Source organism: Vitis vinifera, chromosome 6, assembly GCF_030704535.1.
Source record: "Vitis vinifera cultivar Pinot Noir 40024 chromosome 6, ASM3070453v1".
Taxonomy (NCBI): domain Eukaryota; kingdom Viridiplantae; phylum Streptophyta; class Magnoliopsida; order Vitales; family Vitaceae; genus Vitis; species Vitis vinifera.
Window position 1 is genome coordinate 15401026 of NC_081810.1, and position 72089 is coordinate 15473114.

The following is a 72089-nucleotide window of genomic DNA, read 5'->3' on the forward strand; positions in this document are numbered from 1 at the left end:
CAAAAAAAAAAAAATCATTTTCTAATTAAAAGTAAATAAGAAGACAAATTTTTTCATAGCAAAAAAGATGGGAAAACTATATTCTTACATATTAGAGTCATAATCAAACATCAATGAGATAAAAGAATATTTGCAATTCGATCACGTTCTTCTTCCATCTCTCTTGCATGATGTGAACCATCTTCCTCAACAAGTGAATCCACCCTACTCTCTTCTTCATTAACTGGAAGCAACCCTTGATCATCATCAGAAGGTTTAAATTTCATATCCGTTATAACATTAATCCTTATGAAGTTGTGAAGAGCCATTAAAGCAATAACAATCTTTACTTGTTTTTCAAGAGGAAAATTATGCATTTCCCATAGCATTCTCCATCTATTCTTCAAAACGGAAAACGTTATCTCAATTATGCACCTCAAAGATGAATGCCTATGATTAAATATTTTCTTCTTACCTCTAAGTGAACTACCTCATTGAAAATCTAGAAGATAGTAACGCTTAAAAAATTAACCAAACACTTTTGTTGATCTTTAGGGAAAAAAAAGGAACCCTAAAAGTATGAACTTTAGGTAATTCTGAATTTTCCTTAGGACCATCGGGAAACACACCTTTAAAAATTGATACCATAATGCCCGTCCCTCTTTACAGTATGAGAACACTCAAAACATAACTCAAACTTAAAGAGTAGAGGCTTAGACCAACTCAACAGAGTTAGAGAGGGGGAACAACTAGAAGCATACTAGTTGAGTCAGGTAAGGTAGAAGGTGTGGGGATTATTCATAGCATAAGCCGGAACAACGGGCTGAACCAACTGATAAAAAAAACAAACAACATGCTAAATCTAATTATGCATCTAAAACATCTTACTGTGTCTAATGAGAAAAGAGAGGGTTCTAACAATCAAGTTAATGCTAGTAGTAGTAGTAGTAGACATATCATCAAAGCGCCAGTTTCACCAATTATTCCAAAACCATGGAGAAAAGGCAATATCCAAGGGGTGATCAGCAGTAGTAATAATTTTGTAGGGTATAAAGTTTCGCAGTTCGCTAATAAGGTATGTTATCCCACACTACTTCTAAATAGAGTTCTTTCGATTCGAAGAATAGATCTTGTCGGAAAAGGTAAAGATAAATTCATGGGGTCACCGAGAGACGCATAAGTTTGGCTGATATTATGAGAAGAACACCACAGGTTAAGGCACACTATATTAATCAACTTTTATGGGATATCATGCATTATAAAACCTTAATGTGCTTGATGATCGAATTCTCTATCTGGTGGTTTAATGTCCCTAATCTAATATTAAAAGTTCCGTTGGTCTTAACTAAACTAGAGTTAGGGGGGTAATTGATATTGTAAAGGATACCTTTATCAATGGTGTATGCGCTGACCACAAAAACTCGAGTCCTTGTGAATGTGGTGAAACTACAAATTATGTAGCTAAACGTGTATTTAGACAGGAAATGAGTGACTGTCAAATAAGAAAAACATGAGCTATGTCGCTTGCTACGATGTTATCCGGTGCAATTATTGCTCTATTACTAGCTAGGGATAGTATTCCTACGGAGGGAATTGATATTGATATATTTAAATAAGAATGAATAAAATGATGGAAATGGTAAAAATTGTAAACATGATATTTAGGCTAGGCTCTAATATGTTTTTCCATGTAACGTATAGATCATATTCTGATGGTAGGACGAAAGATGATTTAAGTAAGAACTGTACTTTTCCAAATCGGGATGATGTTAGAAAATGTTCTATTCACAGTTTGGTATTTGAAATAAACGTTGTTTACGCTTTCTTTAAGGAGAAGGTTGATGGCTACTCTAAAGAATTAGATATTATTAGTATTCAAAACGTACTTCTATATGGTAATAACCACTTATCCCCACTTCGCTTAGTTCGCAGCGATGATGAATTTCCCCATTCAAATTCGATCCCAAAGTTTTTATTCGAATTCATCTCTATTGCTGACCACTTGGTTATGTGTTCACTTGGTAGTATCTTAATCAAAGGGTTGAATCATTCTTCCTATTTTCGTAATTCATGCTATAGTGCTTTTAATTCTAATAGATCATATATCCATTACATCAATACCATTGAAGAGTGGGTTGAAATGGAAGCTCTTATTCGACTAAATTGCGCGAAATCTATGACCTATTTCTCCAGGTCACGACTTATAGATAAAATACGCCCTATTGTGAACAATGATGATAACTTAGTCAAGTTGATCTCGTCTTTTACCGATTTACATGTTGTTGATGATAAGGGTAGATACCTCTTAGAGCTCAAAGCTGGCATTTCTTATCTTTATTTAATACCTGATATTCTATTTAATATAATTTTGGACGATATTGATCAAACTATTGAAGAATGATTGCCTAAACTTAAATATGCACGCTTTGAACATGAGATATTTATTCCCATTTTTAATAAAGTTAATAATATTTAAAGAGTCCTTACCTCTTACCTGGGGAAAGAAAACTGCTTTAAAATGAATTGGAGAGCTGACTTGCTTTCCTTGACTTCACTTCCAAATTGACAAGAAGGGGAACCACACGCAAGCCGAAGTGATGTAGTTCTTGTCAGTGACCAATTTCCTTTTGTTGGCCATAATTCTTCCCTATAACCCATGTTTCCTTGAATGATGATTCCTCGAGTGCCTAACGCTCGTTAAAACTAGATGGAAGAATTTATATAAAAAAACCCTGTCTTCCCTTTTGATTGGAACAGAAGACTATTTATAAGACGAGGTAGAATGTGATAGAATCGTCTTCACTCTATAATGAAAAAAAGATTCTTTCTCTTATGATTCCACTGAGAGTCTGATCGGATCGGCTTACGCAATGATCAGAATCACTCTATTCAAACGTCCACGCTTAAGCGTAGATATAAAACATAATTCTTTATTTTCTTTTTTGTGTCTTGAAAAGAAAAATGATGCGTGGGGCTTAAGAGGGGGAGTGAATCAGTGCTCGATCCCAATCTCAGACAATCCATAAGCTTTCTCTTTCTCATCTTTTTTAATTTGAGTTACCATATGATCTATAATAGTAGTCACAGTAGCCATATGCTTAACACGTGGTGGAGCGAACAAAGACGGTCATCCATCTGATCTCCCTGATCTTACCATTCCAAGCAAACAACCCTTTAAAAAGGGTTATTCTCGTAAAAGGCCTATTGGTGCTATCATTCTTTTCCTCCATCTGACAGTAGTAGTAAGGCTTTGAAGGCAGTTGTAGTTGCATTCTACTCTCCTGAGGGGGAGACTTGACCTATGGAGAGCTACTCTATCGGATTACTTGAGTATGAGCAAGAAAGTTTGAAAGCAGAAAGAGTCTTGAAAGCGTTAGACTAAGAAGAAGGCTTACTAAGAAGGACATCCCTTGTGTACGAACTAGGGCTATTCAAAGGCTGTCAAAGAAGAGATGACTAGTCAAAGACATTCCTACTATCTAAGAAGCGTGCTACTGCCTTGGCACCTTGGAATGCTAATAGGAGTCAAATCATTCCTTCTTCACTCTCCCTAGGGTCTTCGAAGACCAATGCCTATAATATATAGTACGCCCCTTCCCTGCTCTTTCCAAGAATCTTTCTAGGAGCTAGTGGCATATCGGATAATATGAATATGTCTCGCCTCGAAGATAAAGGAAGAAAAATCCAATCCCTAAAGTAATTCATGTAAGAAGAGCTATCGGCATTACCACCGGGCTATTGGAGCTGTTAGTGCAATTGAATCAGAATATGCTTCGACTATTGGAGAATACCTTGAAATAAGACTTTCTCGCATCCGGAGTTCAAATAGGCTAGGCCTCCTCGCACATAGAATGGAAGAATCCACTGTTAGGCCAAATGCCTTCTTTGTTGAAGGAATTGAATCAGTTGTCGGAAGCATTATCTTTTTCTTAAGTAAGTCTATAGTCCCTTATTTCTCCCTTGTACTATAAGACATCAGCCTATATTAAATGTTTGACCAACAAAGCATTGAACGAAGAAAGACATGCCCTACTAGATCGAAGTTGAGCATGGTCAGTTTCATCTTGCCACCCATACAAGTCACAAGCCATCTCTGGACATTAGTCTTATATGGGAATGGATTTGACTAAGTAGTCGCAATTCCTCAATTAGTTAGACATGCTACCTTATCCATCTCTCAAGATAAACCACCTTTGTATACCATCCAAAGGGAATAAGAATATATTACAATGAATGTAAATGCATTCACCGCTAACGTCCACTTGTTATTTACTGTTGTTTTCCCACATCCGGGCCTCCTTTGTTAAGAACCTAAATAGTCAATTTTATCCCTTTCCTAATATTGAAACTCTTCTTATTCTACTCATAAGAACCAGAACAGGCACTCATAACCGTCCCTAACCTCTGTCTCTAACCTATTCCTTTTCCTACGTCCTTTTACCCTTTAAACAATAACCGGAAACAAGCATACAAGCAGGTCAGCTGGTCACATCACTTCTTTGGTCTGCTCTAGTCAGGAACACAATCAAAGGAAGAGGTAAAAAGCTCGAGTACAGTCACTGGTCTATTGTATGTAGTGAACAGGGCCCAACGCAAGCAAGCTATTTTATAACCTCTTTCTTGTCTGGTAAGCAATCGTCATCTCCTACTGAAAGAACTGGATTGTACTAGTATCGATAAGTAGATTCGAGATGGGGATAGAGAATGCATTTTTTCCCTTAGAGCACATCGTTACCTACATCGAACTCCAAGTGTTAAGCAAATAGCCTTTCCAGCTAGTAACAACTTATAGCACTTACAGCCGTTAAAGCAATTATAGCTGAGAAGGCTATATTCATTCTGTTAAGGACCTAGACTGATCTCCGGAGATGTAACAATTTATGACCCTGGACCCAGGGATGAAAGTAAGAGTGATTGGCCGGACTTCATTTAAAAGGAAAGTTCTTAAAATTCTAACTAGATAGACACCTACCTTCATTCCATACCAAAAAAGGTAGACAAGACTGCTATATCGGTTAGGACTAGCTTTTACTTTCTTTCACGTCCTTTAGCGCTTGTTGAAATGCTTTATTCTTTTCTTGCTCTACAACCTTTCTTTCCTTGGTTCGCTATATCAGTCCACTAGGAGACGAAAGAGAAGGAAGAGAAAGGGCCTAAATATCCATTCATTTGAGGATAACCAACATCAACCAAATAATATTTACCTACAAAACAAAAACAAAAAATATATATTAGATAATAAAAATTTGATCACAAAATCAACTTTGATATTGTCATTCACAAACCTCTAGGTGGATGAGGAAAACCCAATTATAGCCTTCTTAATGCCTTTAAAAAATGTTTGTGCATCATGAGCAGCACATTCCCATCCCGCCCATGTAAACATTAAACGCATATTAAAATCACATACCACCATAACATTTTGGGTAGTCATGCATTTTCTACCAATATATGGTATTTGTCTATCTCTAGGAACCACAACAGGTATATGAGTTCCATCAATTACCCCAATACATTCCTTAAAATATGGCCAATACCGATCATCATTTCTTATTTTATCAAGGACTTCCTTAAACTATGGATCATTTGGTTTTATAATATCCATAGTCATAAGACAAACAACATCTAATACAATCTCAAAACCATCTAGATACAGATTCACCAGAGTATTGAAATCTTTCTTGAATCATCCTATTGCTTAGTCCATGACCCATTGTAGTTAGAAACATTGCTAAGGTCTCTGTTAAAGGCACATCAAAACCTTCTTTTAGGCCATGCCTTTTGGTTAGTATTTCTAATAAATTCAGAAACACATGTTTTTCCATTCTAAATTGCTCAGAACACCTAATTTCATGATCATTTAAGACATCCATTACAAACTTATATCTTATATGGGAAGAAGTTCCGCAAAGTTTTTTTTCTTAGAAACTACTAAGTGTTACAATTGCAGCACAACCCACAAGCGGCAACTGATAAAAATCATGTTCATCATCGCTTTCACCTTCAAAATTTTGATCATTATTATTAGAAGACATCTACAAAAAAAAAAAAATACATTAATAAACAACAATAATGTATATTTTCAATTAATATAGTTATATTAAAAATATAGAAAGTACACCACTAAAGTTTAGAATTCCCACCATTGTTAGACATTCTATAAGAAGTTTACCACCAAAGCTCATCTAAAAGTCATAATTTTTAAAGAAAGAAATAATAAAAAGTATCAAATAAGGACATAATGACTTTTCAAATCACACACAAAGCAAACTAACATCTCCTTCCTCCCTTCAACCTAACTAAACAATATTAGGTAGCAAAAATATGTTTCCATATAAGAACATGAAACAACTCCAACAGTTAAACATGTTTATATTTAAACCATGCAATCTAATCAGTTGAGTCTTCTAATGCAACAAACATCTCTCTGTTTTCCTTGAAAACCATGATATTTGTGGCTTTCATATATAACTCAAAGTCATTCTTCACTTCAAGCATGCCACATATGATTTTCATCACTTTAGCAATGCTACAACCTGCCTTATCTGTTCTTGATGAGATAGAAGACCTATTCTCCACAGCATTAGAAATGTGCTTTAACTGGATAGCCATAATCTCATATTTGGTTTAATTTTTTTTCCTTTTTCTTCTTCCCTCATTCTTTTTTTCCATAGAAGGTTGGGTAGTAGCTTCAAAACTATGGGGGATAGTATCAAGTGACGAATTGCAACTAGAGTCATCTTGGCCTTCTATTATATTATTCTCGTGTTCCTACACCTTAGATGAATCATCAACATCTTGTCCTACAAAGCCTTGTGATGGTGCCTAAGCTCCTTCACTAGTAACAACAATATCTTTGAAAAGTATGTCCAATTGCTCAACATTTTTCAAGCCCTTTGCTTTAAACTTTATTACTTCAAGATTCTCCTACAAGAGTATCTAATTTACCATATTCTATAATTAATATATAAATTAACCAAATAAATTTAATGAATAAATAAAACATACCTTCAATTTCTTATCCCACCATCCATGGCTTGCATTGATGGTTTGCCTCATAGGATCCCATCCTAGGCCAGTCTCTTTCACAATCAAGGTATTCTAAAGTTGCCAATCATTTTTAAGAAAACTTCATTTATTCTTAAGTTGCTTATATTAATAGTTTCTTCCAATTAAATTGTTGAAGGCTTTTATCACATTTTTCCTTCCCAACTTGCTAAAGTGACTATTTGGTCTATTTCTAGCCAAAGTCTTAGTCACACAAACTTTGATAAAAGCAATAATTGTGATATCATCCCAATAAGCCTACCTTTGTTTTTCATTTTCTTCATCACTTGGTTGTTGTAATGGTTAAACTATATTGTTAGACATCCTTTATTTAAAAAATATATATATCTTAGAGAAATACTAATTTTCAAACAAAGAATCACACAATTAAAATGAAGAATAAAGAAATAATTAAGGAACAAAACATCAAGAATATATGGTTATCTTGTGTAAACAAAGCTTGGTATGGTTAAAAGCTTGGTAAACCAAATGAGATATCCATTTATTTTTTTACAATCATATCAAATATTCAACTTGGAGTAAAAACACTAGAACAAGAAGTAAAAAACACCCCATATCATAGTTATGTACTAGAGATCACTTCAAACATAATATATTGGTTATTCAAAATAAACAAATCAATATGTCATGATACAACTAGAGATCAAATTTGAAAAGGGAGAGCAAAAAATCACCCCCTTATTTACATCTCAACCAATCAATGAAATTGAATATGGATCACAATTTACACCTTACATTCACCCTAACACAATCCAAAAACATGTACAAAAAACTTAACCATCAATGACTAAAAATATCCTTAACCATAAAAATATCATTTCTTAAAAAAACAAAAAAAAAAAAACCAGGACTATAAGTGCCTAATTTCCCAAGCATCAAGAAATGCTTATGAATATTGCCATTTTTAGATTTTTCAACCCAATCCGAAAGGATCATTGGAAATCCAATAGGAGTTTGGTGTAATATGTAATGAGCAAGTGGATTTGTAGACTCAATTCTATTTCTTTACACCTCGGTAGGAATCTATGGGTCATAGATTATGGCGCAAGAGTAATGTTGGTCACCAAAGTTCTATGAGAAGCTTCAAATGACTGGAAATTAGAAAAGGTGATTTGTTTCTTTATCTTATATTCATTTTAAGAAAATCAGAAAGTTTGGAATCCATAGAAAAAATGCTTGTTGATTTTTTTTATTTTTTATTTGTGGAAATATTACATCCTTCTTCCTATGTTTGTAGTGTGGAGTTCCTATTCATCATTAAAAGTTGGCTTCATGGGCTGCCCTTTGGAAAATACTGACTTTAGACCCTTTTGAGACATAGAAATTGCATTCTAGTTAATTGTTTGTTGTTTGTGCAAAATAAGTCATCTACAAATCATATTGTCTCTCATCAAAAGATGATACACCATATTTGGGCTTTAGTGTATTCTGTGTTTTAAATCTCTCAAGTCCTGTCTTAGTTCATTAAGAACTTCCCAATATCTTACAAATAGAATTTTGTGTGAAAAAAAAAAAAAAAAAGATAAGGAAAGTATCAAATTCAGCTCCATGTGTACTTTTGGGTGTTTGTGAAACCATAGGAATCTTCAAAAGATTTTGAAGGGATAGAGATCTTTGGCTTAAATATGAAATATGTTTTTAAAATTTTTTAATTTTGGCTTATGTAGTCTCTGGATTATACAAAAATGAGAGTATATGTGATTGACCTTTTCTAGTAAGCTAGTAGTATCAACAAATATTCAACATTTTTTCCCTTTTATTTTCCTTTGCCTCCCTAATTGGATGGCACTCTATATACATAATGGGCACTAGACCAAATAGGTTGGAAAAACTTTTTAAACTTTTAACTTCATCAAAAAATTTCAAATTTCTAATTCCCTTTATCCTAATTTGACCAGTAATTAGTTGTGCTCTTTTTAATATATGAAATGACACATAGAGAGAGATGTGTCAACCATAAACAAATTATAAACATTGATAATGTTTGAAAAGAGGAAAAAACAGACTTGGAATTTAATAAATAGAACAAACCATTTTAATTTAAAACATGTACAATATTACAAGGCATGTGGATGGTAAAGGCTACTTACAACCTAATTAATTTTCTAATACTTACTCAGAGATGTAGTAAGTATAATTCAGTATAAAAGGTGCCAAAGGCAACCAGTTCTCAAGACCTCTTTGAAAACTAAATATTAATTTAGGTACTAATTAAATTACAATGATTTTTTAAAGTGAGGTGATTAAATATGTCTTAGGTTTCCTTATAAGTATTGCTACATCACAACTAGTTGGGCAATTCTACTAAGAGATTATATATGTATATAACCAAAAATGAATGGAATCACCCTATTATATAATTAGAATTGAAGAACAAAATTATAAACAAAAGGTTTCAGTCTAGTCCCTATAAATGTGAACTTAAATAAAAACTAATATTATCAAGGAATCAAATAACCGAGTAAACACTAAGGGATCTTGCATATCTTTCTCTCACTTGGTTATAGATAAGAGTATGTTCTAGGAATGGAAAAATCTTTTGAAGATTCCTCTAGTTTCACAAACACCCAAAAGTGCACATGAAACTGAATTTGATACGTTCATTATCTTCATTCACAAAATTCTATTTGTAAGATATTAGGAAGTTCTTAATGGACTAAGGTAGAACCTAAGAGATTTTAAACATAGAATAAACTAAGGCCCAGAGATGGTGTATCATCTCTTGATGAGGGGCAATATGATTTATAGATGACTTATTTTGCACAAACAACAAACAATTAATCAGAATGCAATTTCAATGTCTCAAAGGGTCTAAAGTCATATTTTCCAAAAGGCAAGCCATGAAGACAACTTTTAATGATGAATAGGAACTCTACACTATAGACACAAAATGAAGGAGGTAAGATTTCCAGAAAAAAAAAAAAAATCAACAAGCATTTTTTCTATGGATTCCAAACTTTTTTTTTGTTACCTAATACAACCCTTAATCTATTAATTTTGTGCGAGAAATGAAAAAAGAAGTATTGCATATTGCACATAGAATGAAAATTTTGCTACTAAAAAATAAAACAAAACCCTAAGATCCATTTACATTCAAATAAAATCGACTGTAAATTCATTCAAATGAAATGGTACGTTCCATTTATTAATTCCATGGATTGTAAGCCATTTTTTAGATGAATAGATTCATTCAGGTTCCATCCTATTCCTAATAAAAAGAACCCTAAGAAATATCTACCATATCAAAATATCTTTTGCATCTAATTTAAATGTGTAACTCCATACAAAAATTAATGATAATAATAAGACCAAGCCCATGACTATTTGATTGCTTAGAAAATGTAAGGAAAAAAGAAGAAAATTTCTATTAAATATGAGAACTCATCTTCAATTAAGAAGAATAGTGGTATTAGGATTAGTGAAATGAAGATTTCTGTGTTTTTAGGTCCTAATAGGAAAAAAAAAGTTTACTACTCATTGGCAATCATAAGGTATAATTTGTGGCAATTTGAGAAACTAGTTCTCATCATTTTTTAGGAGATTTTAGCATTATACTCTCTAAATATATTGAAAAACCAAAGTCCAGTAGGATAACACCCAAAGGAGGCTGAATGGGTGTAATAAAAAAATTATAATAAATATTTATATGTTATACCCAAATTTTACCATGCGAGATAGTAGGAATAACCGCGATATCCAATCAACTAATATAATTAAGAGATATGCAAAACAAATAAAAAAAATGCAATGGACACAAATATTTTTACTTAGATTACCCACACACTAACTATGGAGATAAAAAATCATGAGGTTTAAAACCATTAATCTAAATCCACTATATAAGTCAAGTTACACAAATTTACCAGAGTGTTTTACCCTAAAAACTTTTACTATCTAGTACTTACAACTTGATCCACATTTATGATGCAACAACCTTCAATTGTTCCAATGTATACTCTTCAGTCTCATTAAAGGAATGCAGGTCTTCAACCTTAAATTCTTGAATGAATCGTTTGAATGAGAGATCAAGAATGGTGTGTCTTGTTAATCTTTCTCTCAATGAGACTTTCTTTTAAAATCTCTCTAATTTTTTCCCCTAGAAGGTTTATAATGAGGTATATATAGGCCTAAAGATTGAAGAAGGTTGGTATCTCAAGGTTTCTAAATACGATTTACGTGGAATCTTAAAAAATATTGTGTTTATCTTTAGCATAATTAGCATAAGCACTTGAGCGCACTTAACCACCGCTTGAGCGGTCCTAATGCTTGAGTTTGTTGCCCACTCTAACGACCCTGTCCTTTTACAAAAATAAACAAAAAGTAATTTTAATTTAAGAAAAAATGTATCATTCCTCTTTATACTCTTTAGGAGCCTAACTTCCCACAAGCCAAACCTTCTTAAACATACATGTGACTTTCCGGTTGGATGAACAATAACCTTTGATCTTCAATGGAGAGTAAGTCGTTATCTAAAAAGATTTCTAAAACCATAATTAACTTAGAACAAAATTGCCAACATACAAATAAGAATGAATATTTTAACATAGATGTATGGTAGTAGTTCATTTTTCATGAGATTGCCCAATTGTTATTACTTTATTTTGACTAATATCTTTAAATGATTGTCTTTTTAAAACTAAACTTAAAGAATAGGATGTTAACATCTTCAGATGATGAAGGTAAGGTTGTGGTCCCCATACAACCTATCTTTCTAAAACTTCACCCTCCTTTACCCACCTTAAAAGAGGTTCTACTATTGAACAAGTTCTCATCCCTTTCTTATATAAAAAATTTCTTGTAATCATAAAAATAATTATTTATAGTTTTTTTTAATAATGTAAATGTTTATATATTCTTTTGTGATAAAAGGCTCTTAGTTTATTATAATATGTTCTTTTGTAATGAAATAATTATAATTATTTTAAAATTTGTATGTTTTTTTTGGTAATTTATTAATATTAAAAGCGTTTTTGCACTCATACAACACATTGTCAAAAAAACTATTAGAATTATTTTTTCCATATTCTCATAAAAGTGTTTTTCATAGAAACAATACTGAAGAAAACACTTTCAACAAAAACACTTCAACTAGAAACATTATCAAATAAGTTCTAAGTGGGAAAGGGTCATAGGCAAGCTCATAGCCTCCAAAATCTTGATCTAGAGCATCACCACCCTAAGAGTGGATTAGTCTAAGGAATCAAGGGACATGAACTTTCATTATAATCTTAAGGCCTATCTTGATTTTGGGTCATCACCACCCTAACGGTTGGTTGGGCTAAGATATTAAGGGATATGGATTTTCTTAAGGACAAGATTAGATATGTCAGTAGTGGGAGCAACCATCCTAGTGGTGGGGTTCTTTACTTGATAACATTTTATGTTAAAGGATCTTGGTTGTACACTTAAAATATGAAAGTGGCTTGCCTAACATAGGAGCTTTTATTGACGAAGGGATAAACTAAAAAGTATATTAATTTTTCCTTAATAACTTCCAAGTTTAAGGCAAGGAGATCAATCTATGAGGGTCCCTACCTAGTAATAAGATCATGACCTGCTCAATGTAAGCTTGATACTTATGATACTAATATACCTAACATAAGATATGTAGTCTTAAGAGCTTTACATTTGCTAAACTATTGTTTACCTTGAATACTCAATGTTAAATGCATGGTTATATTCCTTGTTGTGAATATCATGTCTATTATTATTATCATTCTCATCCTCACAAGCAATTAACCGATCGAATGAGCCCAACTATATGAATTGGAAAAGTAATTTGAATATAGTAACAAATAACATGGAATCTAATTTAGGTCTAACATGTTATTCCTTTTGAACAACCCTAACAAGGAGAAAAAATGTATATCAAAGGTGGCATAAGGCATATCAAAAGAACAGTTGTACCATACTTAGGTCTTTGGACAATGTGTTACAATAGTGGCACATCTCTATTGTCATAGTCTTTAATATTTTCTTTAGTCTGCAAGGAATATTTAATGATAAGGGTAAGTTAGCTAGACAAGTTGACCTTAGGACTATTATAAACATTATAGTTTATGTGATCTTAAAGACTTTATCAAATACCTTTGAGATGGCTAAATCGATTTTTAAAGATCATAAGTGTGCTTATAGGAGAGTTAAGGGCTCTTTAAGCTCTCCTACAAAAAAAAAAAAAAACCAAATAAGGAAAGTTCAAGAGAGAGAATGAGAGAGCAAGCTCAAGGACAAGTGACTTGTTTGTGGTCTTCTAGGACACTAGAAAATGAATACAAGCATTACCCAAGGTAAAAGGAAAGTAGACATCATAGTTTCATCATTGAATAAATAGAGGTGGATACATTCCATGACAACTATTTATAATTCTTTACATGGCTTTTAACAAGTGAGAATGCTACATGGTGGGGATGTACTTACCTTAGCTTCAGTTGTAAGGTTAGTTGTGTAAGCTAGTGGAAAATACTACTTTTTCAATGTATTACTCTATTACTACTTTTACCATGTTGGGAATAGTCAAATCTCACAAAAAGGAAATAACCTAGCACTAATCAAACATTTAGTATCTAACCTAAGTCATATTAATCTAAATAAGATTCAAAGGTTGGATCTCTAAGACTAAGGGTAAAGCCACCGCTGAAATTTGGAAAAAACCTTCATTCATGAGGATTTGAACCTTTGTCCTTTAGTTTACAAGAAAACCTTGGTTACTAGACAACTATGTAAGGACTTGAATTTTTCATGTGTTTTCCTACTTGAAAACGAGACTCATTTTTTATTGTGGAAAAGTGATTGTTAAAAAAGTTGTAGTCGCCACGTAATTTTGTTTATTTTTAAAGAGAAAATAAAATAAAAATTAAACTTTAAAGTGACTCATTTTTTAATGAAAAGCATAGTTTGTGAAAACTGAGTCTAAATTCAGGGGTCAACTTACTTATTAGGAAAGTACCATAGGATAGTACCTCTTTAAGCCTTAAAGAGGTCTCACTGAACAAATAGAGGAAACCGTGGCAATTGACTAATAGATTATAAATACCATGAAACAATAATAGATATATACAACAAGGCAAGTGACATATTCTCTCAATTGTACCAAAATACTTGAGGCTTGTATATTGTGACTTTGGCTAAGAAAAAACTAGAGAAAGAGTCACCATGACTTTTGTAGTATTCCGGGTATTGTCCTCAAGGATTGACTTATAAAATTTGTCAATACTAAGATAAATGAATTGCTTTTATTTTAATCCTAAAGTGAAAAACAATATGTGAATTGACTTTTTATGAAGTGAAACTAAGTAAAAGAAATTAAATTAATAACAATGCGAATACTGATTTTTAATTCAATTGATTCAAGTTTGAGGCTTTCCACAATCCAACTTTAGGTATAGAAATAAGAGGGAACAATGGTTTTCTTAAGGAGAGTGATCTCAGGGTTTTAGGATCCTTGGGTCGCTCGCAATCAACCTGAGCTCTATAACTCATAATTGCATTTGAAACTTTTTTTTTTCTTTTCTAAATCAAATTCCTAAAACCATCAAATGAATGAGATTGATTACTGATTCAAGGTTTAGGTTTTTAACCGTTCCTATTCCTTATAGCTTTGTTTTAGGGCAGATAACAATAGGAAAGCTCTGGATAACTAATTACCAAGAGTTACCAACAATCACTAATGTCAGGTAAAAACCTACCATATCATTCCTGAAAATAACTCACAATTATAAGATCAAAAATTGATAAATTGTAATCCAATCATTAATTAATCTCATTGTTACAATAATTTACCCAATGTCCCTATAAGTTTTCTAGCTCTTGGTTTTCATGCTTCAAGCCCTAAGTTAGCTTTTAGCCTTTCATAGGAGTGATGTCACTTTCACAATCCATAATAGAGTAAAAATCCATAATTTCAATCAAAATAAACTAAAAACAATATATTCAACAAAGAAAAAAAAAACAAACTAAAGTTATTTTCTTCCACCACAAATGTTATAAAAACCTATAAAAAAAACTCCTAAATCCCATAACTAAGAGAGTTTATATAGTAAATTCAATAATTTAACATGTGACAAATTTTTATTGGCCACTTATTATATAGAAAAGTCATAAACAACCTAAAAAAACTCCAAATATTATGAGTTACAAATGAGTATGATGCATTTTGAATAGGATAGAGGCATTTGGAACTTGTTTTGATGTGTCTCGAAGCTCAAAATTGATCACTAGTGGTTGAGTTCAAAATTTAAGTGAGTTCCAAATCAATTTCAAACTAATAAGTAGGAGAAAAAATGGTCTAATTTGAAATCAACAAGGTGAGTTTGAAATTCATAGTGAATTTCATTCCTTCACAACCCTCAAATGAGTATGAGTTTAAGCTCACAAGAGGCACAAAAGGCTAAATTAACACTTACATTTGAAAAAGAGCATTGAAATTTCATGGAGAGGTATGCTCCTATGTAGATTCAAGTCATGTGACCCGCATTTTTCATATGCGTCACCACTCAATGATGAGACTTATTTTTTATTGTGAAAATTTGATTTTTGAAAAAGTTGGAATCACTACTTATTTTTGTTTATTTTTAAAAGGAAAAATAAATAAATAAAACCCTAAAAGTGACTCCTTATGAAAAGAAAAACATTTTTATGAAAAATTGAGTCCAAGTTCAAGGGTCAAGTTACATATTAGGGAGGTACCATATGTAACACCACTTTAAGCCCTATAAATGTCTCTACTAAACAAGTGGAATGAACTAAGAAAATTGACTAATAGTCCAATGGAAACTGAGAGACGACAACAATATAACTAGGCAATGATGATGGAGAGCTATAAACAAAAAACACTCAAATCATGACATGCATATAAAAGGAATAAATCAAAGATGGATGGAAGGGAGAGTATCTTAAGAATACCAAAATTAAGGTAGCACACTTACATAGGAAAAGAAGGTTAGTTAACAAGCAAGATATGATATATGATATCAAATCAAGAGCTAAACAATATATGAAAGATGTACACAACTCAAATCAACAAGCAAAGGTGGTTAATGTAAAAGCAAAGTGACCTAGTGCACACTAAATATGCATAGGGGTCAAATTAGGACAACAAGTATGCAATCATAAAATAAATCCAAATAAAATAATAAAAGAGGAGATATGATACAAAGGAAGGCTTGTCTAACACGTACAATATATTTATAATGCAAATCAAGGGTCAAAGAAAGTCAAATGCATGTAAAAAGGGGTTGAATTAGCAAGTTGACTTAAGATACATACAATTTGGACAAAATAGAGGGAGTTACAAAATAAAAATAAAATAAAATTATAACATACTCAATGTGTCTAAAACACAACTCAAAATCCCAAGTATATAAACATCCTCGAATTATCTCATATTTAACCAAATGTATTATTGCTCATAAACAAGACAAAACAATACTTCATGCAAAGATAAAATTATTTAATAAGCATATATGTGAGATAAAATAAAAACAAAAATTATACAATTTGCTGAAGATGTTAGATCATAAGAAAAATAGTTATGAAGCTCAAACATGCATCAATTATCCCATATTTCAAATAATATTTTATTACTTTAGATACAGGTCAACATAGTGAACACGAAAAGATGAAATTAATTCTTGAGTTTAGAAAATAATTTTTAAGTGAAACTAAAGCTTAAAACCTTATTTAAGATGTTTAGAACATGAGAAAAAAATATATATAAATAAGTAAAAACCTACAAGCTAATATAGATTTACAAGAACATTTTGGGGGTAAAAAATAGAACAGAATCTAAATACTAGCAAAAACCAATTTATTTCACAAGCTTGGAGAGGGATTTTTTAACAAAACAGTTATATACATATATATATATATATATATATATTGAAAAGTCCAAAATATCATCCAAGCATAAAAAATATTTTTAAATAAGTCAAAAAGTTCATATTTATAAAAATGCTTTGGGTGTAAAAAATAGGACTACAAGTGGGTAAAATTTTAAAATCAAAGAATGTGGGCTTCCCATAAGCCTCAAGTAATCTTCATGGTCTAATTCATATTCCAAACCTCTAATGATCATGAAAGAAAGCTCACAGGGGTTGGAGATTATCCCATTAAATTGAGATTTATAAGGTTAATCTATGTTTCCAAAAATCAATAAAATCCAAAAATCATAAGTTTGAAGTATGAGTGATGCAAGCCGAATGAATGAGCCATGAACTAGTCCACAAGGCATTCAATCATTCTCAACCCTCAAATGAGTATGAAATTGATGTCAAAAAAGGCATGAAGGTCCAAATTAGCACTCAAGCTTGGAAAAACAATGTTGAATTCATAAAGATGTGTCTATAAATGAGGATATTATTATATGAAATCATGCATTACGTACTAAGAGTCATGACAACCATTAATGACCACAAAAACAACAATAATCTCAAGTCCCAAATGACCATGGAAAATGATCAAAAGGATTGAAAATGGTTCATTAAAAATCAATTTGAAAAAACTTTTCTAAAACACATAAAAACATGAGAGCAACTATTGGTTTTATTAAGCACAAAGATAAAATCAAAGATACTTGAAATCTCAGCTAAAGAAGGTTTGAAAATACATTTTACAATCAAATTTGAAATAAAAATAAAAAAATGAACAAAAAAAGGCCCCAAACTGTATGTTTTTATAGAAAATTAATTTGGTAAATGCACAACACCCTTGTGGCTCTGAAATTTATTTTAAAATCTATCAATCAAACTTTTAAAAATTAGTAAAAAGTAAGGAAAAATCAAAATTCTAAAAGAGAAAAACAAAAGAAAAACAAAAAATTCAGAGTCAAGTTAAACCTCATTTCATGATTCATCAAGGAGCTTGAAAAAGGGTAAAAATACATAAAATAATCCAAAATGAGAACAAGTCAAATCTTAAAACCATTGTATGGTAAGATGAATCAAAGATTAAACCAAGTCTCAAGCAATCATGGTGATTCAAGAGAAGAATAGAAATAGAACAATCATAAAACATGAATAAAATAACCAACAATACAATGTGTGACCTCAAATATCCATGCCAAACAAACAAATGATCTCAAGAATCAATAAAAGAATGTAAAATGACAGTAAATAGGGAATAAGAACAAAGTCAAAGAATACACACAAGGTAATCTCCTCATAAGCAAGGTTGTTTAGTTTCTAGTAAGCTTTTTTTCTCCTCCAAGATAAGGTAAATCTCCAAGTCTCCACAGCTCTCCTTCTCTAAAAATTTTGGTAGAGTTTCCCTTCCAAAAATCCAAGAAAAACCCCCCTCAAACTGAGCTATTAAGGCCTTCTTTTATAGGGCCACGACGGGTAGAGATTTGAACACTTGTTTTCATCCCATGCTAAGCTCAAAAAACTAAAACCTATTTAAACCAAAACTAAATTCAAAGGCCCTTTAAACTACGATTAAAGGTCACCAAAAAAAAAATCCCAAAATACTCCTAGGAATATTAGAAAACAAAAAAAAACTCGAATCAAAGCCCAAAACTAAAAAAATATTATGAATCGGTTGAGGAAAATGATTCAATCGGTTGCAACTGAGCAACCAGTTCCTATAATAATTGGTTTAACTGCTAACACATGTTAAAACAAACCAAAATGAGTTATGGGTCGTTGAAAAGTACATGAACGAGCTCCTATCACACTAAAACTTTGGGAACACCTAGGGCACCTCTAAAGTCATGCTATGGACCAAAAAAATCTCTCAAAAAGGTCTTTAAAAGTTGCCTAAGAGTCAATGCTAAACCGAGTAATGGGCAGACCGCCAAGAAGTGCGATGAACAACTAAGTAAAAGGGGATCCTACACATGTACTATATGAAATGGCAAGGCGAAGAGGAAAAATTATGATAAATAACATGTGTTATGAGGACTAAATGGAGGGTCTACACTATCTTTACCAAAGTTAGTGACAAACATTAATGACCAAAAAATGACCATAATCTCAAGCCCCTATTGACCATGACAAGGGATTCACAAAGACTGAAAATGGTCCTCCAAAAATTAGTTTAGAAAAAGCTTTTAATAATCATAAAAAGTGAGCAATTATCCATATGTTAAGATTATGCCCTAAAAGCAAGGCATGAAGTAATAAAGTCAGACTTGACTATCTCCTTGCCATTCCTTTTATGCATTAACATTGATTTGAACATTCAATTAATATCTTTTACATTGTACATGACTTAGGTGCATTAGGAGTTACATAGAGACTACAAGTTATGAGTTCCTTGTAAGTAGATAAGTTGTCCACAATCAATTCATAGATTTAGGCAATCTAGTAGAGACTGTAGTGTATCACTTCCTAATTTAAATGATGACCTGTCTTGGTCATTAAGATGAGTTTCCCATGCCGAGTGTACTAGTGTATGTGATGCACATTGGACATGACCTATGGTGAATCATGACGTAAGGCTATCAATTGTCATGATTCAACAAACTACTATACTACATAGATTCTCAACCTTGAGAGAATAGTGAGCTTATGCTAAAATCAATGGGAAACTTTGACATATAGGTAAGACCCTAAGGTGGTCATCTATCCCTATTGATTGGGTCACTATTAATGGATACTTGTAGCAACAGGTATGCTCAATAAAGACACCATGATATCCCATTGAATTAAAACAATACGTGTCCTTGGGTGATCCAAATGACATGTGATCATAAAATCTATTATTGCGATGATTCTTTTAATGGAATTTAACATACTTCTTGGAGCTAAATTATGTCAGTTGATGACATGATAAGTGAGATCTATAACTCAAGGATTTGAAAGGTAATTTTGATAGGTGATAACGCTACCTTGTTAGATTACGAACACCAATTCATGAAGGGTCTACATGTAGTGGATAGTAAGTCACAAAATTCAGCTTCGTCTCGTTGTTATTTACATAGGGTACTAGAGTACAGTTGATTATTGTAGTGGGATATTGAATCAACTTCATAATTAGATTCTAAAGGAGCCAATACTCCTATGGGCCCTAATGGTCCTCGCTCTAAGCTCAAATACCATGATGATATGGTTTATGAGGGTTAGATTGGTTCTTAGTTCACTCTTATGCATAAGGACTTTTTGATAACTATGTAAGGCTATAAAGAAGATAATGAATAAGGTGTTTGGATTGGGTTAATCGATTAATTAGATAACCTTGTGTAGTTAATTAATCATTCAGGACTAGGTTCTAGCTAGATTAAGTGACCTAAGCCTATAAGGGATCAGGTCACTTAAGCCTAGTAGGGCAGCCTTGTAAATACCCCATTAGGGTTAGGGTTTCTAGTTAGTCATCTTTCACCTCACCTCTAGAGAGATAGAGTCAAAGCTTCCTACATTCTGAAGTCCACCATTTAGAGTGTCAAGGTTGTGGTTAGAGTCATCGAGTAGAAGACTTTGCATGTATGAGACCTCCATATACTGCAGGCTTCTTGTTTACTGCGTGAGTTTGATTTAGGAACATCCAAATCTAGGTTTGAGTATCTCAATCTCTCTATTTATATTCTAATATTATTTTTGATACTGTATTTTTTTCGTTTCATTAGATCTAGAGAACCTAGGGATAAATTCATGCACCTTACAAGATCTAGGGTTAAGAAATGAAGTAATCTGGGGTTTCTAACACCACTATTCTATCTATTGTTTGCATTGACATTGAGTTGATCATTCACATCCACATCACTTGCATTATATATGACTTAGGTGCATTAGGAATTACATAGAAAATCCAAGTCATAGGTTCCTTGTAAGATTTGATGAGTTGTTCATAGTCGATTTAGGGACTTAGGTAATCCATCTAAGGTTGGAGTGCACTACTGCCTAATTGGTGGGATAACTTATCTTGGTCATTGGGATGGGTTTCCTATGGTAAGTGCACTTATGTGTATGGTTACACATTATATATGAACTATGGTGAATCATGATATTGGTTATCAAATAGTCATGATTCATCAAGGTACTATATTACGTTGACTCTTAACCTTGAGAGGATATTAAGCATGTGTTGAAATTAATAGGAGGTTTTTACCTAAGGGTAAGACCCTAAGGTGGTCATATATTTCCTTTAGATTAGGTTATTGTTGATGACGGTTGGTGACAATAAGTATTTTCAATATAAACACCATGATATCTCATAAGATTGAGACAATGTGTCCCCTTGGGTGATCTTAAGGACATGGAATCTATGGTTGCAGTAATTTCTTGGGTGGAATTTGACATATACCCTTATGAGTTAAAGTATGTTAGTTGATCACATAATAAGAGGATATGCAACTTAAGGATTAGAGAAGTAATCTTGAGAGGTTGATAACATATACCTTATTAGATTATGGACACCAAGTCATCAGAAGTCTCCATGTAGTGGATAGTAGGTCACGAACTCGAGTTGTATCTTGTAGTAATTTCATAATATACTATAGTGTAGTTAATTCTTTGTTGTGGAATTTTGAGTCAACATTATAATCGGATTATGAGAAAGCTAGTGTTTTTGTTTTGGTCCTGATTCAAACTCCTGATTCATGGTGACATAGTTTTGAGTGATGCTTGGGTTTCTAATTTATGGGTGAATAAAGGCATTTTGGTAAAAATACACGATTACACTTAATCATATGAATCATTTTGGACTAGGATTATTAATTAAATAATACCCAATAAATCTAATTAATTAATTAGGACTCAAATGGATTGGATTAAGTAACACAAGCCCAAGTTGGGCTTAAGTCACTTAAGTTTATAGGGAAGCCTATATAAACCCATTAAGGGTTTAGGCTTCAATTTTGTTCTTTTCACTTTGAGATTCTAAAAATAAACCCTAGCTTTCCCCTCTAGAGAGAATACCATATCTTCTCTAATGCCTAGATCTGTGAGAGAGTGGCGAGCAAAGGACTACTTAGTTGGCGAGGCTTGCGATTTATGATTCACTCTACATAACTTTATCAAATTGGAATGGATCTAGGAACATCTAAATTTAAGGTAAAGCATCCCTAATATTTAGATCTAGGTTTTTAAATGACTGTTGTTTATACTATGATTAGATCTAGAGCGATAAAGGAATAGGTTGTATGCACCTTAAAAGATCCATGGCTAGAAATGGAGATGTCCAAGTTCTTTATAGTCTAAAGAACCAAGAAACCATTAAAAAGTGAAAAACATAGAGATGAAATACTACTTGATCAATGAGATAGCTTGAAGAGGTGATATGACTATAGAGTAGATTTGTTTTATAGTGGCTAGTATACTTTTTAAGGCTAGTGGGAGATTGTTGGGATAAAACCCTTAAAAGTATGACATGATATAATAGTAAATTGATTTCATTAATATTTATATTATGATTCTATTTTCACTTTCACTATCTCATTTATGCACTATATATGTTGTGTAATTAGGCTTGCATCACTTGCATTATACCTAACTTGAGTGTATTAGGAGTTGTAAGGAAGATTCATGCCTTTTTTTTTAAGTTGATGACTCATTCAAAGCTGGTTCACAGACTTAGACAATTCATCTAAGATTGCAGTGCACTACCTCCTAATTGAATGGATGACTTGTCTTGGTCATTGGGATGAGTTTTCCATGGTGAGTGTATTAGTGTTTATGGTTACACATTGGACAAGACCTATAGTGAGTTATGACATTGACTATTAGATAGTCATGACTTTACCAAACAACTATATTGCATGAGTTTTCAACCTTGAGAGAATATTGAGCTAGTTTTGATGTCTTAAATGGCTTTGATCCATAGGTGAGACCCTAAGGTGGTCATATATTCCATATAAATTAGATGACTATTAATTAAAGCAGGTGACAACAGGTATTCTTAAGATCGTTGTCATGATATCTCATGGGTTTGAGATAGTGTCCTCTTAGGTGATCCTAAGGACATATGATAATGAAACTTGTGTTTGTAGTAACTCCTTTAGCAAAGTTTGACATATACTCTTAGAGAGCTAGGGTATATCAAGTGATCACATAATAGGAGGATCTGAGACTTAAGGATTGTAGAGATAATCTTGAGAGGTTGATAATGTTCACCTTGTTAGTTATGGACACCATATTATGGGGAGCTTGCATGCAATTGTTAGTAGGTTATAAACCCGAATTTTCTATCTTGATCTAATATCATAAGATACTTGACTGCAATTCACTCTCATTAATCGAACATTGAGTTAATTTTAGAATTGGATTATGAGAAAGGTAATATTTTCCTATGAGTCTCAGTGGTCCCTGCTCGGGCTCTTATTCCTAGATGGCACGTTATTTAAGGGATAATTGGGTGTTTTATTCATATGTGTGTATAATGGTGTTTTGGTAAATATGTAAGATTGCACAAGAGTTTGTTAATGATCTTTTTGGATTAGGTTAATTAATTAGAACTCAGTAAGACTAATTAATTAATTAGTATCTAGTAGGTTAAATTAAGTGACTCAAGTCAAGATGGGGACAAGTTACTTAAGCCTAAAGGTAAGCCTATATAAACCCCCTTAAGGGTTTAGGTATTCATGTTGGGATTGAGTTCTTAAAAGTAAAACATGATGTAACAAAGTTAGATTTGATTGTCCCCTTGCTATCATTTTTATGCATTGATAACTATTTGAGCATTCAACCCATATCACTTGCATTATACATAACTTAGGTGCATTAGGAGTTGCATAGAGGATACAAGTCATGAGTTCTTAGCAAGGTGATAAATTGTTTGCAATTGATTCATGGATTTAGGCAATCTAGTAGAGATTATAGTTCATTATCTCCTAATTAAAGGGATGACTTGTCTTGGCTATCGGGATATGGTTCCCACGGTGAGTACACTAATGTGTATGGTTATACATTGGACATGACCTATGGTGAATTATAATGTAAGCCTATCATATTGTCATGATTCACCAAGCTACTATGTTACATGAACTCTTAACCTTCAGATGATATTGAGCATGTGCTGAAATCTATAAGAAGCTTTGAACCTATAAGTGAGACCCTGATGTGGTCATATATCCCTACGAATTGAGTTACTGTTGATGGAGGTTGGTGGCAATAGGTATTCTCAATAAAGACATCATGATATCTCATGGGATTGAGACAATGTGTCTTATTAGGTGATCCAAAGAACATGTAATCATGAAATCCTATGGTTGTAGTAATTTCTTTTGTAGAATTTGACATATGCTCCTTAGTCAGTTGATCGCATAATCGAAAAATCTGTAACTTAAGGATTGGAAAGGTCATCTTGATGACTTGATAACATTACCTTTTTATTTTACAGACACCAGTTCATGGGAAGTATGTATGTGGTAAGTAATAGGTCACAGACTCGAGCTTTGTCTTGTTGTAATTTTATAGGATACTTAAATGCAATTGTCTCTCTTTAGTGGAGTGTTGAGTCAACTTCATAATTTGGTTTTGAGGAAGCTATCATTTTCGTATGGGTCTTAGTGGTCCCCGCTCAAGCTCCTATTTCATGGTGGCACACATTTTAAGGGTATTTTTGGTATGTAATTTATAAGTGTGCATAAGGAAGTTTTGGAAAAATTGCAAAGTTGCACTAGATCTTATGAATTGAATTTTTAGAATGAGCTAATTAAACAATTTGAGCCCTTTAGGTCAAATTAATTAATTAGGCCTAAGTGGGTTGTATTAGATGACTCAAGCCCAATTTGGGCTCAAGTTACTTAAGCCCACATGGAAACCTATGTAAACCCCCTTAAGAGTTAAGGCTTTAGTCTTCCTATTCACTTTTCTGAAATCCAAAGAGAAGAACCCTAACCACTCTCAAAGAGAGAGAGGCGCCAACCCTTTTATTATTCTAGAATCCATGAGGGGAAAGATTAGGTGGAAGATCATTGAGTAGACAAGTTCTACAATGCCCATGACATCTTCAGACTAGATTCAATTAAGAAAATCCAAATCGCAAGTGTGAGCTTTCTATCTCTAGATCCTTATTATATTATGTTTTTAATGTCATATGTTTCTAGTATGTTAGATTTAGAGAACTCTAGGTATAGATGCATGTACCCTACATGATCCAAGGCTAAGGAATATAGTAATCCGAGGTTCACAACACTTTAGAGATTCTTTTTTTCTATTCAATATTCCAAAGAGAGAAAGCCCTAGCCTTGATCTTGCAAGATGATTCCATGATCCTTATGTGTCAAAGTCCAAGAGAGAGTTATTAGGTAGAAGATTGTGGAGTACTCAAGATCTGCACTATGCTTTTCATCGACTTGAATCAATCTAGGAACATCCAAATCATTAGTATTATCTTCAAAGCACCTTGATCTAAGATTCAAAATTTTAAATGTTTCCATTGGGTGGATTTAGAGATTCGTAGGATAGTCTTGAATGCACCTAAATAATCTAGGGCTTAGAATAGAGTAAATTAAAAGATTTCAACAAAATATACTATACTTCTCCTAAAGCTTTCATTTGGAACTAAGTAGATAACCATATCTTAGTCAATGATAATAAACATACATCATTCCTAATGAGTGGAATGTTATCAACATACAAGATCATGAACACTGGTTTGAGGCCTGATACATAAGCTATCCCCAGTCAAGATGCCAATTTTTGGTATTGGAGTCTTTGTTGGTGGAGATGCAGGAGGGAGTAGGGCTTGTTGCTTGCTAAGAATAAAAATATGGAAGTTTAGTACAAAAAGGTTCCCCAACAACAACACCAATTCTCTGCTTAGGCTAGTTCTTGATTTAAACAAAATATAGAATGGATTTTCAATAAGGTTATACTAGTTTAAAACGTTAAACCAAAGTGATCGTTGAAACACCTAGTTCTTGAACCAAAAATAAAAAGAACTAACAATTATATAGCCATAAAGTCGTCTCCACAAGGAAAACTTTTCATCAACTATGTTAGAGGTACAGATGTAGGATAGTGTAAACACAATGAAAAAAAAAAGAAAAAAAAAAAGAAAACAAATATGAATTTTTTTAGGAGGGAGAGAAAATCTAAAAAGAAAAAACTGAACAACCTTCAATAAAAGAAGATAGTTGAAATTTCACCTTTCAGACTCACCCACAAGGTCCTAAACTAACGCTCATGGCTTATGGACTAGACTGAGGGTTCATACCCATAGGAGTGGGTTCCAATTGACAAAAGCATCAACCACTTTCAACAAAGGTTCGACTCAATTTGACTACTTGTTTTCAAGTCCTCGCAATCAGAAGATTTAAATGGGTTAATCCTCATGTCAAAAGGCATGTCTATTGTCTATTAGGCTAGTAAAAAAGAAGTTGGGACATGCGGCTCCGGTTGCATGGTTTACAACCTTTGTAACCTAAACTACATATCTTCATTTCTCTCCAAGGGTACTCATTTTTGCCCTCATAACCTTATCTTGGTTGAGTGGAAACTTCATTTGCTCCTCATGACTATTCACCCAAGAGAGACCCATTTCAATAATAAACAACTAAACCAAAGTTAAGGTGACTTGCAAGTTTAAAATTGCAACTCCTTTCAATATTAATGAAACAAAAAAATATAAACGGAAAAACATAACACAAAACACAAAAACATAAAAACTAGAAGATAAATTTTTATTAAAATAAATTAAAACATCTTAACTTATTACTCTCTCTTTAGTAATCCCCTTTGATGGAGCCTTTACTATTTACAATTCTTTTATTTATAAGCAAAAATATCCTTCATCTCTTACTACTCTAAGTTATCCCCCCTAGTTGCGCCTTTTGCCCATGCCAACAATGTAATGTGTTCATACAATCGTCGATCATAAAATGTCTACGAGAAGTGTAAGACTACAACTCTTTTCTTTTCAATATAGTAGTATGGTGGTACGAATAAATCAATCAAATCTTTCGAGGCATTGCATAGCCTTTATTAGTGTGCAATGGTCGAAATATATGGCTCGGCTGCATGGTGGAGCGATCAAGGCAATGCACTAAGATGTGGGTTTTATAAAGTGTGCTTCATTAGTGGATGAGAGAAGACACTTTATTGAGGTACGCTATCATTGATCAAAATTGTGTGTCTCAAATTACTGATGTGCATTATGTTTTATTATGAACAACACTGCACTTAAGGTTCTTGAGATGTGCTTTATGAGCCTCATGCAGGTCAAAACGAAGTAGTGCACTACTTTTTTCATTGCACTTTGACATCACATAGTTATGACCACCCAAGAGAAATAGGTTATCTATTCACGCATTCGTGCGCAATCTAACCAAGGTCCCTTTAGTGTGATTAGTGAAGTGCAAAACATAAATTGGGCTTTTAAGTGCACAATCCAAATTGCCATTGAAAGGTGCGCACTTTAAGTGCGCTTTTCTTAGTACACAATTTGAGTTAGCAATCCTAGAGTGTGCAATTTGAGTTAGCATTCCCAGAATGTGCAATTTAGACTTAGCTCTTCATATTACATGAGTGACATCGTAATCCACTTAAATGCTCTTTTTTCCATGAAGTGTTGGAAATGCATTAAACATAGCTCAACTTGCAAAATTCTCACATAACACATCAAACAAATTTTTCCTAAAGTTTTAATAATAATTGAAAGATAGGCATGTCATAAGTGCCTCAAACATACTAAGGCTAGCTTTCTTAAAGTCATTTTAGCATACAATCTGAGTTCTTATCAAACACCATCATGCTTTTCTGCACTTTTTTGTACACACAAGGCTCATTCTCACTTTGATCAAAGTCAAAAGTTTGGACTACTTGATCAAAATGCTTGTTCCATGAAAAAGATGTTTGCTTTAATTCATAAATGGATTTATGCAACTTGTATACCAAATGTTCCAAGTCTTTTAAAATGAAACCATCTGGTTACATTATATAGATGTTCACGTCAAAATGGTCATTTAAGAATGTTATCTTAACATTCATTTATCATATCTCATAATCAGGATATGCCACACTAAAATAAGAGTGTTATGCTACACTTGAGTATAGTTATCGATGAAAAGGTCTCCTCATAGTTGAAACCAGGTTTCTAGTTATAACCTTTTTTTACAAGCCCAACTATATACATCTCAAGCTCTCTAGCTACTCTTTTGTTCCTTTTGTAATCCCACTTTCACCCTGTGGGTTTTATCCTTTCAAGTGCTTCTACAAGTTCCCAAACTTTGTTAAAATGCGTAGATTCTAACTTTGTCTCCATAGCTCCATGTCATATATGAGCATCCATATTACTCAATATTATATCATAATTCATGGGATTGATGTCGTGTTCCTCTAGAATTGCCTCAAAGAACTCTCCTAAATACATGAATTAGTTTAGTAGTGAAACAACCTTCCCACTACAACGAGACACTTGTGTACAAGAATTGCTAGGAATGGTAGGTATAGGTAACATTAAATCCATAATATTATGTGCTATTGTAAGATTTTTCATTTGAGCTCTCCAATCAATGTTACTCCTAGATTTATTACTTATCATATAGTCTTCTTCTAAAACTCTAAATTTTGTACTAACAAGTATCTTCTAGTTGGCCTAACTATAAAAGTAATAACCCCTTATTCCTTTTATCCTACAAACTACCAAACTTTAAACCTTAATTCCAACTTATTTACCTTTGACTTCAACACATGTGTTAGACACTTCCATAAGTGATTATGATATAACTAGGTTTATGAACCATCCTCATTTCCATGGAAATCAATTATACTAATTTAAAAGGAATTAGGTTAAGAAGATGTCGTATAGTTTCCAAAGCATATCTCCAAAAGGATATAAAGAGTATTGAGAAACTCATCATTGATCTCACTTTGTCCGTTAGAGTTTGATCTCTTCTTTTCGCAACTCTATTTTTCTATGGAGTTCCAAGAGCACACAATTGAGAATATAATCTCATGTTCCCTTAAGAAAGAATCAAACTCACCAGACATGTACTCACAACCTCAATTTAATCGAAGTGTCTTAAGGTGTTTACCTAACTATTTTTCCTACTCTACTTTAAATTCTTTGTATTTACTAAGGCATCGGATTTCTTAGGCATAAGGTAAACATAGCCATGCCTAGAGTGTTGGGAAACCCTTCATTGCTTTGTTCTCATGCCCTAGATTATTAGAGTGTATGGAAAAACCAAATATCTCCATTTCCAAGTGCAAATCAGTTTAGGAACATGTGATAACTTTCTTAGGCATATCTAAATCTTATGTATAGGGGAAGCATGCATATAAAAACAAAAATAAAATTTAGACATTGAAGTTGGTGTGCTTACCTTGGATTCAGATGTTCCTGAATCAATTCAACGTTGTGAAGACGACGATTATTGTTGCAAAAAGTCTCGTAAACCCAAAGTCTTTTGTCTGATGACTTGAACCACAACCTTAACACACTTCTGATTAGGGGGGGAAGGGAAGAGATGGTGGAGGCTATGGCTCTCTTTCTCTCTAGAGGTGGAAAAAAAACTCTCTCAAAAGCTCGTGAAACCCTAACCCCTAAGGAGTATTTATAGGGTTCCCATTGGGTTTAAGCGACTTGAGCCTATTAAGGGCTTGGGTTACTTAAACTAGCCCAAAATAGGTCCTAATTGATTAATTAACCCAACAGGACCTACTAATTAATCAATTAGCTTAATCCAAAGACTTTATTCACTTACCATTGTGCAACCCTACATAATTACCAAAATGTCTTTATGCATAAAAGTGAACCTAAAGTTAATCCAACCATTAAAACCCATGTTGTCACTATATATGAGCTAAGAGTGGGGACCACTAAGGCCCATAGGATAATACTGGCTTCCTCATAATCTAATTCTGAAGTTCGTTCAACATTCCATTATAAAGAAACAACTACACTCCAATACTTTATGTAAATAACAACAAGACACTATATGGTTCAATTTGTGACCTGCTATCCATTGCGTTCAGCCTCTCCATAACTAGTGTTCTTAATTTAACAAGGTGAAAACTATTGACCTTTCAAGACTCCATCTACCATTTTTGACTTACAGATCCTTCTATTGTGTGTTCAACAAACATGTCTTAACTCTTTAAGAGCTTATGTCAAGTTCCACTTAAGGAAGTACTATGGTCATAGTTTACATGGATACACCTCCTTAGTATCACTCAAAATGGAACTTTGTCTTAATCCCATGAGATATCATATTGTCTCTATTGAGAATACCTATTGCTTCAAACTTCCACCAATAGTGACCTAATCCATAGAGAATATATGATCGACTTACGATCTCACTTGTAGGTCAAAGTTACTGTTAACTTTAACACAAACTCAATATTCTCTCAAGGTTGAGAGACAACACAGTGAAGCAACTTAGTAAAGTCATGACTACTTGATAACCTTAAGTCATTACTCACTGTAAGTCCTGTCTAATGAGTAACCATACACACTAGTGCATTCACTATGAGAAACTCATCCCAATAACTAAGACCAATCATCCCTCCAATTGGGAGGTAGTGCACTACAACCTTTTAATGGGTTTCCTAAGCCCATAAACCAACTATGAATAAGTAATTTATTTGCAAGGAACCTATAACTTAGATCTTCCATACAACTCCTAATGCACCCAAGTCACATACAATGCAACAGATGTGGACCATAATGCTTACAAGGTATAAGGCATGGAAATAGGATAAATAAAAGTGAACTAGAAATTTATTAATAAATAGTAAAATCCAAGGTTTATTATATCATGTTATGCTTTTAAGGGTTCTATCCTAACATAGGATGAATACAATCCTATCCTAGGCTCTCTAGATTTAAGCACAACAAAAACAATGACATCCAAAAACAATAAAAATATCATAGATCTAGAAAAGAATTCACATACTTGCGATTCGAATGTTCTCGGATCAATTCCTATCAGTGTAGAATGCTCCATAACTGTAGAAAATCTTGTAAATGTAGTAATCGTCTACTCAATGACTCTACCTTGAGTTTAGGCACTAAGATGGTGGAGATCTCAAGATTAGAGGGCAAGGTTCTCTCTTTGAACTACAAGAAGAAAATGAAAAGACTTAAAACCCTAACCCCTAAAGGGGTATTTATAAGTTTCCTATTGAACTTAAGTAACTTGAGCCCACCATGGGCTTGGGTCATTTAATCTAACCCAAAAAGGTTGTTAATTGATTAATTAATCCAATAGGGCCTATTAATTAATCAATTAGCTCAATTCAGAAACCTTGTTCACTTATCCTTGTGCAACCTTGTGTAATTACCAAACACCCTTATGCACATAAGCGAACTAAAAACTCACCCAACCCTCATAAATTGTGAAAAATGTGAGTCCACAATTTTCCACAGATGATGCCAATTTGTTTTGTCTTTTTCTTGATGTCGTAGGGCCAAGTGCTACTTGTCACCTTAACACAAAAAGACAAACCAATGTTAGAGAGGGATCATTAAGATTGAACTTTTTTTTACACTTTAACTAGTTAAAGTATGAGGAATACTAACATATGAGATATAACAATTGACCTAGAAGCTTTTTTGTATCTTGTTCATGGTGTGGTCTTATTCTTATAATGCCCCCTTACTGGGCAGTTATGAGGAATTGTTAATGTTACATTTGGTTACTTAATGTTTTTTATGGCATTTTTTATGTCCTCCTTTAATATCTTTAGCGATTGTAATGTTTATGAAATGTTTTTTAGATTCATTTATTTAATAATTGAATGTGGGGTCAATATACTACATTGATGTCTTCTCCTTTAGGTTAGGTTCCTTTTCTTGTAGTCATCTTTTCTTTAAAGTTGGTCTATGCCTATGATAGCGAGGGTCAAGTTGCATTTAAGATTTTATACAATGGTGCATTCCTTTGGAAGCATAAGGATGGTTTTCTATTATGTCTCTTCTATGGTGATGACAACTGACGATTGATACACACCCCTTACACCAACTATTATAAGAATTTAGATTGGTCTAATTAATTTTTATTCATACAATGAAGAAAGTTGGTTATTTGCATATTTAAAAAATGAATTATATTTTTTAATTTTAAATATAATGTAACTAATATTTATTATTTATCAAAATATTATTATTTATTATGTAAGAAATTTATCATTATGTTTTTTTTATTGAAACAATTAATATATATTTATTTTATATTTATTTCTTATAATTTAATATTTGCTTTTAAAGTAGATAAAAATTTATGTAAAATTTTAAAATGTTATGATTCTCTTAAAAAAATTACATATTGTTATTCATTTTTAATGAAACAATATAACCAATGTTTTAAAAACTAGATTGAATGAATTGGTCCAATCGGTCATATCGTCGACCAATGGCCTCTCCAATCTACTTGATTAGATTGAATCGCTTTGGCTTTGGACCAACAATGAACTATCTGAATCGATTGGTTCTTAAGGAACCAGACATGTCTTGTTTTTAGCCCAAAATTATGATGGGCTTCCGTCTATACTTGACCCAATTTCATTGGCTTCCCATCCGCCCAACTTGGGAGGTTCGAGTCGTGGACTTCTAGGTGTAAAAATAAAATCCTAACCATTAAGCTATGCGACAATTTAATGATAACATATATGAAAATATGTTTCTTTTTTAATTTTTATTATAATAAATATGAATATTTACATTTATATTTATTTTTATAATAATTATTAAATAATAGATATGAGATAGACATATAAAGAAAATTAAATATTATAATTTTTCTTTCATCTTAAATATATCTTCAAAGTTAAATATTATATATATTGTATTAGCTATGCGACAATTTAGTAATGATGATATGCAATAACATATATGAAAATATGTTTCATTTTCAATTTTTATCATAATAAATATGAATATTAACATTCATATTTATTTTTAAAATAATTATTAAATAATAAATATGAGATAGAGATATAAATAAAATTAAATATTACAATTTTCTTTCATCTTAAATATATCTTCAAAGTTAAATATTATATATATTCTATTTAATAAAATTAAAAATATTAATATATTTATATTTAGCTTTATGATTTAATTTGATATATCAAATATAAAAATTAAAACATTATTAAATATAGGAATAGTCAAGCTCTATTTGCATTGTAAATTTTGTCTATCACGACAACTTTCAAAAAAAGACATGGAGGAAGAAAATTAAATCTCTTCATACTTTCATCCAAGCTATCTAACAAGAAAAAAAATTACTTCCTTCAGCATGTGTCAAGGCCACCAGTTGTCCACTTCAATAATGTTCGGATTTCATTCAACCTCAATTCTACAGATTTCAATCATGTTCAAGTCCATTAAAATTTCTCTATAAATAGAGACATGAAGTTCATCACAAGGAAAGAGTACTATTTCTACACTTCCATCTTTCTTTTCTTTACCAGAGTGTCCTTTAAAATTTTCTCTTAGCACAAACAAAAGATTAATTATGTCTATGAATTAAAACAAAAAATTTAATGTCTAATTTTGTCTAATTTATAACAAAAATTGAACATAAGAACACAGAATTTGATTATGAAATACAATTTTGTATTGAAAATATACCTTGACTATAGAGAGTTGTAGATTACAAATTGGCTTGTTGACAACAGAGGGATATGAATACAAATGAAGAGATTTTTAGAAGGAGAGGGATTATAAAAGATAAAAGAAAATTTTAAAGGACGCTTTTGATAGTTCTGATCTTCGCTTTCTCTGCTCTTTCATTCTACCTTGTGATGAACTTCATGTCTCTATTTATAGAGAAGTTGGACAGATCTGAAGCTTGTTGCGATCCATGGGCTTGAAAACTTTTGAAATCCATAGCTTGAAGTTTATCTTGAACAATTTTGAAAAGACTTGCGCTTTTGTCTTCTTCTACTACTATTTTTATCATCTTCCTACTATTCACATCACATCACATCTTACAACTTTACAATTTTTTCTTTTTTTATCTTTTAGATATATACAAAAGTTTACCGAGATATTTATCTAAGTTAACCCATAGGTCCACCATAAATGATTTGTTTTGGGTCTACATATGAATCATCTGATAAGGCTATATCTTTAATTTCTTCATTGTCTTGATTGTCTCCAAACTATTTAAGAGTTTGAATAAGTCCTTTGCAATATTGTTCTAAATCCGTAGCAACTACCAATGAAGCTTGACATTTGCTTTTCAGAGTTACGAATTTTCCTGAGTTAGCTTGTGAGAAGAGCTTGTTGAATCTTTTGAATTTGTTGATCCTGACTTTGAGATTATTTGCAATATATTTTGTTGACACATGAATTCTTGATTGAATTTATCCTACCATTTGATGTTGAATTCTCTCTCAAGAGAAAGTGGAAAAAGGAAGAAGTTGCTCTTGCTTCTTGATAATATTTCATGTAAGAATCCATGAAATTCTTAGTTTGGAACAGAACGTTAGGAATCTCGATTGACTGATAAACTAAGTTGAAGTCTTGCTCTTGTAGAAGTTGAATTTTTCTTGAATCTCAAGACGAATCCAACAATTCTGCAGCATATAATTTTGCATATAATTTAGATAGCACATACACACTAGCAAGTTCTTCATATGAGTTAAAAAAATTTTCAAAATTAGACAATAACTCATCCATATTAGAAACATCTAAAAATTCATTAGTTGCATCATCATCTCATCATATAAAATTTAATAATTCAAAGATAGATGAAATGAATCAAATTGAAAATCAATTAAAAAATTTGCCAAATTATGTTCCAAAAATTCCTATTTTAGAAGAGTCTAAGTCAATATTTTTTTCTCATCCTACTAGTCCTCCTTTAAACATAAATATCATTAAGAGAAGATATATTAAAAGAAGTCCTTTTATTCCTAATGTAGAATGAATTAAATTAGACTATTTTTCTCCTTACAATACCGCTAAAAGAAATTATTTTAAACAACTTCCTCCTCAAGTTAGAAACGCTTTATGAAAACAATATGAAAAATATATGCAACACATTAAGATGACAATTCCCTTTTTCCACTGGTTTTTCAAATTTAGGAAACCCCTTGAAAGAATTGCAACATTAACTTCAAAACAAGCAATAGAAAATTCTCCACATAATAAAAAAATTCTCAAATCAATGAAGTTCAAATCAAGAAGAGTCAAGTGAAACAAAATTTAATCAAATTTTGTTTTCTTCTGGCTCGGGAGAGGTAGAGGAATCGACATAAAAAATACAGAAGACACAAAAATCATCAAGTGAAATAATTGAAGATAAGATAAGTGGTGATAAAAGTAAAAAAGATATGACATGTGAAATAAATGAAGTAATAATTAAAGAAAATAATTCAAGAGTAGTAGGAGAAACATCAATATCAAAAGACAAATCAATAAATGCACTCATTCGAAAGGTTGAAAACATTGAAAAAAGTAAAGTATAAAGAATAAAATAAAGAAACAAACAAAATAGAAAACAATAACTTAACATAGATGAATAAAATTCAAAACAAAAATAAAATAATAAATATGCTATCTTCAAAAGTAGATAAACAAGTATTTTTGATGTTATAGACAAAATAAATGATGAGAAAATACAGAAATATTTATAAAACTTTAAAATTTTAATTCTCACGAAAAAAAAACCCAAATAAAACTCAAGAAATTAGACCTACACAATATTCAATGGAGAAAATTTTTAATAGATTCAAAAGAACTCAAAAACCCATAACTATTGAAGATTTAAAATATGAAATACAAGAAATAAAAAAGCAAATAGATCAATTAAAACAAGAAAATGAACATATAAGAAATTTAATTCAATACAAACAAAAAAAATTTGCTGAAACATTTGATAATCAAGATTCGGGAATAATAATCCCCAATAAACAAGCTCCTATAGAAACATTTATAAATAAAATATCCAAAAATAGATTTTTAAAGATGGTATACAAATGTAAGAATAATAATTGAAGATTTTGAAGTAGAAATGGTAGCACTAGTAGATTCAAGAACATATATGAATTGTATACAAGAAGGATTAATCTCTACTCAATATTATGAAAAAACAAGAGAAGACTTTTTCGCTGCAAATAAAGGAAAATTAGACATAGAATATAAACTTCAAAATGTTAATGTATGTCAAAATAATTATTGTTTCATAACTCAATTTATGCTTGTAAGAAATATGATTGAACCCTTAGTTTTAGGAACTCATTTTATTACATGACTTTACCCATTTCAAGTAAATAATGAAGGTCTCAAAACTAAAATATTAGGAAACACGATATTTTCCCCTTTTATATATCCCTCAACCAAAAAAAAGATACATCAAGTCCAAAGTGATTTAATAAATAAGAGGATAAATTTAATTCAAAGAAAACAAGTTCACATAAGTTTTCTATCAAAAGAAATTCAATTTAAGAAAATAGGGGAATAACTTCTAAAAGATAAAGTTCAAAAGAGAATAAAAGAAATTCAATATCTTTTTCAAAAGGAAATGTGTTATGATCTTCCACATGCTTTTTGGTCCTACAAGAAACATGAAGTAAGTTTACCATATATTTAAATTTTTAATGAGTCCAAAATTCCCACTAAAGCTAGACCTATACAAATGAATGAAAAACTTCTAGAATATTGTAAACAAGAAATTGATTCATTATTAAAGAAGAAATTAATTAGACCCTCAAAATTTCTTTGGAGTTATGTCGCCTTTTATGTTCAAAATGTTGCTGAAATAGAGAGAGATGCATCTGAATTAGTCATTAATTATAAACTTTTAAATAAAGTATTACAATGGATAAGATACTCTATTCCTAATAAACAATATTTACTCAAAAGACTACATAGTGTTGTAGTTTATTCAAAAACTGATATGAAATCAGGATTTTGGAAAGTCCAAATTAAAGAACAAGATAGATACAAAACTACTTTTACAGTCCCTTTTAGTCATTATAAATGGAATGTCATGCCTTTTGGTGTAAAAAATGCCCCTTCTGGATTTCAAAATATTATGAATAACATTTTTAACTCTCATTTTCAATTCATTATTGTATATATTGATGATGTCCTAATATTTTCTTATTCATTTGAAAAATATGTTGTGCATTTAAAAAAGTTTTTCAAAATAATCAAAGCAAATGGAATGGCTTGTTCTGCACCAAAAATGAAATTGTTTCAAACAAAGATTAGATTCTTAGGACCTGAGATTTATCAAGGTAAAACAAAACCAATTCAAAGGTCAATAGAGTTTGCTAATAAGTTTCCAGATGAAATAAAAAACAAGAAACACTTACAAAGATTTTTAGGCTGCTTAAATTATGTTTCTAATTATTTCAAAGATTTGAGAACTATTTGTGAATCTTTATAAAAAAAGACTTAGAAAAAATGCATCTGCATAGACTGGGTCTCATACTAAGTTAGCCAAAGAGATTAAACAAAGAGTTAAACATTTACCATGCATTAACATCCCTCATCCCAATGCATTACTCATTGCATAATCGGATGCATCTAATTTAGGTTATGGAGGCATATTAAAGCAAGAATATAATAATCAAGTGCATATAGTTAGACATAATGTCAAGGATCTAGTTGGGCACTCAGATAAACTATTCTACTATCAAACAAGAAGTTTATCAATAGTTTTATATATTTCAAAATTTCAAAGCTATTTGATAAATAAAAAAATTCTTTTAAAATTTGATTGCAAAGCTGCAAAAGATATTTTACAAAAGGATATTAAAAATTTGGTTTCAAAACAAATTTTTGCAAGATGGCAAGCTTTACTTTCAAACTTTGATTTTGAAATTGAATTTATTAAAGGAGAGTTGAATTCCCTTCCTAACTTCCTTACTTGGGAGTTTTTGTAGGGTAAGGATCCTTCTCCATCCTTATGGATACTCCTATTAATCCTTAACTTCTTTCTTTATCTAAGAAAACCAAAGCTTCATATGTCATGACTTCAAATATTCCAAACATTCGTTCTTCATTTACAATACAAACATCAAATTCCTTTCAAGTACTGAGTCTAGACTTTCCTCCCCTTCAACCTTCAAAAAGTTTTATTCAATCATCTAAATCAACCTCCAATAATATTCTTGTTCAGAGTCAATCCAGTCCAAGTACTGTTTCTACACTTTCATCTTCCTCTTCTTTTCCAAACAATCAATATGTCAGAAAACCTAAAACATTATAAATTGCTTTCATTGAGCCCGAGTTCAATTTTTAAGAAATTCCAAGAATCCTTCCTTATATCTTTCCCCAATGAGTTAATTTCAATTCAAATGATCCTATGAAACCTCATCAATTTTATGAGTTTATCTTAGTTGATACTGGTTCAGTTGAGATTACTCATAATGTTGATAAAAATAATCCTCAAAGGATTGCATTTTCCAAATGTCAAATTCTTAAAGTCATGATCATTGCTGATTGTAATAAAAAACCCTTCACTTGCAAAGCTTTTAGTCAACCTTTCCATCCCATGAGTTATAACCATATAGACTATATGTATGCTTGGTACAACATGTTTTATTTACAAAGCTACCATCATTCATGGTTTATTCAATTTTCAAGAGGTTGTAATGCCAGCTTTCCTACTTGATTTAAAAAATGGTGGACTTTCTTTGGTTTACTAGAATCCATATTTCCTCCTGAGAAAAAAAAAAACTATTGAAATTGTGTTGAATAGTCAATCAATATTTGCATGGTAAATTTTGTCTACCAAGACGACTTTCAAAAAATATAAGAGTAGAGGAAGAGAATTAAATCTCTTAAGACTTTCTTCCAAGCCGTCTCACAAGGAAAAGAAATTACCTCCTTCAACATGCGTTAATTATAGATTATATTACAAAGTCATGACTACTTAATTAAATCCTAAAGCTATGTGTCAATCTGTCAAAGATGAAACATTATTATTACAATACAATCCTAATAATACTCAAGCCTTTATTCCTAAAAAACTTAAATGGAATGAAATTACTTAATGAGGTCAATGAGAATTAAAAATTTTAACAAATCCAAAACCAATTAAACCTTTAACAACTCCTTAAAAAATTATACAATATACGGATGCTACTGTTCAAATAGAATTTAGTCCAGCTTCAAAATATTCTTTTACTCAAGATTTTCTCTCTATAAGACCTTCTAGTTCAAATACAAATTTAAATAGTGTTGATTTTAATCCAAAAATTCCTATTCTTGTTTATCAACAACAAGAATTTCCTCCTATGTTCCTTACTCATTCTGATATGTGTCCTTATCAAGTTAATATTATTCATAAGAAAAATTATAAAAAGACTTTTTTTACTCCTAATGTCTAATGAGTAAAATTAAATTATTTTTCTCCTTATAATAAACCTAAAAGAGCTTATTTTCAAACACTTCCTCTTTAAGCTAAGAATACTTTAAGAAAATAATATGAAAAATATATGAATCAAAAGAAAATGACTATTCATTTTTTCCATTGGTTTTTTAAACTTAGAAAACAACAAAAGCAACTTATAACATTAAGAGATAAAGAAGGACATCAATTAGCAATAAAACATACAGAAATGAACCAAAAAAGAATTTCAACAATAACCTCAAAAGTAAGTTCTCAACCACCCCTTAAATAATCATCAATTTAATTTTGATAATAATTCTATTTTTCTTTCACCTTTCAAAATTCCAAGAACAAAATATAAACAAAGTCTCATAATTTACAAAGATATTAGACAAGTTCAACAACAATTAAATTATACAAATCATTCTCTTCAACATTTAAATCAACATACAACAAAAAATTCTCAAATTTTGTTTTCTTCTATCCTTGGAGGAAGATAGAAGAAACATCAAAATCAACTTTTCCTTCTAACTTTTCCCCAACTTTATCATCATCATCATCATCTTCTGTTAAGTTTCTAGACCAACCTTTTATTATTCTTATAAATGCTGCAAAACCAAACATACAACTCGCTACTCCAATAGAAACAATGTTAAAAGAAATACAACTTAGATTAGATAAACTTACCATTAATGGTATTAATCAAACTAAGAATCAAATTCAAACTATAACAAAAGAAAAATCACAAATTAATAAAATAAAAGAACAATTCAAAATGACTTAATATTCCATAGTAACACCCCCTTCAACAATTAATGCAATATTTAATAATTTTGTAAGTAGAAAAAATTATTATTCAAAGCCTTCTTTTCATGATGTTCAATTAGAAGAAAGAAATTATCAATTAACTGTCAATTATGATGGTAATAGTTTTTATGAATGAAATATAGATGGAATGAGTTAACATCAAGTAATTAATTTACTTCATAAAATGATGATGGCTATTAATGCTTATAGAATCAAGACTAATAATTCTGATTTTCATGTTGTTGGTGCCTTAGTAATAGGGTTCACTAGTTTACTTAAAGGATGATGGGATCATTATTTGAGTCAAACTGATAGAGAATACATATTAAATGCAAAAAGACAATAATAAAATATAAAGGAACATTCGTTCATACTCATGAAGAAGATGTTGTCAATACATTAATATTTGCAATAACAAAACATTTTATAGGAGATCCAATATATTTTCAAGAAATAACTCTTTAAATTCTCAATAACCTTAGATGTTCAAAACTTCAAGATTTCAAATGGTATAAAGATATGTTTTTAGTCAAATTCGTGATCAAACTTGATGGTGGAAGTCATTATTGGAAAGAAAATTTTATATCAGGATTACCCACTTTATTCATTAAAAAAGTTAGGCAAAGAATTATAAATGCCTATAATGGAAGAATTCCTTATGAGTCATTAACATATGGAGAATTAATTACTTTTTATCAATAATGAAGGTTTAGCTCTATGCATAGATCTCAAATTAAAAAGTCAAATGAAAAAAAGAGAAACAAAATAGTAAGAAAGAATTAGGAAAATTTTGTTCATACTATGGGTATGATACAATAGTAGCCCCTTCAAAAAAGAAAAGTAAACAATATAATATAAATGGTAAACAACCTTCGATTGAGTCAAAATTTCAAAATAAATTTGTAAAAAATAATAGTAATAAATCAAAATCTTCCAATAAAGAAAAAAACTTCAACTTGCTATAAATGTGGCAAAGTAGGACATTATTCAAAAGACTGTCAACTAGAAAACAATATTAATTCTTTAGAAATTAGTGATAAACTCAAAAATCTAATGATAGGATTAATAATTAATAAAGAAGAATAAGATTCTTGTGTATATTATGAATCAGAAGAAGAAAATCAAATATTAATAACTCAAGAAATATCAAGTGAAGAGTTGAGTCAAGATGAATAAAACGATCAAAAAGATTGTGATGGTATTTGTGCATGTTCTTATAAATCAATAAATTTGATTTCAAAAATTCAAAAAATCCTTTAAATATTTTATTCCATAACTATCCGCCCCTTATAAATTCAATATATTTTCAATTTTGGTTTATTAAAGATAAATTGCTTAGATATCTTATTTATGTTTCTAAGAATGTATTAATATTTAAATTTTCTTTATAGATTGAGCAAAAACAGATTAAGTTTGGGAAATTCACTCTTCTAGTGTTTCCTAAAAGTAATCTGTCATTTCAAATTCATAAAGACTTAGAAAATTTAAAAAGATCATAGAAATGCATGACAACCTCTGGAATGCACGAAGTGATAGCTAAAAGTTAGAAGCTTTAAATGCCTTATCTTTTCATTTTAAATAGACTAATGATAACTTAGACAAATTTTCTAACCCTTCAAGTTCTGTTATACATTGCGTCCCAATGGATACAGATCTTGAAAATTTCATTTGCAGGAAACAAAAGAAAATTTCTAAAGAAGAGTCAACAACTACATTTTCAAAATTTCTTCAAAATGAATTTCCAAAACTTTCTGAAGAAAGCTTAGAATTTCAAACATCAAGATTTTCATTTTATAAACAAAAGATTTTAAATCTCTCTTAGGACCTTAGACAGATGATAAGTTTAAAGGCCCAAGCTACAGAAGTCAAGCAAAAGCATATAATGCAATTTTTTTTTTTTTTTTTACTATAGCCTTTTTTGTGTTACTATTCTAAGGATGAGTTTTATTTGACATACTCGTTATGGCAACAACAATATTGAATGTTCAAAGCTTAATCCATTGTATAGGATAATTTCATTAGAAAAGCAAGACTGTAAGGTGGTGTTTGTTTTTTGGCTGAATAGAAAAAGCCAAAATATTTGAATTTTTCTATTCAGCTAAAAGTAACCTGTTAACATCATCCAACATAACTAAAGTGAACTTGTTATCAATATGTTCAATTTAATTATGTTAAATGATATTAACAGGTTACTTTTAGCTGAATAGAAAAAGCCAAATATTTTGGTTTTTTATTTGGTTTTTTCTATTCAGCCAAAAAACAAACACCACCTAAGTGTACCCTCGCTTGTGGTATTTGCAAGGCTAATATTGACTTCAACTGATATAGACCAATAGTCATCAAATTCAATAGAGTCAATACAACTAACTCCAGCACTTCTCATGAATTATGGGTTACTTTATCAACTAATTTTCTCTAATCCTAAGCAAAACAATGGATTTGGAAGAAAATTAGTATTTTGTATATTAAATGTTTTCATTCTAAAATTCAAATTCGTTGAACTCATTATTGAAAGTAAGCATCCTGAGTAATCGAACGATGGAAGAGTCTACCCAGCTCAACATATCATCCTTCTTAAAGCTAATCACATAAAGCATCAATTGTTTGGTATAGAGGACCCTTGGCTTTGTACTAAAGTCAACCTTAAAAAACAAATTCATTATTGGAGGTCAAGAATGATTACAAAAGACCTTGATTATGAGATTTATTGTTCTTCTAACTATAAACTCATCATTGAGGACAATATTCCAAAAAATTATCTCTACAAATATCTTTCCTAAAGTCCATCTTCTATTCTAAACCCAATTTTCTTATCTTGTAGATAAATATAAAAAAGATTACGTTCAAGAAAAGCAAGCTCGTAAGGACTTTGAAAAAATTCTCCTAAAGATGCTCGGTTAAAAATATTTCAAGAATCTTTTATACAATTGTATTTTTGTATATTTGTCTCTTTGTATTTATTTAGTAAAAAAAAAAAAATTGAAATAGTATTGAATAGTCAAACACTATTTGCATAGTAAATTTTGTCGACCAAGATGACTTTAAAAAAAAGAAACGTGGAGGAAGAGAATTAAATCTCTTCAGACTTTCTTCCAAGCCATCTGACAAGAAAAAGAAATTACTTCATTCAACATGCATCAAGGCCACCAGTTGTCCACCTTATTTCGGATTTCATTCAACCTCAATTCCGTGGATTTCAATCATATTCAAGTTCGTCAAAATTTCTCTATAAATAGAGACATGAAGTTCATCACAAGAGAGAGCACAAGAGCGGAGAAAATGAAGATTAGAGCTATCAAGAGTGTCCTCTACAATTTTCTCTTAACTTTTGTAGTCCCTCTCTTTCCAAAAATCCTTCCTCTGTGTTCATATCCCTCTATTGTCAACAAGCTAGTTTGTAATCTACAACTCTCTGTAATCAATGCATATTTTCAATACAAAAGTTTATTTCAAAATCAAATTTAGTGTTCTTGTGTTCAATTTTATGTTATAAATTAGATAAAATTAGATATTAAATTTTCTGTTTTGATTCATAGATAAAATTAATCTTTTGTTTATATGAACTTTTTTATGTCCTAGGTGTGAATGATATCAGAGTCACGTTCTCCTTAACAACTAAGTGGTATCATAATTTGAAAAGTCTTTAATCATTGAGATGAGTATTAAGATTTATATTTATTTTTAAAATGATTATTAAATAATAAATATGAGATAGAGATATAAATAAAATTAAATATTATAATTTTTCTTTCATCTTAAATATATCTTGTTAATATATTATATATATATATATATATTCTGTAACGACCCGCACCCAACCATGTAGATATTGTCCGCTTTGGGCCCAAGGGGGCCCTCACGGCTTTAAAACGCGTCTACTTGGTTAAGAGGAGCCTCTACATATATAGCGCCAGGAACATTCTCCCCTATCCGATGTGGGACATCACAAACACCCCCCCATGCAGACACAACGTCCTCGTTGTGTCCCATGGGATTGCGGGGCCAAACAGACAAAGCCAAACAAACCCCCACACCGGGGTCGGGGATCGGCTCTGATATTGTGGAAAAGAAAATGATATTTTGTTACCATGCATGGATCAAATTGTTTTGCACTAAATGTTATGTTGGAATATTTTGTTTTGTTTATGACACAAAAATATGGAGATATTATGTTGTGTAAATTTGAATACTTGAACAAAAACATCACTCTGGTTTATTTGGCCCCTGTCAACGGGATATAATAGTTGACCTTTACATTTCATGGTGGGAATGTAATTGATTTGGACCCCAGCCTCTAGGGGTTTAGTTAGAGGTTACTAGTACTAGTAGTGTTTGGTTCCGTCCACCAGGAACAATTTGAGGCTAGCCACCCATTTGAAAAGTCCCACCTAACTGGGCATTTGATATTTGATAACCAGAGTAATGAAAAATTGAATGGATTTGATTGAATCTTATGTGAAAGTGTTTGAATTTGATATGAAATTGGTTGGTTGAATTTTGAATATATTGGTATTTTTGAAACTCTGATATTTGATGAGAAAAAAAAAATGATATCTCCTATTTGAAATGAAAATATTTGATCCATGAATTGCATTAATATTCCTTATTGGGCTGTGAGCTCATTCCCAATTGTTGAAAATTTTTCAGGTACTCTTAGTTCGGGTGAGGAGTGATGGCTAGGCTGAGGAATGGTCAACATTAGGATTTGACTTAGGATTTTATGTTGGATTTTGTTTAACTATTAGTTATGTTATTTTGGATCATTTGGTATTTGGAAGTTATTTGGAAATTGAATTTTGAGGATTTTAGATTTTGTTTCCTCTACTCTGAGCAGGTATTTGGTAATTGGTAACATCCAGTTACAATATGACTGTTTGGGTCAGATTATACTTTAAGCCTTCGGGTTTGAGGTGTGAAATGACCGTCACGCCCTTGGAGTGGGTCTTGGGGCGTGACAGAGTGGTATCAGAGCCGATCCCCGACCCCGGTGTGAGGGTTTGTTTGGCTTCGTAAGGAGTGTTTGTCTGTTTGACCCCGCAATCCCATGGGACACAACGAGGACGTTGTGTCTGCATGGGGGGTGTTTGTAATGTCCCACATCGGATAGGGGAGAATGTTCCTGGCGCTATATATGTAGAGACTCCTCTTAACCAAGTAGACGCGTTTTAAAGCCGTGAGGGCCCTCTTGGGCCCAAAGCGGACAATATCTACATGGTTGGGTGCGGGTCGTTACATATTCTATTTAATAAAATTTAAAATATCGATATATTTCTATTTAGCTTTATGATTTAATTTGATATACAAATATAAAAAATAAAATATTATTAACTATTTTTAATTTTTAAGAAAAATATATTGTTACATTTAGTAAGAAAAATATATTGTTTCCTAAATAGATTTGTAAAATACCTTGGAATCAAAGAGGTATATTGTTCACTGCTCGTCAATTTAGGGTTATGGTTCAAAACTATTGGCATCAGCATCCCCCCAACATTCTGCGTCTTCCCTGCCATTAGGATTAGGGTTGGGGTTTCAAATTGTGGTCTCTGCTAGAATGGGGAGGAGACAGAAGCCTAAAGCAAAGATAGATCACCAAGAAGATGAAGAAGGAGCGAATTCTTCAAGGTCCGTCATCTACCTGAGCAGCAGCGACGATGAAGAAGCCAACGAAGATCTGAGCTTGAAAATCGTGGAGAAAGCTATGAAGAGAGCGTCCAAGACGGATCACAACGATGCCGTTTTGGCTGGTCGCAGTGCTGTGATCGATCTGGGTTCCTCGCCTTCGGAAGAGGCCGAAGTGATCACAGATAGGAGCGGGCCCACCACGGACGATGATGCGGAGGTGAAGAGTAAGAAGAAGAAAAGTAGGAAAGAGAAGAGGGCGAACAAGAACATAGAAAATCAGGAGAAAACTGTGAGTATTTTCATCCTTTCTGTTTGTTTCCTGGATCCTGCAAAAGCCTTTTCCTTCTTTGAACTCTTTGCGGGGTAGTTATAGTTATTTTGAAACTTGAAGGAAAATTACCTCCTTTCGCCTGCTCGTTTGGAGTAAAATCCTTTCAGGTGATTCCTTTGAAAAAAAATGTTCTTTTGAAAAATTATCCTCGGAACTGTTTCCGGGGGAAATAGAACAATGTATACTCACCATTCTTACTACTTTCATGCTTTTTTTTCCCTCTCTTTTTTGTGTGTATGAATATGGCTCGTACTTTAGTTATTTCTTTGTTTCAGAAAAAAGGCATCTGAGAATTTCAGATGCAACATCTTATAATGACTGTTTTGCACTCATTAATTGGTTTAGGATGAAATTTTGATGGAGGAAAAGAAGGGAGAGTCGGATAAAGCATTAGAGATACTTAAAATGGTGGAACCATATCCTGTTGAGGGTAGCGACAATATTGTCCTTCGGAAGCTTCTTGTGAGTTAAAATAAATTGCTCTAAAGTGCCGTTTGAAAAACAGAACTCCATTTTCAGGCTTAGTTTGGTAACACTTATTTCTTCTATTAGCGAGGGCCAAGGTATTTTGATCCTCCAGATAGTGGCTGGGGAGCATGCTATAATTGTGGTGAAGAAGGTCATAATGCAGTGAATTGTGCATCTGTTAAGCGGAAAAAGCCGTGCTTTGTTTGTGGGAGTTTGGAGCATAATGCGAAGCAGTGCATGAAGGTTTGTTTTGAAAAATGTTAGAGAACTTGTTCTTCCTTTTTTTTTTTTTGGTAATTATGTAAGCATTTTGGCTGCTGTGTGATTATTTTATATAATTTGGGTTCTACTGGGAGATATTTTCTGCTTTTGGCAGTAAATTGAATGACCGAATTGTGACTTTTCTGGGTCAAAATTTGGTCTGTCTACTGATAGATTTGTTTTTTAGTTGACTGTATTCTTTATTCAAATGTTTGTTCTCACTTACATGTTGCATATCTAATGAGCACATATACTCGTGAATATGACCAGGAGGTTCTATCCTAAAGAATACCTATTTGTAAGGCCTGTTACAGATGGTTGTTGGATGTCAGAAACATTTCATGCTTTAGGAATTTAGCTGAAACTATTTTCACAGCTATGATGGTCCTTGGAAAGGAGAATAGAAAATTGCTCTAGCCACCCATGAAGTAGGATGGTGCATTCGCTTTAAAACAGTAGTAGATGATTGATGTGCTTTTATCATATGTTGCTTCTGCCAGTATGCACTTTCTTCTTCTTCTTCTATCGTTGTAGCATCCCATTGAGAGAACTAGAAGGTAGATTTGTGACTGGTTTTTATTTGGTTGGATTTTTACTGCACTTCTTGATTTCATTGTAGGGGCAAGATTGTTTTATTTGCAAAAAAGGAGGCCACCGAGCAAAAGATTGTCCTGAGAAGCACAGAAGTGGTTCGCAAAATTCTAAAATATGTTTAAAATGTGGAGATTCTAGGCATGATATGTTTTCATGCAGGAATGATTATTCTCCTGAAGATCTCAAGGTTCATAGACACTTTCTAATGTATTTTGTCTCCTTTTTTGAAAACCCTATTTCATTTATTTATAGGCTATCTTTAGTGTTTGGATTTGAATTTGGAGTTTTGATATTCTAACCATTTTCTTTTTCTCTTCGTAACTTCATCAGGAAATACAATGTTACATTTGCAAGAGTTTTGGTCATCTATGTTGTATCAACTATGTTGATACTGGTCCAATAGAACCTTCTTGCTATAAATGTGGTCAGTTGGGCCATACTGGTTTGGTAAGTCTGGTTCAATGTTTTAAGTGCCTATCACCATGTTAATATGCATACGTATATATATGGTCAATTTAGTTGATGTTTCAAAATGTTGAAATGTCTATTGACATATTGTGACATTGCTATGACATTTTGAACCCTTGATATTATTGAAAATAATATATATATATTTATGTATGTTTGTATGCGCGAGTACCCCAAACCAACGCTAGGAGTAGCACACACCCCAAACCAACATTGGGAGTCCTCAGAAAACAAGGAGAAACAAGGAGAAGAAAGGTCAATTATCTATCCTACAAATGGAAGTTTGGGTTCTTAGACTAGGTGGGTGTGTGTGTATGTATATTTATTGGCATGATTTAGTTGATGTTTCAAAATGTTGAAATGTCTATTGACATAATGTGATATCCGCTATCACATTTTGAAGTTCTTGATATTATTGAATATATTGGATATATTTATTTATGGGTGTTGATGGTCATTTTAGTTGATGTCTGTTGACATATTGTGATATTGCTATCACATTTTGAAATCCTTCATATTATTGAATATATTATTTATATTTATTTATGTTTATATGTGTGCACACCGCAAACCAACATTAGGAGTCCTTCTCAGAAAACAAAGAGAAACAAGGTCAATTATCTATCCTACAAAATAGAAGGTCGGGTTCTTAGACCAGATGGGGTGGGTTATGAGTTAGTTAGGGCAGGCCAGCTGAAAACATCAAGTTTGAAAGAGGCTCCTTCCTTGGACAGAGAGTGCGTATGTGTTGTTGATTGGGTGGGCCTTTCACTTGGAATTATGGGTCAACTACTATTTTTGTGTGTTAGCTAAGTGAAAAGCTAACTCGACCAACAAAAATGTACTTTCCTACTGGGGGGAGGAGGCTTTCTCTTCCATATTTTCAATTGGCTTGCCCTAGCTGTTCCATACCCCCCCCCCCCCCCCCCCCCCCCCTCTTTTGGTCTAACCCAACCTTATGGTTGTTGGATAAATAAGAGATCCACCTTCTCCTTGTTCAGTGAGGAGAATGATTCCTTCCAGTGTTGGCCAAGCTAATTTCTATTTCTTTAGAGGAAGTGCAGGCACACAGTGTGAAATTCTTGATATTATTGGCATGCTGATGTCATAATCACTGTATATGGTGTATTTGATGTGATGTGTAAGTCTATTATATATGTATATTACACAAACTAAAAAAAACTTGGTTTTTTTCCCCTCTAAGTTTTCCATCCTTCCCACTAGAATTAACTCTTATCTTTTCCAATTTAATGCTAAGCCCTGAAATGGTCTCAAACCACATAAACAATGAAGGCAAGTCAACTGATCTTGTGTCAGTTCGCACAAAACTAACGTATCATCAGCAAGCAAAATATGGGAAATTTCCACTTCTCCACCTTTGCTATTCACCCTCCAACTTGGAAAAAAACTCTTAACCTTGGCCCTCTTGAGCAAACAACAAAGAGCTTCCATGACAATCACAAATAAATAGGGCGAAAGAGGATCCCCTATCTTAGACCCCTAGAGCTTTGAAAGAAGCCCACCAGGGTATCACTAACAAGAACTAAAAACCTCGTTGAAGAGATACACCATTTAATCTAGATGATCCACTTCTTCCCCAAACCCATCTTTTTTAGAACTAAAAGCAGAAAATCCCAATTAACATGATCATAGGCTATCTCAATATTAAGTTTGCAGAGCAAGCCACATTCATTGCTTTTCAACATCAAGTGAATGGCCTTATTGGACATCCAAAATTTGTCTAATCTCCACACAAGCATTTTGGGAGTTGGATACAATCTTACCCACCACCTTCTTAATTCTATTGTGTGAGACTTTAGCCAACAGCTTGTAGAGGCCACCCACTAGACTGATCGACCTGAAGTCCTCGTTGTCTTCAACTCCCCCTTTCTTAGGAATTAAGACCAAAAAAGTTGAATTCAAGTTCTTAACAAATCTATGCCATTCATGAAAGCCCCTAAACAATACCAACACCTCTTCCTACACAAAATCCTAACTAAACTGCCAAAAAGTCATAGGAAAGCTGTTAGGACTTGGTGCTTTGTCCCCATTGATGTCTGAAAGGGCCATGAACACCTCTTCCTTCGAGAACAGGACCTCTAAATTAGCTGCGTCCTGATCCCCTAAAGCATCAAAAGATGGCTTGTTGATACTAGGTCTCCAATCCCCTTTGAATGGATTTTTTGTGTTTCCTGGAGGATCTAAAGGTAGTCAGTGCTCAGGTGCACTGTTAAATTGATGATCTTGCATTGCAATAGTGAGGTAACCGTTTATAAATAAGGTGGTAAGGTGGGTGAGGCTATTTGGCGAGAGGGGAGATGAGGCAACTGAGGGGATCATAACAAGGATGGTAGGTTAGAGGTTCATGAGGAGCTGGCCATATTTTAAGTGTCAAACTGCCTCAATCTCTAGCTTTCTTGAATTAAAGGGTCAAGAGGAATTCTTTAGACAAAGTTTCATGTCTGCAACATGCTTAGTTTGAAGGTTGACTATAAAAGTTTGAGAGCTATATTTTCTCTGGTAATTTTAACAAAGTTTCTTTGAATGGTTTCAAAAGTTGTTCTCCATTTTGATTGAGAGGCTTATTTACAAAAAGATAAATGTTTATCCTTTCAAAATTCATATTTGTTATGTTCCCCTGGGGATTCTTCATTGGAAAATAAAACTTGACATGTTTCAAAGTTATGAGGGGAATGGGCATTTATCACTATTTGATTTACTCTTTAACTCATTACTCACCTTAGAAGATCAAAGGTAACAAGGTGCTCATTCTTGATTATGGAACAGGATCTCACAGCTAGCTCAATCAGCGGTTTTTGTAGCCACCAAGCCTCCGGTGTTCAGTCATTTGTGATGGTGTTGTAGCACCTCAATCAAGAAAATTAGCACCTAGTCCTAGAATATTGTAGGACTGCCTGAGTTCTGCTACCAATCTTTCAACATGAATATTAGGTGCATAAGAATAAAAAAGGGTTTGTATTACAACATTTTATGCATGTAGCATGGCCCAATTCACTCCCTGCTTTGTAACTGGTGGTTCTTTCTTAAATCACTTTGCTTTTCATATTGCATGTATTATCATTTCCATATTTCACTTGGTCATTGCCACATTTTATAAATCTATGAATTATTATGGCACCCATCACCTTGTTATTAGCCCGTTGACAATGAATTTCATTTTTTTGATTGACTTTGCCATCTAGAAAATGTATTATTTGTGAATTTATTTTTCTTTCCAATGGAATTGGTTTTGCTTATTAGCTTTTTTTTTTTTTAATATTTACTAAGGCTTCACTGAAATTTTGAGCATGTCATTAGAATTCAACAAATTTTCATTTTTTTCAATGGTCAATACTCAGATAACCATCAATTTTTGTCTAGGGATCTCAGCATATTCATCAAAATTGGAATTTGAAACTTTGGTCCTATTTTTCATTTTATTAATTACGGGTTTTGCTTGTTTTGATTTGCCCGTTGTAATTCTATGGGAATCCATTATGCAGGCATGTGCAAGGTTAAATGCAGAGACCGCTGATGTGCAGACACCCAGTTCATGCTATAGATGTGGTGAACAAGGTCACTTCGCTCGTGAATGCAAAAGTTCCACTAAGGTACATATTAGTGAATCTGCACAGAGTGAATCTTAATATTAATTGATATTTGCAGGATCATTTCATGTATTTAGGTTTTAATTTTCTTCTTTTCTCCATTGGGTTCTTAAGTGTCCCCTTAGCAATGTCAGAATTTGAATTTTGTTGCTCTTCCACAGGTTAGCAAGAGATATTCTGAAGTATCTACACAAAGTCGGAGATTTCTGAAAGAAGATAAGGACAAGTTGGGATTCAAGTCTGCCCCAAAAGATCTTGGTATGGGTCGTAAAAGGAAAAAGCCCTGGTATGAAGAAAGAGGAAATATCACTCCGCGTAAACCAAAACAAAGAGGTGGCTGGATTACAGAGGATCCAGGAGATTCCCCTCAAAGGAAAGCCAAAGTGAAGAGTTGGAGATCTCCTGCAACACCAACAAATAAGAATCACAAGAGACCTATGTTAACTGCTGGTCATTACACAAGTTCGCAGTCTTCTAAAAATACCCAGAAGTTCTATTCTAGAAATTCAACTTGGCAAGGATCAGCAAAGGCTTCTCAGCATAGATTTTCTGCGTCAAGGTTTGGCAGCTCTAGCAGTGATGCTGTAAGGAGACATTATGATTGGTGGTAGGGATTTATTTTATGTGTAGACTTGGAAGGCAATGACTGCAAAAGGAAAATGATGTGGGTGTGTCACACCTCTTATGACCTTGTAAGTGCTTCTGCTTTTGTATAAATTAGTTTTTTTTCCCCATTAATATTTCTTGGATGCATTGGTAAGTTTGTGCATATGCATATAGCCAGCTGTTTCACCACCCTTGCCTAAACCCCTAATCCCCCTTTTACTACTGTCTGGAAGTATGTATTACTCATGCTGTGGACATATGTGTTTTTTATTCTCCAATTGTATGCATATATGCAAACACGCAAATGGACAGGCGTGTGCACACATAAGGAGTTCATTTTGTTGCTTATGTTCTGATTGTCTAAGGGGGAATGGAAGAACAGATGTTTAGGATCATCGGATGAGACAGGTTGTCCATCAAGTGTTGAAAATTGTTGGATTCTAATAGTTTATGGGCTTCATTTCTGTATCAGCTGATTCTTGGTTCATGTTTATTATAGTCTTCATATTTCATCAAACCGATTGCATAGTGGACCAGTGGTTATTGATTTTTCATAAACTAACAGGACTTGTTTGGGTGATTTCCTTTTCATTGCATTGTTTCTTGAGAGAGAAAATCCTTTTGGTGGATATTTGAGACTAAAAAGTACTAGAGTATTTGTTGGTGGATATTAATTTCTTTTAATTATTTAATTATTTATTTTGAAATGATTCCTAATGGTATTTAACTTCTGAATAGAAAACATTTCCAGGTAAGATTACAACTATTTATTAATTTTATAAAACCACTTGGATATTATCTATATTCAAATGCATCTTCAAATTGATTCTGTTTGTTGCAAACAAACATTTGAAGTTTATTTCTAAGTGGTTTTTGTTTGTCTTTCTGTTTTTGCTTCTTATGAAAGAACTCTCTTTTTAAATCATTTCTTTTTCTTTGAATTTGTTTCTGTTCATGTTTACATTTCTACATCTTTGGAAAAATTTTCCTCAAATCTTAACTATCTAAATATTTGTGATTTGTTGATGCAGAAACAATTAGAAACGTGATTTTTGTCTACACTTCTCAATTCCAATTTAGGGTTTGATCCTGAAGAGTGAAGATCTATTATTGATATAGAATCCTGATTTTAGCAACTTTGACCAAAACAATTAGAAAATGAATTCACAACATGAACTCCTAAATTCTTTGGAAGGTCACTTGCCACATTTGACCTAGACCTCTATTTACAGGATTTAGCAAATTTATCCTTTGAAAGTGGTAAGTGCTATTGCCACTCCTATTGTTTTGTTGAAGTTGTTTTCATGATGACTTGTGGAAGTTAAATTGTGGTGTAGATTATTGGTGGTTTTTAGAGGTGAAAGCAAGATGAAGCAATTTACCTCTTGTATTGGAGGTGTTGGCTTTAGGATGGAAGGTTCAAGCATTTTGGTTTCTTATATTATAATTAAAACTTATAAAATGATGGAATGGTTAAGAAAGAGTGTGAAATATATAATTAATGGTGAACGGTTTAAAATTATATTAAAATGTATTTCATAGGCAATTTGAAATTTTGGAGCCTAGAAAACTTAGACAAAGAAACATGGTTACTGTTCAAGCTTGAATTAGATGAAGATTGTACATAGGGATACTAAACTAAACAGGCATAGCATGGTTCAACAAGATTCTTTTAAATCTAGGCTTTGAGGGTTTTCAAAAAGGATGATAAAAAAGTAAAGTGTTGCAGTTTTATGTTTTTCATTGATTTGATGTATTTGGTTAGAGAGAATGCTACGAGTTTTGATTTTATGTTGTGCTTGTGTTTCTTAGGATACAAAACTAAACTTGCAGATCATGGTTTAGATAATATTATCGAAAATGTTTTCTTTGGTGCACTTCCTTTATTGTTTAAGTTTGGTTGATGCTAGTGGGTGTAATCACTTGAATAATGATGTAGAATTGGGATTTTTTTTTCTTCACATTTTGTATTGAGTAATGAATGGTTTCTATGAAGAATTGATGATGATTAATAAGAAGGGCATAACAATCTTTAACCATTATCTATGTTCTTGTGAAGTGTTACTTGTTCTAGGTTTCTTAAAATGGAACCTTTTTTATTTTTTATTTTTTTTGGGCATTCTTAGTCCCTGCCTGTAAGACTTCAATGGGCTTTTTACAATAAAAGATCTTTCAAAGAGTGTTTCATTGTACTTATGAAGTCTGTGTTAAAGATATCGGGACTTAAAAGCTCTTTCAGTAAATCTTACACCATAGTAAGAGCTGTGAGAAGCCGGTGTATGTTTCAAAGAGTTGTTTGATAGACATGTAAAATGACAAAATCATTCGTTATTTGTCTTGCTAAAAGGACTTTATTGGAAGCCTTAGTTATGCCAAATGGGGCCTCATGCTCATTTGTTGAGCGACTATGATGCAGAGGTTACTTAATTTCTGATAGATTAAACATGCATTTTATTGCCCTTTATGGTGTTACAACCTAAATCCATGTCCAAAAACTAGAGGCATTACTAAGTATATAAATGGACTTTTCTTGGATTGTGGAACTTAATCCTCCTTAATGATCCACTTTTCTATATCTGGTCCCTTCGACGTGTTTGGTGATGTAAGCATTCACTTGATGCAGTATTTATGAAAGCCTATTGGGTTGTGCTGCTTAAACCTCTTTATCACTGCATTATAACCTACAAATATGCATAGTGGTGGATTTCACCAATTGTGGTGGACAGATTCCAGGCCCATTATCAATTATCAACGAGTGAGAAGGTCGCATGGTGGGATTTTATTTACCTTAGCTTTAGTTGCAAGGTTAGTTGTGTAAGTTAGTGGGAGGTATTACCTCTTTTATGTGAGACTCCATTATCACTTTGCCAAGTAATGAGAGTAGTCAGATCTCACTAAAAGAAAGAACCTAGCACTAATCAAACATTTGACTTCTAATGCCTAAGTCATGTTAATCTAAATAGGATCCAAAGACTGGTCAAGTCTAGACACTTTTATTCTAGAGGATCTTTCAATCTGCGAATCTTGTATAGATAGTAAGATGACTAGAAGACCTCTTTATTTCTAAAAGGACTTGGAACCAAGGAATGTTTGGAGTTAGTAGATACTGACGTGTATGAACCTTTTTGTGTTTATGCATGGAAAGCATGGGTATTTGATCATTTTACTGATAAATACTCTAGGTTTGGATATGTAGATAGGAAATCCGATGCCTTGGATAAATTTATTGAATTTAAGGCGGAATCAGATAACCTATTGGGTAAACATATCAAGGCGCTTCGATTAGATCGAGGTGGTGTGTCTAATAGGTTTGATCCTTTCCATATGAAGCATGAGATGATATCCCAATTGTGTGCACCAAGGACTCCATTGTAAAATGGAGTAATGGAAAGAAGATATTGAACTTTGATAGATATAGCGAGATCGGTGATTGGTTTCTCATTACTTCCCATATTTTTTGGGGATATATCTTAGAGACTATGTAATACCTCTATTTCTAAAGAGGTGTATCAATTTATAGGATATCTAAGAGGATTTAAGGATTATTACTTTATAGTCAAGATAATCAAAAGGTGTTTGTTGCTACAAATACCAAATTTCTGATGAAGATTATATGATATGTAACAAGGCAAACAATGATATAGATTGAAGAATATTAGAAGATAGTCCTACTATGCACAAGATACAATGGATCCAATACCAACCATTCTCATTTCTAGTGTACGCTAATGCCTCGTCATAGTGGGAATGTTGTTAAACAACTAAACCGATTCATGTATTTGGGAGTCTTTTGAGGCCATTCTAGAGGAACATGAGATCGATCCCTTACAATGAAGCAATGAGCGATGTGGATGCAAATCTTTGGCAAAAGGCTATGGAGGTAGAGTTAGAATCCTTATGATTCTAATGTAGTCTGGGTTCCTGTAGAAGCACCTGAAGGGATAAAACCCATGGGTATAAGTTAGTCTACAAAAGGAATGAAGGAGTAGATGGAAAAGTTAGGATTTATGTGGCTAGGTTGTAGCTAAAGGTTATAGTTTGAAACATTATTTCAACTATAAGAAACCTTTTCACTAGTAGCCATACTCAAATCCATTAGAGTACTCCTATCCATTGCGGAGTATCTCATTTATGAGATATTGCAATAGGATGTCAAGATAGTGTTCTTAAACGATTATCTTGATATTAGCATCTATATGATGTAACTAGATATTTTCATAGCAAAGGGCCTTGTGTGTACAAGAAACTGTAGGAAAGCATAGTGGTGTTCTAAGATCTTGTAGGTAGATGACAATCTATTCATTGAGAAGGATGTAGGGATGTTGTCATCAGTCAAGATCTAGTTGTCTACTTGGTTCTAGATGGAAATCTATAAGGGGCATAATATATTCTTGGGTTTAAAGTCCTTAGGAATAACAAGAATAGGAAAATTGTGCTATGTCAGGCATATACTCAAGTATATTTTGAGAACGAGGGATTATGTGCTTTTGCTCCAAATCGTTGAGATAGTTTAGAGGGTAATGTGATGGTCAAGAAGATACCATCTATGGAAAACTTGGGGGATTCATTCACCAAGACATTGACAGGGAGAGTTGTGTTGGTGACAGGGATAACATAGGTTTAAGATGAGTATCTGGCATGCTGTAAAGGCATGATGCTTTGAGGGCTAGTGGGAGAATGTCGAGATAGAGCCCTTAAAAGCATAGTATGATGTAATAAATTTGGAATTCGTTATTTATTTAATAATGTTTCAGTTTCACTTTTATCTATCCTTATTTAATGTATTATGCTTTATGAACATTTTTGTCTGCATCTTTTGCATTGTACGTGATTTAGGTGCATTAGGAGCTGCACTGAAGATCTAAGTCATGGGTTCTTTGCAAATAGATGACTTGTTCACAACCGGTTTATGGGTTTAGGCAACCCATTAGAGGTTGTAGTGCACCACCTCCTAATTGGAGGGATGGTTGGTCTTGACTATCGAGATGAGTTTCCTATGGTGAGTGCACTAGTGTGTATGGTTATACGTTGGACAAGACTTATGGTGAGTCATAACTTAAGGCTATCAAGTAGTCATGATCTCACCAAACTGCTTCATTGTGTTGTCTCTCAACCTTAAAAGAATATTGAGCTTATGCTAAAGTTAACAGTGACTTTGACCTACGGGTAAGATCATAAGCTGATCATATATTCCCTATGGATTAGGTCACTATTGATAGAAGTCGGTAGCAATAGGTATTCTTAATAGAGATACCATGATATCTTATGAGATTGAGATAGTGTGTCCTCATGAGTGATATTAAGGAGGTGTGTTAATGGAAACTATGGTCATAATAGTTTCTTAAGTGGAACTTGATATAGGCTCTTTGAGAGCTAAGACATGTCAATTGAATATACAATAAGAGGATTTGTAACTCAAGGATAATAGAGGTAGTCTTGGAAGGTTGATAGCTTTCATCTTATTAGACTATGGACATCAATTCATGGGGAGACTAAACATAATGGATAGTAGGTCATGGACCCGAGCACGTAGTGTCTTGTTGTTATTTACATAGGATACTGAAATTCAGTTGATTCTTTGTAATGGGATGTTGAATCAACTTTAGAATTGGTTTTTGAGGGGGCCAGTACTCCTATGGGTTTTAGTGGTTCCCGCTTTAAGCTCATATACCTTGTTGGCGTGGATTATAAGAATCAAATTAACTCTAGGTCCACTTTTGTGCATAACGGCGTTTTGGTAATTACGCAAGGTTGCACAAGAGTAAGTGAACAAGGTCTTTGGATTAGGCTAATTGATTAATTAGTATGCATTATTGAGTTAATTAATCAATTAGGACCTATTTTGGGCTAGATTAAATGATCCAAGTCCATGTGGGCTCAAGTCACTTAAGTCCAATTGGAAACCCTATAAATACCCCTTAGGGGTTAAGGTTTCCATAATTTTTGTCTTCCACCATCCATAGTCTTCACCCTTCTTTCCTCCCCACCGGAAGTGTGCCAAGAACAAGGTTGAGTCATCAGTCGGAAGATCGTGGGTTTATGAGACTTCCAACAACTTGAAGACCGTCTTTAACACTTGGAATTTAAGGTTTGGCAACATCCAAACCTAAAGGTTAGATCTTTAACCCTAAAAGATCATTTTTTTTAAAATTGTTATTGCTTAGTATGAATTGCGGAATGGTTGCTTTATGTTAATGAGCATGCTACCACTTACAAAATGGATTAAAAATAAATAAAATTCCCTAGTAAAATAATAACTTGGCTCTGCTTGCACATTGATGATTTCAGTGTGTTCTACTAGCACCTTGAAACTGGTATATGATGCAATTGTTTATTGATTCTAGTCATCATGAATTTTGTTGGGTTTCATTCTCTTCCAACTTATTGATTGCTGGTTCCTGGCTAGTTTCTGTTTAATTTGGATGCGTAATCAACTCCATAAAATGTAAGCTTGAATGAAGCATTTTGATATGTTATGCTTATACTGAATGTAACCATTTCATTTGTTGTGTATCTATTATTCTATACAGAGATTCAAAGTTGCAGTTTTGCTTGTGCACTAGTGAGGGCAAGGTTCCTTGCATTTTCTCCGTGTTCTTGTTGATGTACATTATTGATGGAAGAAATCATTATTTGAGGATTTATAGCATTCTTCATCAAATGGTTTAGCTTTCTTCAGAAGTGGTTATTCCTGGTTAATTATTTTGGTTTTTGTTTCTCTTGATAACCTTACATTTTAGTTGGTTTTCCATAAATTTCTTTACCTCTAAAGTTGGCCAAGGACTAACACAGGTTTTCCCCTCAGTTTCATGTGTAATACTGACATGGCAATGTATCTCAAACTGTCAATTGAAAAATGTCGGTGCATGGTTCTCATTCTTGGGGATCAAAATTTTGGATGTCCAAAAGTGATTAAATGATTCCATTCATTCACATGGAAATTAAAAAGATCCATTTTTTTTTTTTTTGCTTCTCATACCATTTACAAAAATATTATTTGTTCTGAGAATGTATAGAATGTTGTGATTTTAAATCACTTTTTGTGTTAATTTTTATTTTATTTATTTATTTTCCGATACAGAGGGATATCTAGTTTTTGCTAGAACTCTCTCCCCTTTTGTGGGTGTGAGTATGGAATCTGTGCCTCCTATGCAGAGCAAATGATGTAATGCATTTCTGTGGGACTTCCAATTCTCTTTAGAACCTGGTTTCTTTCAGATAAGAGTGAGTGAATGCTTGATGACAATGTGAGTATTTTACATAGGCTATAGCATATTATGTAAGTATTTATTTAAAGTGAGATGGGATATTTTACCTTCTGGTTTTAAGGTTCATTTGCAGTAGCTTCTCACTTCATGTATACATGCAATGAGAGGGGAAAAGAGAGATTTCATTTATGTATATACATGCAGAGGAGAGGGGGGAGGGAGGGAGACTTTTGGACAATGTAGTAAATGAAATGGGAGGTTAGCACGTGCAGTGGGACCTTTGTGGATGTTTCACCTTCTGGTTTTAAGGGTCGTTTGTGATAGCTTCCAATTGAGGAAGACATTCCCCGTGCATGGTCTTTAGATGCTTCATATATGTATATACATACACACAGTTTACATGAGTTAATTTGGTATAATACATTATATAATTTATTTAAAATGAGATGGGTTATTTGCCCATGCCCCATGCAACAGAAGTTAGTGGATATTTCACCTTATAGTTTACAGGCCATTTGCATTTGCTTCCAATTGGAAAAAAATGTTGCCATAGATGTTCTTTATATACACACCCAATGTGTGCTCATATGGGTATGTATAACCTCATAGAGGTATATGTATGCACCCGAAGTGTGTGTGTGAGAGAGAGAACCACCTACAGCTATATATAACCTCATATAGGCACCCAAATTGTGTGATAGGGAGAGAGAGGTAGGGAGAGAGAGGGGGGGGGGGGGGGGGGAGAGAGAGAGAGAGCACCCCCAATGTTTGAGTGAGAGAACCTCATATAAGTATATATAACCTCATATAGGTATATGTGTGAGTGCACCCCCAAAGTAAGTGTGTGTGTGTGAGAGAGAGAGAGAGAGAGCACCCCCAAAGTTTGAGTGAGAGAACCTCATATAAGTATATATAACCTCATATAGGTATATGTGTGAGTGCACCCCCAAAGTAAGTGTGTGTGTGAGAGAGAGAGAGAGAGAGAGCACCCCCAAAGTGTAATATAAGTATATATAACCTCATGTAGGTATATGTGAGTGCACCACCAAAGAGTGTGTGAGAAAGAGAAGTATATTTTAGGAAAGTATGGAAGCGCAAGGTGGGCATAGATTTTGTCCTATGCACAAGGGTTTGAGCACACTCCCCCTACCTGTGCCTACAATTCAATTTCTCCAAACTTCTTTTCAAGCCTGACTCCATTTCAATTCTAAATATGTTTATACAACTTTTGAAAAACATATTTGAAGGTTGGCATGCTTTCAAAGGGGTTAAGAAACAATAGGAGTTGCTTTCAAAGGGGTTAAGAAACAATAGAAGGAGTTGCTTTTTCTTCTAAAAAGATGAATCTCAATAATGGACTACACCTAGAGGGGGGGGGGGGGGGGGGGGTAACTAGGTGTTGTAAAACAATTTAAAAATTCTCACAACAAAGATATTACTTAACCTTAGACTTTCTCAATGTCAAGAAACTTATCTTCCAACAACTATTCAACAAAACATAACATCCACAAGCAAGAATGTATGCATCAATACTATCCCAACAATTTATAAATGCAATAAACATACAAATGCTTCAATAATCCTAAAAAATAAATCAAAAGAACAAATATCTCCTTAACTCATATCAATTTACTTCATGATCTCATTAACCAAAATGAGCAGAAAAATTATTAAGGATATTCCATGGATCATCACACTTATATCACCTCATATTTCTTCCATTCAACATGTTTGCCCAAGTAATCAATGATATAAAAAGCAGAAATTAAATCAAAGTGTGGTGAGAGAAAGAGACGATTAACATCAGATTTTAACGTGGAAAACCTCCGAAGAGATAAAAAAACCACGGGCCTACCATCGATTGAAAAACTCCACTATGAAGAATACAAACTAAGTATAAGGTTTTATTTAACTCAAGCCAACCAATCCTTCCCGAACCACTTGAATAGTACCTTCACTTTCAACTTCTCACCTTCATCTTTCGGAGTACACTTGGAGTCCGCACTAAGCTCAATTTTGACCTTTTCTTGAATCCACACAAGAAGAAAATGAGTTTTTGCACAAACCCAAATAGAATGAGAGATTGAGTTATGAATGAAGGAATGAATCAACCCATTTATTGCTCAAGAAAATCCATTAAAAAACTAGTTTGGAATACATTAAGAGAAATGGATTTTCTTTGCAATAAAAAACCCCCAAATTAGGAAAAAAATATGAGAAAATGAAGAACACATGGAGTGGTTGCAACTCTCTCCACGTTTTCTACAGTCTCTACCTAGAAAATATGAGAAAATTGTTTTTTAAAGTGTAAAAAGAAGCCCTTAATCTAATGGCTTACACTTGGATCGATTTAGAAACAGGGGAATAAAAGTCTTGCACCAAAAACCATTTCTCCCAACTTTCTAATATATTTAAAGATTAAAAATAGGGTTGATTCATATTCAATCACCACACACTCAGCTACATACCTCGACCTCTTAGCAAAGTCTAAGTCTTCAAAGTCAAGTAGTCCGAAGAGGAATTGGAAAGTCGAGTTAGGGGACACTTAAGAATTTTGTCCGGAATTGCCAACCTAGCTAAACACTCACATTTTCCTCACTTTAAGAAGTACACACCTATTTTCCTAAATTAAATCATATGTTTTAAGTAAGATCTTAGCATTTTTTGTCTTGAAGAAATTCCATTTGGTCAATAAAATCAACCTCCATTCATTGAAATTGACAGGCACATCATAAAACAAAATACTGGTCTTGCATTCCACTGCTCAAACTATATTTACAATATTTTTTTAATAGAATAACCTTTCCTTCAAAGGTTACAAGGAATGCTACCTACTTATATCATCTTTGTATATCAAAACATCAAAGCAAGTATTCCAACAAAATCTTCATGCTTCAATCTTAAATCCATGTTATCAGCTCTTGGTTTTCGTTTCTCTAAATCTGAAAAATAATTTAAAGAAATGAGCTACACATCTCAATAGAGAAGAATTTTACTATAAAATTTAAACCAATGAGACATTCAACTAGAAGGTACATATGATTATCAAGCAAAAAATTCAGTAAAATGTCAATATCAACATGATCATCTTGAGTTACACCACTAATAATTATTAGCTTACCATATACCTTATCATTTGCCTGAGTCATTGTTCAACCATGCTTCATTAACCAATTATACCTCTATTTTAGGGACTCTCACTCAAGAGCATATGTTTCTGGCCCATATCACATCCAAGTAAGGATTTTTTTAGAGTAGTTTTGAGTCTTCAATTATAGGGTGTTTTTTTCTTCTTCCCTTTAGAGCTCTTGCCCATGGACCCTTATTACCATTAAATCACAAGGACACTTTTATGGTGTTTTTTTCTTTTTTTTTTTTTAAATATCTAGTGCCTTAAGCACCATTTAGCGATTCAAGATTAGTCACCAGCATCATCTCTTATGCCTCAAAGGACTTCTCAATGCTTTGAGGGGATATGGATCTCTCTCACAAACCCAAAAATAAGAATCATGAACTTTTTAAGAGTTTTTGGGTTAAGTGTAATGAAAAATGATTCAAAAGTTTAGGCACATTCAATTCTTTAAGAATGCTTTCAATAAATATATATATATATAAGAGACAATCTAGTGGATTTGGAATCAATTTAGAAATCACATTTTACCAAAACAATAATTTAGACACTTAAAAATTTTAGGAAGATATGAAAAATTTTATATTTAAATTTAAAAAAATATTTGGAAAGATTTTCCTTTTAAAATTTAAATTTTTTTCAAATTCCTTAAAAGATTTGGAAAAATTCTCTTTTCTAAATTCTCAAGTGATTAAGCAATTATCTAGCATTAAACACACATGATACCTTGATTGTTTGAGCTTCAAATATTAAGGTTTGATTTTGTTGGAAATTGGAACATTTTACACAAGAATTCTTATGCTTAACATTAGCATTGTTGTAGGATACTTGTGTTGAAGATAATTGCAAAACTAGTTGTTAGTGCACTAGGCTAGTTAGACTAAGTTGACAATTTCGTTCCATCCCTCGTGGTTTAGTATTCTGCTTACTCTCTTGTAATTTATACTCCTTTGAAGAATCAAAGTTGGTACAAAATCAAGTCCAGATTAAACAGGTAAATATGGTTAAGTTATTTGAGAATAATAACATAAAAGGCATAGAATGGACTTATAAAATTAGAACTAAATTTAATTTTGACTAGCACTCATAATCTTATATACTTGATTAACAATTATCACCAGAGTTACATAGGTTCAACAATACTTCAAATCATGAGGATTTTCATAAAAGATATCTCATATTTCAGCACATCCCAAAAAATTCAGCTTGCTTCATGTCTACATATTCAATAAGTTCCTAATTGGTCATCTATTTTGGTTTAGGTTGTTCCATCAATAGATGCTCCAAAATATTTCCACTACTTAAACATATAAAATTGTTGGATTCTTGGAAAAATACATTCAAGCCCTAGATCTCTCTAAATGGTGTATGTGTCTATAGATCCTACACCTAGTAAAAACTAATATGTCCTTTAAAAACGTATTCTAGGGTGAAGAAAATAAGTAGAGATCATATCTCAAGTGTTCCTAAATATTTTTTTCAATCAAGATAAACAATCTAAAAAACTTAGAGATCTTCTGTTTGGTAGCTCTTCCTTGAATCTTGGCAATGGAGAAAAGAGGACCTTCTTTTTCAAAGGATAGAGGCTAGGGTTGTCTATCTCTCTCTGGAAGACAATAGTGAATTAGAGTCTCAAGAGTGTCTAATCCTAAGAAGTAAGAGGATTTATAAACCTCCTATTGGGTGATAATTAATTAATTAGCTTTATTAGATTTTAATTAATTACTTAGCCTAATCTTGAAAGACTACATATAAGCTCTTATGCAATATATTTTTACTAAAGTACCCTTGTGCACATGTATGAATTAAAACCCAAATATCCCTCAAAATAATGTGTCATCCTACTATACTTGAGAAAGAACCATTATGACTCATAGGAAAATATTAGCTCTGCCAGAATCAAAATTTGAAGTTAACTCAACATCTCATTATACAGAATCCACTATACTCTAGCATCCTATGAAACAAAATAAAATAAATAAATTGATTAAATTAGATTTAATCAATTTCCCAAGCCCATAAACTACAAATTGTTGGATATAAATAATCCCTGGGTCTCAATTAAAGGGTGCATGCAACTAAGATCCTATAAATAGTGGAAGGTGCCTAAGTTTCAAAATATTACTCTAGAGTGTTCTTAGAAAAAAAATACATTTGAATTTGAATGTTCCCAAATCCTTTTTCTAATATGTAAAACTCTTGAATGTGAAAGACGTTGTTGAAAACCTTGCGATTTCTACCCAATGACTCTCTCCTAAATCTTAGTAATGAACAAGTGTGGATTGCTCTCTAAAGGGAGTGGTGGTTAGGGTTTCTCTAAAAAACTAAGTGGAAGACAATGGTATATCTAACCCTAAACCCTAAGAGGGTTCATATAAACTCACAATTAATTAAGCCTAAGTGACTATGGGTCATCTCATTGGCTTACACCACTTAATCCAAACCCAATGGGTCTTATTTAATTAATTAACCCAAGAGACTTCAATTAATTAAATGGTTAAATGGGTCTTATTCAATAATATCCCAATGAGTCCCATTTAATTAATTAGCCCATAGGGCTCCAATTAGTTAAATAGCTCAAATTGAGAATCCATAAGTCCTTATGCAAAAACATTAATTAACCCATGCTTATGCAAAAACACCCTTATGTACACTTATAACCAAATATTAAAAACTCCTAAAAAATTATCACAAAAAAGTTTGAACTCGAGAGAGGACCATTAGGACTTATAGGAAAATATTGACTCTTTTGAAATCTAATTATAAAGTTGACTCTATTGAGAATTTCTATCTCTACCTACCTAAACCACCAATTACCTAATTCATAGGAAATATATTATTATTTTAGGATATCACCCTTAGGTCAAAGTAACTTGTGACCTCGGTATTAGTATAATATTCTCTCAAAGTTGAAAACTTATGCAACATAGTAACTTAGAGAAGTCATGACAACCTAAAATCCATTAGTCATGATTCTCTGTAGGTTTTATTTAATATATGACTATACATACTAATGCATTCACCATGGGAAACCCAGCTCAATGGCCAAGATAAATCATCTCATCAATTATGAGATAGTGTGCACTACGACCTTAGATGAACTACCTAAGTCCATGAACTAGTCGTCAACTAACTTATCAACTTCTAAGAAACTCGTGACTTGAATATTTCATGCAATTTCTAATGCAATCAAGTAATAAACAATACAAGTGATTAGGCCAAAAAGCTCAAATATATCATAATGCAAGAAAAGAATAGTAAATTAAAATTAATTGTTAAGATAAATTCCTTAAAAACATAACATGATGTAACAATAAATGGATTTTATTAATATTTATATTATGATTTTGATCCTCCTTTCACCGTCCTATTTATGCATTATCTATTTGGACATTCAAGTCTTGCATCACTTATATTGTACATGACTTGAATGTATTAAGAGTTGTATAAAAGATCCAAGCCATGGGTTCTTTGCAAGTTGATGACTTGTTTACAATTGGTTCATGTACTTAAGCAATCCATTTGAGGCTGTAATGAACTAGCTTCTAAGTTGAGAGATCACTTGTTTTGATCATTGGAATGAGGTTCCCATAGTGAGTGCACTAGTCTATATAGTTACGCATTGACATGACCTATGGTGAGTTATCACATTGGCTATTAGGTAATTATGACTTGACATAGTTGCAATGTTGCATGACCTTTCAACGTTGAGAAAATATTAAGCTAGTGCTAAGATCTTCATTGGCTTTGGCATATAGGTGAAACCCTAAGGTAGTCATATATTCTCAATGGATTAGGTCACTATTGATTAAGACAAGTGTCAATTGCTAGGATAGAGCACTTGAAAGCATGACATGATGTAATAAATTTGGAATTCATTATTTATTTAATGATGTTCACATTTCACTTTTATCTATCCTTATTCCATGTATTATACTTTATGAGCACTCTTATCTGCATCTTTTACATTGTACGTGACTTAAGTGCATTAGAAGTTGCACAAAAATATAAGTCATGGGTTCCTTACAAATAGATGACTTGTTCACAACCGATTCATGGGTCTAGGTAACCCTTGAAAGGTTGTAGTGCACTACCTCCTAATTGGAGGGATGACTGGTTTTAGCTATTGGGATGAGTTTCCCATGGTGAGTGCACTAGTGTGTATGGTGTTAGGATAGAACCTTTAAAAGCATGACATGATGTAATAAATTTGGAATTCATTATTTATTTAATGATGTTCCAATTTTAGTTTTATTTATCCTTATTCCATGTATGATACTTTATGAGCATTCTTGTCTATATCTTTTCCATTGTACATGATTTAGGTGCATTAGGAGTTGTACAAAAAATCTAAGTCATTAATTCCTTTCAAATAGATGACCTGTTTACAATCAGTTCATGGGTATAGGCAACCTATTAAAGGTTGTAGTGTACCATCTCCTAATTGGAAGGATGGCTGACCTTGACTATCGGGATGGGTTTTCCATGGTGAGTGCACTAATTTTTATGGTTACGCATTGAACAGGACCTATGGTGAGTCATGACTTAAGGCTATCAAGTAGTCATGATCTCTCCAAGTTTCTTTATTGTGTTGTCTCTCAACCTTGAGAGAATATTGAGTTTGTGCTAAAGTTAACAACAACTTTGACCTATAAGTGAGATCATAAGCCGATCATATATTCCCTATGGATTGGGTCATTGTTGATGGAAGCCAATAGCAATAGGTATTCTCAATAGAGGCACCATGATATCTCTTGGGATTGAGATAATGTGTTCCCTTTGATGATCTTAAGGAGGTGTGTTCATAGAAACTATGACCATATTAATTCCTTAAGTGGAACTTGACATAAGCTCTTTGAGAGCTAAGATATGTTAATTGAGCATACAATAAGAGGATCTATAACTCAAGGAAGGTAGAGGTAGTCTTGAAAGGTTGATAACTTTCACCTTGTTAAACTACGGACACTAGTTCATGGGGAGATTGAACACAATGGATAGCAGGTCGCAGACCTGAGCACTTAGTGTCTCATTGTTATTTACATAAGATATTGGAGTTTAGTTTATTATCTGTAGTGGGATGTTGAATCAAATTTAGAATTGGATTCTAAGGAAGCCAGTATTCCTATTGGTCTCAGTTGTCCTTACTCTAAGGTCATATACTTTGTTGGTATTAATTATGAGGGTTTTTGGCTTTAGGTTCACTTTTGTACATAAAAGCATTTTGGTAATTACACAAGGTTACATAAGGGTAAGTGAACAAGGTCTCTAAATTGAGCTAATTGATTAATTAGTAAACCCTATTAGGTTGATTAATCAATTAGAACTCATTTTGAGTTAGATTAAGTGGCCCAAGACTATGTGGACTCAAGTCACCTAAGCCCACTTAGGAACCCTATAAATATCCCATAGGGGTTAAGGTTTTCATAACTTTTGTTTTCCACCATCCAAAGAGATTGAGAGCCATAACCTCCACTTATTTTTTCCTCCCCATTGGAAGTATGCCAAGATCAAAGTTCGAGTCATCGGGCCGAAGATTTCGGGTTTACGAGACTTATGCGATTTCGATCTTCATCTTCACCATGTGGATTTTATTCGGGAACATACAAATTTGAGGTATGGTTTTCATTAGCACTTTTTAAATCCATTTAAAGTATAAAAATATTATTTTTCTGTTGTGCATAGGATTTAGAAAAGGCCTAGGATAGTTATGCATGCTCCTAACCTGATCTGGGCTTGGAAAACAGAAAAATCCGAGTTTTCCTTATCAATTGGTATTAGAGCCATAGGTTAGTAACCGTGCTAGAACCATTCTAAGGTGTGCTAACTTGTTTTTGCAGGGTTTTTGTTTATCCTATGACCCCAAGGATAATTAGTGTGCGTTCTTTATTATGATCTTGTTATAATATGATGATTATAATTGTAATTGCTTTTTATTGAGGATGTAATAATTACTTGGATTGGTTTTTACTTTTCCTAGATGGGCTATAAGCCTCATAAGAGGCATATGAATTTTTTTTTTTTTGTAAAAATATCTCTTTGTTATCTTAGAATGATGTGTAAACTCCAAATCTTTGGAGTACAGGATTTTGTTGTAAAAATCCTTTTTTTTTTTTTTTTTTTTACCATTCTTTGTAACCTATGGGGAGTATGGAAGCAATCTGAAGCATCATAAAGTGTTCATGCACATTCCCTTATTGGAAAGGAGAAAATAAGGCTTCTTGAAGTTTCTTTCATGAGTTCCTATGGTGATTTAGGGGAAAATAAAGAATCTTGGAAGTTCTTGATTTAAGATCCTTGGTAGCATAGTTTTGTCATTTTCAACTTAAAATTGTAATAACTTTCTATGAGTTTCTCGGAGCACACCACCTATGGTTTTGAAGCTTAGGAAGTCATGAATCCAAGGCTTTAAGCGGATCGCAATTCAGAGTTGAAACGAGAGAGTTATAACATATTGAATCAAGGTTGCGTAGAGAGTAAGACAACACAATGACTCTAACTTCAACTCAAAATCGAGGTTCCCTCCTAGAGAGTAAGCACACCACCTATGGTTTTGAAGCTCAGGAAGTCAAAAATCCAAGGCTTCAAACGGATTGCAATTCAGAGTTGAAACAAAGGAGGTATGATTGATTGAAGTAAGGCTGCGCAAAGGGCATGCAATTCCATTGAGTTATTTTTTTTTCACTAACCGTATCTTTAGATGCAAGGTTTTTTTTTTGGTAAATTGGATTTTATCCAAGTTTTAATTACCAAATTTGCAACAGGAACCCTAAGGCCATGATAATTATTTATTTAATTTCCTTTATGTCTTTTATGATTGTTTATTTTTTGGTATAGAATATATTTTGGTATTCTTAAGTTAATGAAATTTCATATTTTCCCCTTATTTTAGATAATTTATTAAATTAGAATGTGATAGGAATTAGGAAATTTTTATTTTAGGTAAAGACGAGTTGGAAAGAAATAAGGAACTTGCTTCATTTTCAAAATTAAGCTATTTTTATTTTTAAAAAAAATAAATAAATCTTTTTAGATTCTAAATCTCTAAGATTTTTTTTTTAAGGAAGAAGTTTTATTTTTCCAAGTATTTATGAAATAAAATCTTTCCTATTTAGTACAAGATTCTAATTTGAAGAAATAAATTATTTTTGGAAAAGTATATGATAGATAATTTATAATTGAGATAGCTTACCAATGTATTGTTTCAAATATAATAAAATAAAAATGCTAATTTTGGATTTTCTTAAAAGAATAAATTTTAATGAGTTTTATTTCCATTATTATTTATTTAAGAACTTGGTTTTTGTCATTTGGAATTTCAAATTTCTTTTGGGACTTTCCTTTATTTGGGTTAGGTGGTTCTCTAGGCTCTTCTCTCCCTAAGAGAATAAGGAAACTGTTTAGTTTGAAAAAAAAAAAGTTCAAGGATAAAGAATATGAAAGATATCCCTATTTGGCACAGGAGTCCCAATTCAAGTAATAAATAAAAGTTTTATAAATTCTCATAATAGATAATTTATTTTAAAATAGTTACCAAAATTATCTTAAAGTCTCTTTTCCAAAATATTAAGTGGGAACAGGCCATAGGCAAGCCCATAGCCTCCAAGATCAATCCCATCTTGATTTTGGGCCCATTACCATCGTAAAGATGGGGTGGCCTAAGGAATAAAGGGATATGGACTATCCTTTATGAACAAGACTATATATGTTTGTAGTGGGAGTAACCAATCCTAAAGATGGAACTCTTCACTTGGTAACATTGATGTCAAGGATCTTGGTTACACACTTAACTTAGATATGAAGTGGTAGAATCACCTAAAGTGGTCTCACTTTCATGGGCTAAGGGCTAAACATAAAGGTATGTTGATCAATGCCTTAGGATAACCTTAGGAGGTTTTAAGATGGGTTGATTAATTAGAGAGGGTCTCTACCTAGTCATAAGAGTCATAACTTGCCTAAAGTAGGCTTGATTCTTATGATACTAGGATACCTTGCATGGATATATGTAGTTTGAGAGCACTATATTTTTGCTAAATTAATTACCAACTTGCCTTGAATGCTCGGTTTCTTTTTATTAATGCATAGAATTATTATATTTGTTACATATATCATGTCTTTAACCTATCACCTATTATTTTTTTGTTTAAATTAGACTTAATTATATGCAAATAACAGTCTAGATATAGTATTAATTGCATAGAAGTTGATTTTGGTAGAGTTTGTTATTTCCTTTCAACAATCGTATCATAAAGTAAGAGAAACATATAAAAGGTAGTATAAGATGGATCAAAAGACTAAGTTTCTCATACTTGGATCTTTAGATAATGTGTTGCAAAAACAACATATATTTATTGTCATAGTCTATGATATTCTCTTTAAAGTTGCAAGGGTTATTTGATGATGGCAAGTCAACTAGACAAGTTGCCTTTAAGACTACTATGAACAGTAGGATTCAAGTTATCTTAGAGATCTTACCAAATTCCTTTGGGATGTGTAAGAAAATTCTCAAAGAGTAAAATGGTGTATATATGGAAGTCAAGGTTCTTCAGGCTTTTTTGCCAAGAAGAAGAACAACAACACCAAATAAGGAAAGTTTAAGAAAATGAATTAAAGAACAAACTCAAGGGTAATGATTCCTTTATGACCTTTTAGGACACTTGAAAAAGGAATGCTTGGAGTGCCTAAGGATAGGCAAGTACACATCATGTTCTTGTTGTTGAATACATAGTGGTGGATTTTACCAATTGTGGTGGATAGATTCCAGGCCCACTATTTGTAGTTCTTTGCAAGATTTTCAACTAGTGAGGTCATATGATGGGATTATACTTACCTTAGCTTCAGTTGCATGGCTAGTTGTGCAAGCTAGTAGGAGGTATTACCTTTTTTTATGTGAGACTTCATTATCATTTTGCCAAATAATGAGAATAGTCAGATCTCACTAAAAGAAAGAACCTATCACTAATCAAACATTTGGCTTCTAATTCCTAGGTCACATTAATCTATATAGGATCCAAAGACTAATTAAGTTTAGACCTTTTTATTCTAAAAGATAGTCCCACTATACACAAGATACTATGCATCTAGTACCAATCATTCCCGTTTCTAGTACAATGATGCGTTGTCATAGTGGAAGGGTTGTTAAACAACCAAACCAATTCATGTATTTGGGAAAGTTTTTCAAGGCCATTCTAAAGGAACATGATATCGATCCCATAGATTATGATAAAGTAATAAGCGATGTGGATGCACATCTTTGGCAAAAAACTATAGAGGCAAAGTTAGAATCCTTGAGATTCTAATGTAGTCTGGGTTCCTATAGAAGCACCTGAATGGATAAAACCCATAGGTGTAAGTTCGTTTACAAAAGGTATAAAGGAATAGATGGAAAAAAATTGAGATTTATGTGGCTAGGTCGTAGCTAAAGGTTATAGTTTGAAACACTGTTTCGTATATAGGGAACCTTTTCACCAATAGCCATATTCATATCCATCAAAGTACTCCAACCTATTGTGGTGTATCTTATTTATGAGATATTGCAATAGGGTGTCAAGAAGAGTTCTTAAACGATTATCTTAATATTAACATCTATATGATGTAACCATATATTTTCATAGCAAAAGGCCTTGTGTGTACAAGAAGGTGTAGGGAAGCATGTTGGTGTTTATGATCTTGTATATTAATGACATTCTACTCATTGGTAATGATGTAGGGCTATTGTCATCAGTCAAGATTGGGTTATCTACTCAGTTCCAAATGAAGGATCTGGGAG

General features: G+C 32.7%; 1 protein-coding gene across 2 annotated transcripts; it reads left to right on the forward strand.

The window, feature by feature from the left end:
* The first annotated feature begins 45407 nt into the window (after positions 1 to 45407).
* Positions 45408 to 58948, forward strand: LOC100259916 (uncharacterized). Of its 2 annotated transcripts, XR_009465880.1 has the most exons (8): positions 45408 to 45938; positions 46326 to 46442; positions 46533 to 46691; positions 47329 to 47490; positions 47634 to 47750; positions 51275 to 51382; positions 51541 to 52071; positions 58516 to 58948. XR_009465880.1 is itself a non-coding variant. In XM_059737563.1 (7 exons), exons 1-7 carry the CDS (start codon positions 45579 to 45581, stop codon positions 51988 to 51990), a joined length of 1473 nt encoding a protein of 490 aa, XP_059593546.1. In that variant the 5' UTR covers positions 45408 to 45578; the 3' UTR covers positions 51991 to 52129. The 2 variants fall into 2 exon arrangements, 1 of the variants encoding a protein (XP_059593546.1); XM_059737563.1 differs by lacking the exon at positions 58516 to 58948 and having other exon boundaries at positions 51541 to 52129.
* Positions 58949 to 72089: the final 13141 nt, after the last annotated feature.

Excerpts from the sequence above, each read along its gene's own strand:
- LOC100259916 (XM_059737563.1), top strand. The coding sequence starts at position 45,579 with ATGGGGAGGAGACAGAAGCCTAAAGCAAAGATAGATCACCAAGAAGAT. Across the intron at positions 47,491-47,633 it reads ATTCTCCTGAAGATCTCAAG|GAAATACAATGTTACATTTG; the intron begins GTTCATAGACAC and ends TAACTTCATCAG. Across the intron at positions 47,751-51,274 it reads AGTTGGGCCATACTGGTTTG|GCATGTGCAAGGTTAAATGC; the intron begins GTAAGTCTGGTT and ends TCCATTATGCAG.